The sequence below is a fragment of the Apium graveolens genome, chromosome 10 (genome assembly GCF_009905375.1).
Source record: "Apium graveolens cultivar Ventura chromosome 10, ASM990537v1, whole genome shotgun sequence".
Taxonomy (NCBI): domain Eukaryota; kingdom Viridiplantae; phylum Streptophyta; class Magnoliopsida; order Apiales; family Apiaceae; genus Apium; species Apium graveolens.
This window is the reverse complement of record NC_133656.1, coordinates 195,015,476-195,087,564: the sequence shown is the minus strand read 5'-3', so window position 1 is coordinate 195,087,564 and position 72,089 is coordinate 195,015,476. Positions and strand designations below refer to the sequence as shown.

At 35.3% G+C, this 72,089-nt stretch overlaps 4 protein-coding genes, 1 long non-coding RNA gene and 1 other non-coding gene across 6 annotated transcripts; 5 read left to right on the top strand and 1 right to left on the bottom strand.

Moving 5' to 3' along the window:
* Positions 1-4,350: 4,350 nt before the first annotated feature.
* Positions 4,351-4,457, bottom strand: LOC141694184 (small nucleolar RNA R71). Its single transcript, XR_012563510.1, has one exon. It is a non-coding gene; the product is annotated as a small nucleolar RNA R71 (small nucleolar RNA).
* A 9,273-nt stretch (positions 4,458-13,730) lies between these two features.
* On the top strand, positions 13,731-28,867 carry LOC141689418 (uncharacterized). The gene is made up of 6 exons (XR_012562378.1): positions 13,731-14,165; positions 14,316-14,383; positions 28,161-28,281; positions 28,370-28,463; positions 28,611-28,650; positions 28,733-28,867. It is a non-coding gene; the product is annotated as an uncharacterized LOC141689418 (long non-coding RNA).
* An 11,248-nt stretch (positions 28,868-40,115) lies between these two features.
* On the top strand, positions 40,116-40,817 carry LOC141691539 (uncharacterized). The gene is made up of 2 exons (XM_074496268.1): positions 40,116-40,244; positions 40,347-40,817. The coding sequence occupies exons 1-2, from the start codon at positions 40,116-40,118 to the stop codon at positions 40,815-40,817; spliced, it is 600 nt and encodes a 199-aa protein (XP_074352369.1).
* Positions 40,818-50,300: 9,483 nt separating this feature from the next.
* LOC141693742 (photosystem I subunit O) lies at positions 50,301-52,429 on the top strand. The gene is made up of 4 exons (XM_074498902.1): positions 50,301-50,472; positions 50,579-50,651; positions 51,605-51,784; positions 52,229-52,429. Exons 1-4 carry the CDS (start codon positions 50,373-50,375, stop codon positions 52,317-52,319), a joined length of 444 nt encoding a protein of 147 aa, XP_074355003.1. The 5' UTR covers positions 50,301-50,372; the 3' UTR covers positions 52,320-52,429.
* Positions 52,430-52,548: 119 nt separating this feature from the next.
* LOC141693740 (putative aldo-keto reductase 5) lies at positions 52,549-55,683 on the top strand. The gene is made up of 5 exons (XM_074498901.1): positions 52,549-53,012; positions 53,254-53,457; positions 54,567-54,739; positions 54,839-54,941; positions 55,097-55,683. Exons 1-5 carry the CDS (start codon positions 52,785-52,787, stop codon positions 55,430-55,432), a joined length of 1,044 nt encoding a protein of 347 aa, XP_074355002.1. The 5' UTR covers positions 52,549-52,784; the 3' UTR covers positions 55,433-55,683.
* A 460-nt stretch (positions 55,684-56,143) lies between these two features.
* On the top strand, positions 56,144-58,567 carry LOC141693739 (putative aldo-keto reductase 4). Its single transcript, XM_074498900.1, has 5 exons — positions 56,144-56,509; positions 56,791-56,994; positions 57,398-57,570; positions 57,672-57,774; positions 57,939-58,567. Exons 1-5 carry the CDS (start codon positions 56,285-56,287, stop codon positions 58,275-58,277), a joined length of 1,044 nt encoding a protein of 347 aa, XP_074355001.1. The 5' UTR covers positions 56,144-56,284; the 3' UTR covers positions 58,278-58,567.
* Positions 58,568-72,089: the final 13,522 nt, after the last annotated feature.

The following is a 72,089-nucleotide window of genomic DNA, read 5'->3' as shown; positions in this document are numbered from 1 at the left end:
TTTCAAATTCATATCATAAAATTAAAAAATTGATGTAAAAAACCGGTTCGTACGGAAACCGTAAAAAATTCGGACCGAACCGCTCATTCGGGACCGGTTCGTACGGAAACCGTAAAAAATTCGGACCGAACCGGGCCGGTTCAAACCCGCACAGCTCGGTAAATTAGGTGAACCGAACACGAATACCAATTTTAGAACCCGGGACCGCACGAGCCCGCACGAGCCAAGCCCGCACGAGTCGCACGGCAAGCCAGCTCGCACAGCCCGCACGAGCCCGCACAGCACGCCCGCGGGTGTGCCTCATGCGCCAACGTCTTCCTCCCTGCTCTGCTCCCTGCTCTTCTTTCTGTCGGCGGAGAATAGTCGCCGGAGCAGTCGCTGAAAGGAGTGGAGTTGTTGCTGTTGGGACTCCCGAAGCTTCGCTGTAAATGAGTGTAATTAGACTGGAGCTTGTTATCCATAACCGGAGTTTGTTATTATAGCCGGCGAGTTGTTGTCAAAACGATGTCATTTTAATAGTTGTGGGTTTTGATATATGTTGAATAAAATGGAGGGGGGGCATGTAAAACGAGGAGGGGGAATTATAAAGAAGGGGTTTGGGGTATGGGGGGATGGGGGTGACACGTGGAAAGGTAGGGGGAGGAGATTGACACGTGTCAACGGTTGGGATATAAACGCCCAACTCACGAATCCAGCCCGCACACACGGCTCGCCCAACTCATGAATCCAACCCGCACAGCCCGCACACACATCTCGCCCGCGAATTTGTTCGGTTTGTTCGGTTCGGTTACGAGCCCTGTTTTAACGGTTCAAACCCGGCCCGAGCCCGGTTCGTAATTCAGCGGTCCGGTTCAGTGTTTAAATACGGAGTGTTCAACCCGTGTGCGGCCCGGCCCGGCACGCACGGACCGCACATGTGGCCAGCTCTAGCTGCCACTATTTTGACAAAGCGGGAAGTGAAAATTTCAGACAATAATAATAATAGAGGGGGAAACCAATTTGGGGAAATTACTTCATACTCTCCTTCACTCCTTACAATTTGGGTTAAAGCTCTCTTATGGGTTCGGAGTTGCTTTCAAGCCACACATTTGAGCAATAGATTCAAAGATTTCAAGGGTTTGTATATTGTTTTAAGGTATAACTCTCTTCTTTTATCTATTTAAACTATATCTCTCACTCTCTCTCTCTATCGACCTATTTCACTCTATCTCCCTCTCTCTCAGGCTCTCAATTTTGGGTATTGGAGTTTTGTGCAATCATTATTTGTCCAGACAGTATTCTTCATCATGTATCTGAAGCTAAGTTTGTTTTGCCATACCAGTTTTCTTCTTGCTTTTACTCATAAACACGATTTAGTATTTTAAAGTTCAATAAGTGAATATTGAATATCATATTAATCATCCGTTCGCCAAATTTAATTTCTCCTCACTGTACAGGTGACAGGTTATGCTACCTACGCAGCTGCATATAAAAGGCTAGAAGACGAAGAGGACGCCATTTATGGCATTTCTCTACTTGATGCTGCTGCTGAGCAAATGGAGAGGACTGCCTTTGATAAAACTGATGAACCTGAAAAAGGTAAATACTAGGGATTTATTGGAGATGGGCCCTTTTGTGTTGTTTTTCACTCTGTTGTGTACTTTTTTGTGTTTCCAAAAACTAAAATGCACTTCAGGGGAAAACTGTGTGGACCCTACCAGAAATGTTGTACCTTCATCGGAAACTTCCTTGCAGACTCTTTGTGTTGATAAAAGTGCACAAGTATCATCGAAGCTCAAGCTGCAATTGTTCCCAGTTGATGAAACTACTCGACGAGCATTAGAAAAGGTAGATGCAAAAGTTCAATTGTTTCAAAAGTTTAGATTCTACCTCTTATAGCAGTTCTAATGCTACTTAATTCTGCTAAAACATCGAGTATACCTGCTTTGTCTTTGTATCATTTATGTCCAGGAAAATTAGATAAATATAGGTATACTGAATAATTTGCTTATAGGATGATCACAATCCATACTTAGAGCTCTTTGTCCATGATACTGAATATTAGAAAAATGTGTATCATATCAAGATCTCTTTGTCTATGGCTGCCTCTGTCTTGGTGTGTATTTTTCAGTCACGTTTGTCCCTTAAACCTAGCAACTGTTGTTATCAGAATTCATTAACTGGTGAGTATATTCTGATTACTAGTATGCGTTGGTTCAAATTCTTCAAAATTGTTTTGGCAAACTGATAAGTGGCATTTTATACCACTTAGAACGTCTTAAAATGGCTTAAATTGGTGTCTTGAAATCAAGTATTTTGTGTATTTGATGCGTTTTTCTAGTGTTTATGCATTTCAGGGTATTAGTTGCATTTCGGAGGAGGAATCATCAAGAATAAGCCTTGGCATGTGTTCACCATTGCGAGAGGAAAAGAACGGGCAGATTACGGCGAAGAAACGGAGCAAACCTGGAATTTTTCCAGTAGGGTCCTGCGCGCCCGCGCAGCAATGCTGAGCGGCCGCGCAGCAGCCTTGCGCGCCCGCGCAGAAATGCTGAGCGGCCGCGCAGGGTCGGGGAAAAAGCTGAATTATTTTAGACTTCTACTTCTGTTTGGCTTCCAACTTCTATGTAATCTGAGTTTTATGGGACTATTATATAAGTAGATTTGAGACGTTTTCATAGGGAATAAGAAGGAGATTGTGTTTTAGATTGTGTTTTGCGCAAGAAGCGAAGGAGATAAGGAAGAAGACTGATTTAGCACACTGCAGCGAAGAGGAAGCATATATTCTTGTGATTCTTGTTTCGTTGTAACATTGGATGCTAGTTTTCTTGCTTTGACTTATTTACTCTTGTGCCATACTCTGTTTTAATATAATTAGTTTAGTTATTATTTTCTTGTGTTGTTTATCATGATTTCATATGAACCCATGATGGCGATAAGTTCTATTATGGGCTAATCGTGATCATGGGGTTGCAACGGATTTATTATGAAATTCTTTAGTTAATTGTTTAATACTTTAGTGTGTGATGATTGCATGATATCTAGTATTGGTTGTGCGTATTCGTCTTATGTACGTCGCGAATATATAAGATAGGGTGTTAATCTCTTGTGAAGCGACGGTGGATCTTGAGATTTAGAACTTGCCATGCTAGCATAGGTTCATGTACGTTGTGCATGATTAGTGGGTAATTCTAATAGTTTTATTTGCCCTATGTAATCAAAAGGAATAACTTGTGCTTAAATCGTTGTGTTGTCAATTTCTGTAGACATATAGGAACTCAACATAATTGATGACTATTCAACTTCTATCTTAATTGTGGATGTTTGGTAGAATGGTATTAGTACAATGAAAGTTGGCTTTTATCAGTTCCGTGTTATTCGATTAATATCATCACTGTCACATGCTAAAGGTAATAACAATGGCTATAGAAGGAATTAATAATGAAGTTGTGATCTCATGAGTGTTTTATTATTGATAAATTGAAGTGTTAGTTAAGTGGTTAATTAAGTAGTTAATTATAGTTAATATTTAATCAACAATTTTAAGTGTTATCTTAACATTGAGAAGTAATCATACATTGGTGAGTGAGTTTAATTAGACAATAACTTAGTCTGAGTCTCTGAGGGAACGAACTAGAAAGTATTCTATATTACTTGCGAACGCGTATACTTGCGCGAATATTAGTGCATGTTTTCGCCCTAACAAGTTTTTGGCGCCGCTGCCGGGGACTCGGCATATTTGCTTAGTTTATGTACTTACCATCATTGGTCATTAGGACTCAGTGATTAGGACGCAGTAGTTAATTACTCTTTTCGGTTGTGTTTCAGGTACTTTAGCAAGCGTTTATGCAAACTCGTTCTCGTGCTCGCAAGAGGACCTTAGATACAGCTGAGGAGAAAGACGAAGTTCTTGATACTCCGGAGAAGTTAGATTTTGAGGATTCGGATTCAGGAACTGAGCAGAAAGAACCAGTAAATATGGGAGATCATATTGTTCAAGCTGATCCAGCTCTTATGGATTTTTCTCGGCCTAAAATTGATGACATTCAGTCAAGCATCCTTCATCCGGCTATTCAAGCTAACACCTTTGAAATCAAGCCGGGCACTATTCAGATGGTGCAGAATTCTGTTTCTTTTGAAGGAGCGGCAACTGAAGACCCCAACATGCATATAAGGAATTTTGTCGAGATCTGCAGCACTTTTAAGTATAATGGCGTGACTGATGAGGCTATCAAGTTGAGGCTTTTCCCATTCTCACTGAGGGATAAGGCTAAAGACTGGTTACATTCTGAACCAGCTGGGTCCATCACTACGTGGCAAGATCTTGCGCAAAAGTTTCTGGTGAAGTTTTATCCAATGGCAAAGACTGCTGCTATGAGGAGTGCTCTTACTCAGTTTGCGCAGCAACCTACAGAATCTATGTGCGAGGCTTGGGAACGCTACAAGGAAATGTTGAGAAAATGTCCACATCATGGAATGCCGGATTGGATGGTAATCCCTGGTTTTTATAATGGTTTGGGGGCCCAATCTCGGCCCATGCTCGATGCAGCAGCTGGAGGTGCCTTATGGGCTAAAAGCTATACTGAGGCGTATAATCTTATCGAGACGATGGCTGCAAATGAGCATCAAAACCCAACTCAGAGGATGACGTCAGGCAAAGTAGCAGGTATTCTGGAAGTTGATGCAGCCACCGCTATTGCAGCCCAGCTCCAAGCGCTATCAATGAAGGTTGATTCTTTGGCTACGTATGGAGTTAATCAAATAGCTATGGTTTGTGAGCTTTGTGCAGGTTCTCATGCTACGGATCAGTGTTCTCTTGTCAACGAATCTGTTCAGTATGTGAATAATTATCAGCGACAACAGCAGCCTGTGCCAGCGACCTATCATCCTAACAACAGAAATCATCCAAATTTCAGCTGGGGGAATAATCAGAATGCTATTCAGCCAACATATCAGCAAGGAGTAAGTAAACAGTTTAACCCACCTGGATTCCAGCAACCACAGCAGTATGCTACAAGGCAATCATATCCTCAACAGGGAAGTGCAGCTGCACCTACTAGTGCTGATTTTGAGGAACTTAAGCTGTTGTGCAAGAGTCAGGCGGTTTCTATCAAGACCTTGGAAAATCAAATCGGTCAATTAGCCAATGCAGTGCTCAATCGTCAACCTGGCACTCTTCCCAGTGACACGGAAGTACCGGGCAGGAAGGAAGCTAAAGAGCAAGTCAAGGCTATTACCTTAAGGTCTGGAAAAGTAGCTGATGCTGAAAAGGAAAAAGAAGTCGAAGCTGAAGTTAGAGATGAAGAATCTAAGCAAAAGGAGAAAGTGGCGGAACCAAAGAAGACTACTGTTGAACACACTCTGCCTGAGGCTAATACAGGGGAGAAACAGCTCTATCCTCCACCACCTTTTCCTAAGAGATTGCAGCAACACAAGCTGGATAGACAGTTCGGGAAGTTTCTGGAGGTGTTCAAGAAACTTCACATCAATATACCTTTCGCTGAGGCTCTAGAACAAATGCCTAGTTATGCGAAGTTTATAAAGACTATTCTTTCAAGGATGGTGAAACTGGATGACCTTGAAACCGTTGCTCTCACGGAAGAATGCAGCACTGTTCTGCAGCAAAAGTTACCACCAAAACTGAAAGATCCAGGAAGCTTCACCATTCCTTGCACCATTGGCAATCTAACTTTTGACAAGTGCCTTTGTGATTTGGGAGCAAGCATTAATCTGATGCCGTTGTCGATCTTTAAAAAGCTGGATCTGCCTGATCCAAAACCCACATACATGTCGCTATAATTGGCGGACCGTTCCATTACTTACCCAAGGGGCATAGTTGAGGATGTGCTCGTCAAGGTGGATAAGCTCTTCTTTCCTGCAGATTTTGTTATTCTGGATTTTGAGGAAGATAAGAAGATTCCTATAATCTTGGGGAGGCCTTTCTTGGCTACTGGCCGTACCTTGATAGATGTGCAAAAAGGGGAACTTACTATGCGGGTCCAAGATCAGGATGTGACCTTCAACGTATTCAAGGCAATGAAATTCCCTACAGAAGATGAGGAGTGTTTAAAAGTGGATGTGATTGATTCCGCAGTTACTTCGGAACTCGATCACATGCTAATGTCTAATGCATTGGAAAAGGCCTTAGTGGGGGATTTTGACAGCGATGATGAAGATAGCAACGAGCAATTACAATATCTGAACGCTTCTCCATGGAAGCGAAAGCTCGACATACCATTTGAATCTCTTGGTACTTCTGACCTTAAGAATGCTGAAGGGAAGCTCAAACCATCAATAGAGGAAGCACCTACCTTGGAGCTCAAACCATCAATAGAGGAAGCACCTACCTTGGAGCTCAAACCATTACCTGAACACTTGAGGTATGCTTTTTTAGGTGATTCATCTACGTTACCTGTTATTATTTCAGCTGACCTTTCAGGTAGTGAGGAAGACAAGCTCTTAAGGATTTTGAGAGAATTCAAATCGGCTATAGGATGGACCATAGCAGACATCAAGGGGATAAGTCCTTCATATTGTATGCATAAAATTCTGTTAGAGGAAGGTAGTAAGCCAACTGTGGAACAGCAGCGAAGACTGAACCCGATCATGAAGGAGGTGGTGAAGAAAGAAATTCTGAAATGGCTAGATGCAGGCATCATTTATCCTATTTCTGACAACTCGTGGGTGAGCCCCGTGCAATGTGTACCTAAGAAAGGAGGTATCACTGTGTTCGCAAATGAAAAGAATGAGCTCATCCCTACTCGAACAGTTACAGGATGGAGAGTATGTATGGATTATAGAAAATTGAACAAAGCCACAAGGAAGGATCACTTCCCTCTCCCATTCATTGATCAAATGCTTGACAGATTGGCGGGACATGAGTATTTTTGTCTTCTGGATGGTTATTCCGGGTATAATCAGATTTGTATTGCACCAGAGGATCAGGAAAAGACTACCTTCACTTGTCCATTTGGCACATTTGCTTTTCGTAGAGTTTCGTTTGGGTTATGTGGCGCCCCGGCCACCTTTCAGAGATGTATGATGGCTATATTCTCTGACATGATTGGAAATAACGTCGAAGTGTTCATGGATGACTTCTCCGTCTTTGGACACTCATATGATGAATGTTTGAATAATCTGCGCGCCGTACTCAAAAGATGCGTGGAAACTAATTTGGTGCTTAATTGGGAGAAATGTCATTTTATGGTGCGTGAAGGCATTATCCTTGGGCAAAAGGTCTCTAGCAAAGGTCTGGAGGTGGACAAGGCCAAGGTGGGAGTCATTGAAAATCTTCCCCCACCTAATTCGGTGAAAGGAATCCGTAGTTTTCTCGGTCATGCGGGTTTTTATCGGCGATTCATCAAGGACTTTTCAAAGATATCTAAGCCGTTGTGCAATTTACTTGAGAAAGATGTGCCTTTTAAATTTGATGATGAATGTTTGGCAGCATTCGAGATTCTCAAGGAGAGTTTGATCACGGCACCAGTTATTACAGCACCAGATTGGACAGAACCATTTGAGATGATGTGTGATGCGAGTGATTATGCGGTAGGCACAGTTCTGGGACAGCGCAAGAAAAATCTCTTCCATGTGGTCTACTATGCGAGTAAGACTTTAAATGGGGCCCAATTGAACTACACCACTACTGAGAAGGAGCTTTTGGCTATAGTCTTTGGCTTTGAGAAATTTCGATCTTATCTGCTTGGTACGAAAGTAACAGTATTCACTGATCATGCAGCTATTCGCTATCTGGTTTCTAAGAAGGATTCGAAGCCGAGACTCATTCGTTGGGTGCTTTTACTTCAGGAATTTGAGTTAGAGATCAAAGATAGAAAAGGTACTGAGAATCAAGTAGCTGACCATCTCTCTAGGTTGGAGAATCCCGATTCTACTTCACAAGATAGGACGTTAATCAATGAATCTTTTCCGGATGAGCAGTTGTTTGCAATTCAGGAGGAAGAACCATGGTTTGCAGATATTGTAAACTATCTTGTCAGTAATATAATGCCGCTTAATTTGACATCCGCTCAAAAGAAGAAGTTTCTGCATGAGGTAAAGTGGTATATGTGGGATGAACCATATTTGTTTAGACAGGGAGCTAATCAGATCATCAGGAGATGTATCCCGTTCTGTGAGACGGAGGGGATATTACGAGACTGCCATTCCACGGTTTATGGTGGACACTATGGAGGTGAGAAGACGGCAGCTCGTATTCTGCAAGCAGGTTTTTTCTGGCCTACTTTGTTCAAGGATGCTCATCAGTTTGTTTTAAGGTGTGATCGTTGCCAAAGAGTGGGAAATTTGTCAAGGAAGGATGAGATGCCATTAAATGTGATGCTTGAAGTCGAGGTCTTTGATGTATGGGGAATCGATTTCATGGGGCCTTTTATCTCGTCTTGCAATAATCAGTACATCTTGCTGGCAGTCGATTATGTCTCAAAATGGGTCGAAGTTAAAGCTTTACCGACAAATGATGCAAAGGCAGTGCTAAATTTTCTTCATAAGCAAATTTTCACAAGGTTTGGAATGCCTCGGGTAATCATAAGTGATGAAGGATCGCATTTTTGCAACCGTAAGTTCACTTCTATGATGCAGCGTTATAATGTGAATCATCGAGTAGCTACTGCCTATCATCCGCAAACAAATGGTCAAGCGGAAGTGTCTAACAGAGAGATAAAGCGCATTCTAGAGAAGGTTGTTTGTCCGTCAAGGAAGGATTGGTCTTTAAAGCTCGATGAAGCTGTTTGGGCTTACAGAACAGCATACAAAACTCCACTTGGGATGTCACCGTTTCAGTTGGTGTATGGTAAGGGATGTCATCTACCGGCGGAGCTTGAGCATAAGGCCTACTGGGCATTGAAGAAATTGAACCTGGATTTAGATGCAGCTGGTAAGAAAAGAATGCTTCAGCTTAATGAACTTGATGAATTTCGACTTCAAGCATACGAGAATAACAAAATGTATAAGGAAAAGGTGAAGAGGTGGCACGATAGGAAGCTACATCCTAAGTTATTTATGCCAGGGAAACAAGTTCTGTTATTCAACTCTCGGCTCCGACTTTTTCCTGGGAAGTTGAAATCAAGGTGGTCTGGACCTTTTATTGTCAAAACTGTGTTTCCACATGGAGCGGTGGAAATTTTTGAGAATGATTCGGACCAAGCATTCAAGGTTAACGGTCAGCGGTTGAAGCACTACTATGGGGACATGGCAAACCGAGAGGTGGTTAGTGCCATTTTGTTGACTACTTGAGAAAGGTACGGAACGTCAAGCTAATGACGAAAAAGAAGCGCTGCGTGGGAGGCAACCCATGAATTGTTGTTACAGGAACCCTTAGAAGTTAATAACCTATCCAAAAACACAAAAAAATCAGAAAAAAGGGGCTGAAAAAAAAATTTTCCAGAGACCCTCTGCGCGCCCGCGCAGCTATGCTGAGCGGCCGCGCAGCTTGCTGCGCGCCCGCGCAGAAATGCTGAGCGGCCGCGCAGGGGTCGAGTTCCAGAAATTTTTTTACAGTTCAGGAAAAAAAAAAAACAAAAACACAAAAACCCATCACAGCCCATAAACCCACGAATTCTTTTCCCATTACCCCATGATTTTATCCCTCAACCCCACTTCTAATCTAATTTAACCTACTCCACACACTATATATACATACACCTATCCTACATATCTCCCACAAACTTCCTACACTTAAACCCTCTCATAAATATCAAAAATCAGTTCTTACACACTTTTATTCACAAATCAATGGCACCCAAGAGAGCACGCACTATTGACAGCAGCAGCACAGTTCCTACTGCTGATTCATCAAGGGGTACTGCTGCAAGGCCTCGGTTAACAGACAGAGCTGCGGAGGAGGAGTATACTAGGCTATTGGGGAAGCCAATTCTGAAGGAGAGGGGGTTTTTACCATCAGGGAGGGATGGTGAGTTGTTGCCCATGATTGCAGAGAAGGGGTGGATAGCTTTTTGTGAGTCACCCGAAGCAGTACCGATGAGTGTTGTTCGCGAGTTCTACGCGAACGCGAAGGATGAAAAGAATGGGTTTTCTGTAGTTCGTGGGCTGACGGTTGATTATCATCCTGCGGCGATTCGCCGTGTGATTGGACAGCGAGAGAGGAAGCCCGAGGAGGAGAACTGGAATGAAAAGACTGCTGAAGATTTTGACTTGGATTTGATTTGTGTGACTCTCTGTCGACCGGGCACAGTTTGGAACCGCAGTCCAGCCAATAATGAAATCGTCACTTTCCGGCGATCTCCATGAACAGGTATGCCCGTGCATGGAATGCATTTATATGTGCTAATATTTTGCCTTCTTCACATGCACACGAGGTCACAGTTGAGAGAGCACAGTTATTGTGGGAAATTCTGAATGAGGAATACTATGTGGACCTTGGTGTGTTTATCTACCAAGGAATTCTGAAGTTTTTGAGGGGAGCAAAGCATATGAACATCCCTTATGCATCCACGGTTACGAAGCTATGCCAAGCAGTAGGAGTGAACTGGCCGGCTCATGAGCAGTTGCAGTTGCCAGCAGCTCCGATAGATTCTGGCACTCTGAATGGGATGCAGGAGTGGACCGGTGGTGAGCCTGAGGAGCATGGGCTGGGTTATCGTCTTCCAGGAGGGCGTCCAGCACGAGGTGCTACTATGGCTAGGCCAGGGCGTGGTTAGGCTGGTTCTTCGAGAGCTCAGGAGGGTGCTGGGATGGGTGATGCCCAGTATAGGAGGCTTTCACGGCGGATGGATGTCATGTATGAGACGCAGAGCAGGTTTGCTCAGGAGCTCACCCTTGCGTTAGGGACTGCTTTTCGAGGCCTTGGAGCTGATATCCAGTGGCCAGTTTTTGGTGAGGACTCTGCATACCCGCCGCCTGATACTCCACCCACTGAGGGTGATGATGATGATGACTCCGAGTAGGTATACCCTGTGTTCCTTTCTACTACCTTCACTGGGGACAGTGAAGATTTTAAGTTTGGGGGTGGTAGTTAAGGAATATTTTGTGTGTGTCATATAGCTGCATATTCATGATAGTTAGTTCATATAGTAGCATAATTTTTGCCATATAGTTTTTTTATATAGCTTTATTTGTTTGTCATATCATATAGCTCATGCATATACCATGATCCCTTTTGCAATGATTTATCGACTGAATTATGATATTGATGCGAGTGTAGTGATAGCATTAAAGTGATATTAAGTTGTGTAGGTTGATAATACATGCTAGAAGCACTTGTATTTTCACTAAGTCTTAGAGAATGCTTAAGGGCTAGGTTGTTGTTATGATCTGATTATTTTCGAGGATAATCTATTTATTATGCTTAGAATTTGATAATAGGTTCTTAGTGGTAAAGGCATGAAAAAGAAAAAAAAATGGAGTAAAAATGGAATTTGTTGCTAGTTGTGGCTAGGCGTCAAATGGCTAGTAGCCGGCTCGCATGTTATGCGAGTAGTCTAGGGTTGAGCAAGATGGAGCGAAACGCACTTGCTCAGAAAAAAAAAAAGAGAAAAAAGAAAAAAAAAATTGCATAATTGATCAAGAGTGGGCTCTTTGGTATTCGAGTTATTAAGTTCTTAGGGGACTTTGTGCCTAGTGACCTAAGGCTTTTAGAGTCTGGGATCCGCTAACCTAACGCTCGTTACATGGATACCATTGTATAAGTCTTTTGTGGACCTCACTCATTGCACGGTCAAATAAGCATTTGAGTTGTAAATAAAAAGCACAATTCCGTGGTAAGCTCCAGAGTTCTTGTAGTGTTGTATATCACTTTGTGCCTAGAATTTTTATTCTTTGTATAATCGTAGGATTGCCTTGAAGATAGTCTAGTCATAGTAATTGGTCTAGTTCCGAAGCATATCTGTTAAGCATTTGCACACACCACGTTTCTGGCTGTATGTCCGTTTGCATGAGTTTATTGATCTTTAGTTGTCTAACTGCATTCGTTGAGATGTAACAATTTGGTTGGTTAATTGTAGTAAGGGGGATCGTTGCATTTTCTTATAGATTGCATTCATGCATATTTTTATTTGTTTTTGGAGTCTGTGATGCTTGACGACAAGCATCGATTTAAGTTTGGGGGTGTGATAAGTGGCATTTTATACCACTTAGAACGTCTTAAAATGGCTTAAATTGGTGTCTTGAAATCAAGTATTTTGTGTATTTGATGCGTTTTTCTAGTGTTTATGCATTTCAGGGTATTAGTTGCATTTCGGAGGAGGAATCATCAAGAATAAGCCTTGGCATGTGTTCACCATTGCGAGAGGAAAAGAACGGGCAGATTACGGCGAAGAAACGGAGCAAACCTGGAATTTTTCCGGTAGGGTCCTGCGCGCCCGCGCAGCAATGCTGAGCGGCCGCGCAGCAGCCTTGCGCGCCCGCGCAGAAATGCTGAGCGGCCGCGCAGGGTCGGGGAAAAAGCTGAATTATTTTAGACTTCTACTTCTGTTTGGCTTCCAACTTCTACGTAATCTGAGTTTTATGGGACTATTATATAAGTAGATTTGAGACGTTTTCATAGGGAATAAGAAGGAGATTGTGTTTTAGATTGTGTTTTGCGCAAGAAGCGAAGGAGATAAGGAAGAAGACTGATTTAGCACACTGCAGCGAAGAGGAAGCATATATTCTTGTGATTCTTGTTTCGTTGTAACGTTGGATGCTAGTTTTCTTACTTTAACTTATTTACTCTTGTGACGTACTCTGTTTTAATATAATTAGTTTAGTTATTATTTTCTTGTGTTGTTTATCATGATTTCATATGAACCCATGATGGCGATAAGTTCTATTATGGGCTAATCGTGATCATGGGGTTGCAACGGATTTATTATGAAATTCTTTAGTTCATTGTTTAATACTTTAGTGTGTGATGATTGCATGATATCTAGTATTGGTTGTGTGTATTCGTCTTATGTGTGTCGCGAACATATAAGATAGGGTGTTAATCTCTTGTGAAGCGACGGTGGATCTTGAGATTTAGAACTTGTCATGCTAGCATAGGTTCATGTACGTTGTGCATGATTAGTGGGTAATTCTAATAGTTTTATTTGCCCTATGTAATCAAAAGGAATAACTTGTGCTTAAATTGTTGTGTTGTCAATTTCTGTAGACATATAGGAACTCAACATAATTGATGACTATTCAACTTCTATCTTAATTGTGGATGTTTGGTAGAATGGTATTAGTACAATGAAAGTTGGCTTTTATCAGTTTTGTGTTATTCGATTAATATCATCACTGTCACATGCTAAAGGTAATAACAATGGCTATAGAAGAAATTAATAATGAAGTTGTGATCTCATGAGTGTTTTATTATTGATAAATTGAAGTGTTAGTTAAGTGGTTAATTAAGTAGTTAATTATAGTTAATATTTAATCAACAATTTTAAGTGTTATCTTAACATTGAGAAGTAATCATACATTAGTGAGTGAGTTTAATTAGACAATAACTTAGTCTGAGTCTCTGAGGGAACGAACTAGAAAGTATTCTATATTACTTGCGAACGCGTATACTTGCATGAATATTAGTGCATGTTTTCGCCCTAACACAAACCCTCAGTGAAAGAGGTTGATATCTTTGAGGCTGACTCTGCATCCTTACCTGATGAATTACTTTATTCTACTTGTAGTGGAAGTAGCCTGTGGATTGAGATAATTGTTTTACAACATACACTTTAGGAATAAGGTTAGCTGTCCTCTTTCAGTTTTAGTGGTTTAAATAAAATCAATGCATTAGGGCCTAATTTAGCTTGTGCCATTTTCTTTTTTTAGTAATTTTTGTTTGGTAATTTACTTTTGGTATTTTATTGTTTGTGAAAGTGATGAATTTGATGGTAAATATTTGACCCTTTTGCTGCTTAGTCGTTATTTGTAATCAGTAAGTTAGCTATAGTGTTGAGTTTTATGTGAGATTATCCAATTCAAATGTATTGGATCATTGAATACCTCAGCAATTGAGACTATAGCAACGAGCTCAGAGGTCAGCAATTGAGACTATAGCATCTGAGGGATGTTAAATTTGTATAAATTTGCAGGTAGTGATCTCATCTGGAAAGACTGTTGCTGAATTTCAGATGTTTGAAGAGATACAAAAACTCCCTTGCAGAGGATTGACTATTATATGGCTTGCTCCTTCTGAATCTGGGTTTGACATATAGAGCCGTTTATTTTGTCCTAAACTGGGGATTAATGAGGTAAGCTTTAAGCTAAACATCACGACTCAAGCTATTAAGTAACAAAAAGGGTTTATCTAAATGTTGAACATTTGTCTTGAGTGCTGACTTGTGATAAGTCGGTATTTAGATTATGGAATTGTGATATGTGGTTTTTTTGTGTTTGTGCAGGGCTATATATCTTGGGGAGACCTTTTGCGGTTATATAAGTATAAATAATAGTTCTAATTTCAATTAAGGTAATTGTATTTCTCTATCACCCTTTTTACATTCTTTTTTAAACTTGAACTTCTTACTCTTGTGCTGTTATTATATACTAGCTACATTATCGAAGACATTTAATGTCATTTGAGACAATGGTCAACAATAATGTGTAATATGGATCAGAAACATGTTAGTTACCGAATATCGTTTGTGTAATATGTTAGATATATTTGATAATGTCATGGCTAATATGTTTTATGTTTAGATTTCAGATCTTATTTGAACAGAACAAATCAGTACTTAACTGATCAGTACTTATACTGGAAGTCAGAACTTAAGGGATATCAGTACTTATGTTATCAGGAGATAGATATTAGAACTTAAGTGCTGAAGGACGATCAGATAAGGACAGTAGCTGATTAAAGTTAAGAAGATCAAGATAAACATAAGAAGAGATATGCATGAAGAAGGAATTCCGTGAAGAATGGAATACTTGGAATAGAAGATATCTGATTGATATATTTTAGGAAGCAGAATTATATTCCATATCAATTAGCGATTATCTTGTAACTGTGTAGTATATAAACACAGACATAGGGTTTACACTATAAGTGTTATCATTATCGAGAATATTATTTATTATAACCCTAGCAGCTCTCGTGATATTTTGTTCATCACTGAGAGATAACAGTTCCAGATTGTAACAGAGTTTATTGTTTAAATAAAGTTTGTTTTCTGTTACATAAGTTCTTGAAGTTTGATTTGATTGTAATAAACACTGTATTCACCCCCTCTACAGTGAAAGTGTGACCTAACAAGTGGTATCAGAGCTATCTGTTAACACACATACAGTTAAAGATCCAAACACAATCATGTCTGACACAGAAACTCCAACTAAGCCTACCAAAACTGAGGAATCATCAAAGACATCAACTCAGAGTCGATATGAGACTATCAGAGTTCCCATATTGAGACCATCTGAATATCCCATATGGAAGGTAAGGATGACCATGTTTCTGGAAGCAACAGATCCAGAATACCTTGATAGAATCAAGGAAGGGCCTCACAAACCTACCAAGCTCGCTGTTGTAGTTGCAGGTGAAGCAGCAATGACCGTACCAAAGGAAAAGAATGATTACACTGCTGAAGATATAGCATCTATTGCTAAGGATGCCAAGGTACGTCACTTATTGCATAGTGCCATTGATAATGTAATGTCAAACAGGGTAATCAACTGCAAGACTGCTAAGGAGATATGGGATGCACTGGAGACAAGGTGTCAAGGAACTGAAACAGTTAAGAAGAACAGGAAGACAATACTCACTCAAGAGTATGAACACTTTGACTCTAGGACTAATGAGTCATTGACTGATGTATATGATAGATTTGTCAAACTCTTGAATGACTTGTCATTAGTAAATAAGGAGTATGATCTTGAAGATACAAACCTCAAATTCCTGTTAGCTCTTCCTGAATGTTGGGATTTGAAGGCAACAACAATAAGAGACAACTACAATCTTGATGAAACAACTCTTGATGAAATCTATGGAATGCTCAAGACTCATGAACTTGAGATGGAACAAAGAAGCAAGAGGAAAGGAGGAAAGTCAAGGACAGTTGCTCTCAAGGTTGAAGAGGAATCCCCCAAACCACCTTCCTCAAAGAAAGATAAGGGTAAAGCTCTTATCATAAAATCTGATACTGAGTCATCAAGTTCTGAGAGTGATGATGACTCAGATTCTGAAAGCTTGCCTGAAACTGATGCTGATGAGGAGATGATGAAGCTGTGTGCTCTTATGGTGAAAGGAATCACAAAGATTGCATACAGGAAGTTCAGGAAGGGAAAGAAGTTTTCCAGGAAAGGCATAAGTTCTGATAAGAAGAATTTCAGAAGATCTGAAGGAAGAGGAGGAAAGTCTGACAGAGGAGATTACGCTAATGTTAAATGTTATAATTGTGGTGAGAAAGGCCACATATCTCCTGATTGCAAGAAGACCAAGAATGACAAAGGCAAAGCTCTTGTCACAAAGCAGAAAAGCTGGACAGACACCTCAGACTCTGAAAGTGAGGAGAACTATGCATTGATGGCAAATGCTGATAAATCAAGTTCTGAGAGCAGTTCTGAAGCTGCTGAAACAAAGGTACCTCAGACTACTTATGCTTTTCATACTGATGATATTAATGAGTTGAGAAGATATCTTAAAACCATGTTTGTTAGTTATAGAGATCAAACTTTAACATGTGAAAGATTAACTTCTGAAAATCTTGCTTTTAGGAAAAGAAATGATTTCTTAGAAAAAGAGTTAGTCATGTTTCATCAAACTCAGCAGGATAGAGATGATGCTTTTTATGTTAGGGATGAAGTGCTAAAAATGAATGAATCTCTAAAAACTGAGTTAGAAAAGGAGAGAGAGATTATCAGAACTTGGACTAACTCTGGCAAAACAACTCAAAATTTGCTAAGCAGTGGAAACTGGAAAGAGGGCTTAGGCTATGGAGAAAATAAAAAAGGAACTGTAGAAATTAAGCCTGTTGATAAGCAAAAGCCGAAGTTAAAACCTGTTAAGTTTGTAACTGAAAAATCCGAAAATGAGAAATCAGAAGTTAAAAAGGAATTAGCTTCTGACAAACTAAAACAGGAAAAGACAGCTGAAGTTAACATAGGCTTAATGACAAAGAAGCAGCTTAAGCATAAGCTGAAAGATGTTAAGAATACAAACAAGGTAAAATCACCTAGGAAAAACAGGAATGGAAAGGAAGGTGTGAATAAAAGCAATAACTATAAATCTGTTCCTGATGCTCCTAGGAAAGCATGTCATAACTGTGGAAGTTCTAACCATCTGGCTTCTTTTTGCAGGAAGAATAAGAATATTAACTCCTTATCTACAAAGTCAGGAGTTAAGAGTCAGTCTGTTAGATACAAACCACAAAATCCTTGTTTTCATTGTGGTAGTTTATGGCATTCCATTTATACTTGTAAGGAATATCATAGTTTGTACTATGATTATTATCAAATAAAACCTTCTTTAAAGAAAGTTTCTGTTGTTCCTTCTAGTATAAGTTCTGATAAGAAAACTGTTAACATAAAATCTGATGTTAAATCCGCTGCAAATGTTAACAAACCTAAAAAGGCCAAAGGATCCAAGCAAGTCTGGGTCCTTAAAACTAATAATTAGTGGTCTTTTTGATTGCAGGGCAACAGGAAAAATATTTTAGTTCTGGACAGTGGATGTTCAGGACATATGACTGGAAATAAGGCCCTGCTATCAGACTTTGTGGAGAAAGCTGGCCCAAGTGTTTCTTATGGAGATGGCAACATTGGAAAAACTTTGGGATATGGCAATATCAATCTTGGGAATGTCATTATTAAAGATGTAGCTCTGGTCTCAGGACTTAAACACAACTTACTGAGTATAAGTCAAATCTGTGACAGAGGTTATCATGTTAATTTCTTTGCAGAACATTGTGAAATAGTTAGTAAATCTAAAGGAAAAATTGTTCTAAAGGGATTCAGGCGTGGTAACATTTATGAAGCTAAGCTTTCAACAAGTTCTGATGGTTCTGCAATCTGTTTAGTGAGTAGAGCCTCAACTGAAGAAAGCTGGAATTGGCACAAGAAACTCTCTCATTTAAACTTCAACAAGATAAATGAACTGATCAAGAAAGATCTTGTGAGAGGACTGCCAAAATCAGTGTTTGTTCCTGATGGTCTTTGTGACTCATGTCAGAAGGCTAAACAAAGAAAATCTTCGTTCAAGAGCAAGACTGAATCATCAATTCTTGAGCCTTATTATCTACTTCATGTTGATCTATTTGGTCCAGTGAATGTCATGTCTATTGCAAAGAAGAAATATGCGTTGGTCATAGTAGATGAGTTCACCAGATACACATGGGTGTATTTCTTGCACACAAAAAGTGAAACTGCATCTATCCTGATTGATCATGTCAAACATCTGGATAAATTGATCAAAGATTCTGTGAAAATTTTGAGGAGTGATAATGGCACTGAATTCAAGAATTTGATAATGGAAGAGTTCTGCAAAAATCATGGAATAAAGCAGGAATTTTCTGCTCCTGGAACTCCACAGCAAAATGGAGTTATTGAAAGGAAGAATAGAACTCTAATTGAAGCTGCACGAACAATGCTTGAAGAAGCAAAGCTTCCAACCTATTTCTGGGCTGAAGCTGTGCAGACTGCTTGTTTTACTCAAAATGCAACACTCATTAACAAGCATGGAAAAACACCATATGAGATGGTGAAGAACAAGAAGCCAAATCTCAAATACTTTCATGTATTTGGATGTAAGTGTTTTGTTCTCAAGACTCATCCTGAACAGCTATCCAAGTTTGATCTAAAAGCTGATGAGGGAATCTTTGTAGGATATCCACTTTCTACAAAAGCCTTCAGAGTCTATAATTTGAGAACAAAAGTGGTCATGGAATCTATCAATGTCTCTTTTGATGACAAGAAGATCACTGGACTTGAAGATTGCATTGATCATGATAAGCTGAGATTTGAAAATGAAGATTCATATTCTGATACCTCAAGTCCTGACAGTCTAAGTTCTGATACTGTAAATTCTGATGGATTAAACTCTGATGTTATTGAAACTGTGGTGACTACGTCAAAGGAAGATGCACCAATGCAGGGGGAGCATACTCAAGATATTATTACATCTCAAGAAGCATCAGAACATACATCTGGCTCTTCAAATTCTGATTCGTCAAGTTCTGATAAGCCAAGTACTGACAGTACTGAAAATCTAAATACTGAAGGATCCAACTCAGAGAGCATAGTTTCAGGGGGAGCATCAGAAAATGAAACCGAAGACAGCATGAATCATGGGGGAGCATCCAGTTCTAGAGAAAATCTTCCATCTGCAAGGAAGTGGACAAAATCACATACACCTGATTTAATAATTGGAAATCCTAAGGCAGGTGTCAGAACTAGAACAGGTACTTCGAATGAATGTCTTTACAATTCTTTTCTCTCTCAGTCTGAGCCAAAGAAAGTGGAAGAAGCTCTTCAAGATGCTGATTGGGTGCAAGCAATGCAGGAAGAGTTGAATGAATTTGAAAGAAACAAAGTCTGGACCTTAGTGCCAAGACCCAAGAATAGATCGGTTGTTGGTACAAAGTGGGTATTCAGAAACAAAACTGACAGTGATGGCATAATTGTAAGGAACAAGGCAAGGCTGGTTGCAAAAGGATATTCTCAACAGGAGGGAATTGACTATGATGAAACATTTGCTCCAGTTGCTAGGTTAGAAGCCATAAGGATATTCATGGCTTATGCTGCTCACAAAAAGTTTACTGTCTTTCAAATGGATGTGAAAAGTGCTTTTCTCAATGGAGAATTGGAAGAGGAAGTATATGTTGAACAACCTCCAGGCTTTGTAGATTCCAAACATCCAGATTATGTCTACAGGCTTGATAAAGCACTTTATGGACTTAAGCAAGCTCCTAGAGCATGGTATGAGACTTTAGCTCAGTTTCTTCTGGAAAGTGGATTCAACAGAGGAACTATTGACAAAACATTGTTCTATCTCAACCATGGCAAGGACTTACTTTTGATCCAGATTTATGTTGATGATATTATTTTTGGGTCTCCAAATGACAAACTTTGCAAAAAGTTTGCCAACCTAATGCAGTCAAGATATCAGATGAGTATGATGGGAGAACTTAGTTATTTTCTGGGCCTTCAAGTCAAGCAGAGTGAAGAAGGAACTTTTATTTGTCAATCTAAGTACACCAGAAACTTGCTGAAAAAAATTGGAATGCAAGACTGTTCAAGTGCATCCACTCCCATGGCCACTGCAACAAAACTGGATAAGGATACTGGTAATTCAGTAGATATTACTGATTACAGAGGTATGATTGGCTCACTTCTCTATCTAACTGCTAGTAGACCAGATATCATGTTTGCTACCTGTCTTTGTGCAAGATTTCAAGCAGATCCAAGAGAACCTCACTTAACAGCTGTAAAAAGAATCTTTAAGTATCTTAAAGGAACAGCTGATCTAGGATTATGGTATCCTAGAGAATCAGATTTTAAATTAATAGGTTACTCAGATGCAGATTTTGCAGGTTGCAAAATTGACAGGAAAAGCACAAGTGGTAGCTGCCAATTTCTTGGAGGCAGGTTGGTTTCTTGGTATAGCAAGAAACAAAAGTCAATTTCCACATCAACTGCAGAAGCAGAGTATATTGCTGCAGGAAGCTGCTGTGCACAGATTCTCTGGATGAAGAATCAGTTACTAGATTATGGGTTAACGTATTTCAAAATCCCTATTTACTGTGATAATCAAAGTGCTATTGCTATGACAGGTAATCCAGTTCAACACTCTATGACAAAGCACATCAGCATCAGGTACCATTTCATCAGGGAACATGTGGATGAAGGTACAGTGGAATTGCATTTTGTTCCCACAGATCAACAAGTAGCAGATATCTTCACAAAACCACTGTGTGAAGCTACCTTTTCAAAATTGGTAAATGAACTTGGAATGATTTCAGGTTCTTTCTCTAAATCTGCTTAAACTTGTTCTATGTTATCAGACTTTATGATCAGTATTTACAGAATTAATCTCTTTGTATATTCTGTGCATTAATTGATAAATGTCTTTAAGTACTGACTGTTGTCTGATATATGTTTCTAAACTCTGATAAGTGATATGTCTGTTTCAGTAACTATTCAATCCTATGAGGATAACTGTGCTAGATACTGACCTACTAGTCTTCAATAAACAAATGATCCCATGAAAGAAGTAATTATTTCTGTGGAAATCTTATGACACAAGCAAATTCTGATATCTGAGCTTAGTTAAGTTTACTTTGTATATCTTATTACTAAGTCACAAATTAGAATAATGCTACTCATCTGTTTAAGTTCTGATTCTAGTAAAACTGCTGAATGTACTAAGTGCTGATAAACCTCACTTATCAAAAGAAGAAGAACAATAATCAAAGAATAATATCAGGTACTCCTTTGAGATCTAGAGTAAAAATGTGAAAGGGACGACCCAAGTGCATTGCTGGTATTAAGTAAATATGCATTAGAAAAGCAAAATATTTTCTTGGTGACTTTTCACACTCTATGATTACTGGAGAAATACTCTGATAATAGCATAAATTCTGATAAACAGTCGTGACTCACTTACACTGAGAAGCCTCTGTAAAATAGAATTTCAAAAGATGCATAAAATTAGCACAAAAACAGTAGAGGTGAACTCATGCATGAACTCATTTATCAGTAGGTTTCAGGATAATGACAGCTCTTTAGCAAAATTTTAATTATGACTTATTTCTAAGATGTACTGAAGTAGATCAGACTTTACTCTTTGTCTGTTATTTAGCTTAATGCACACACACATCACTCCATATGAATGATGAAATTTCTGTGGTGGTCTATGTTATTTTAGATCAACAGTCATTGTGTCACTTTTGCACAAATTCTGAGGACAAGTTCTAGTTACACGTTCTGATGATTAAGTTCTGACGTTCATAACTAAGAACTTATATGAGTATTTACTAAATAGATATTCCTTGTTCGAGTTAAGACATTATGTTCTGATGACTGTTAAGTTCTGGTATAGGTCTAAGTTCTGATTTTTCAGTCTAACCCTTTACTTGACTTATCTGTGAGTAAATTTTGGTAACAGTCTCAGCTCAATTTCGAAATGTTGAAGTGGAAGATTAATAGTCTATGGTTAAAACATAATGGCACTCGTCCTTGAACAGTTCACTCTTGTTACATGTGCACATTCCTTTTCCAATGACTGTTATTCTTTTTCAAAGTCTAGGGAGACGAGGTAGAATTAATTCTACCTGTCTGCATTCAATATCTTTGTGTCTCTTGGCATTCTCTTGCCTATAAATGCAACCACTTCACATCAGTCTTTACATCACATTCTTCTCACACACTTATCCTCCTTCTTCTTTCAAAAACACAATGGTTCGATACAACATGTTTTTGAACACACAAACCTTCACAATGGAGCTCAGTTGTGCCGAGTGGCAGCAGGAGTGGCATATAACAGCCATTCCTGAGGAGATCTGGGACTCTGTCCCACAGGAGGTGCTGGCTCACCTTCTATTCTTCGAGATGGATTACCATCGCCATCTGGAGCGCCTGGAGGAGGAAAGGCGGGAAGCTATCCGTCAGCAAGAGCGAATCATTCGACTCGCTATCTTGTTTGTCGAAGATAGGAAGAGGAGGATGACTTAATCTCGTCTTCTTCCTGTTCTTCTTCATCCTCAGCTTTGTCAGGCTTCTTAGCTAAGACTAAAGCTGTTGACGATAGGATTAGAAGCTTAGGGAAAATCTTGTATTGATGTAATTTCTATTTCATATATGTATTGACTTGATATATTAATGAAAACTGTTTTTACTTCAAGATTTTGTCTCTGAGTTATTTTATCTGTAGTGTTAAATCCTGCTTGATATTCTGATGACCATTTAAATTTTGTCTTTATTTAAGTTCTGATTCTTTGTCAGCACTTATTCATCGAAATTATCTCGGTCATTTTTAACATGATTCATTTTCAGAATATTAATGTTGCAGTGAAAAACAATTCAATCAGTGATAACGGTTTCAATTTTGAATTAAACCTGTGTCTCTTGATAACTGAAATGGTTTTTCCTTGAATCAAGGCAACTGGATAAGTAATCATTCCTGTTTTCTCGAGCCCAGTAACTATCCGTTATTACTGCATGTCTGACAGGTGTCCAACGGTAACATTTTTCTTCGAGTATAAGAACAACAGAGAGAAGATTTCTTTAATCTTTTACTTTCTTTATACTTTATCTCTCTTCTTACTTTTACTCTCTTTCTCATTCTTTCTCACGTTGGTTTTTTATACAGACATTATCTCACACACCTAACAGGCATACTTGAATTTCAATATTTTTTCACATGGCACCAAAGGATTTAATCATTGATGGAGCAAAGTTTGTTCCAAACAACTATGCTGCAATTCTTGATCATGCTGAAGCTCCATCTGAATTGCATTTTGTGCAAGATCTTCTTGCACATAGTGAGGTTGGGTACGCCTTAACTCAGCCTGAATTATTTTCAAGTCAACAAGTTCTGCGGTTCTGGAGGACTGGAGTTTATGATGATGGTGGTAAACGAGGAACTCCCAGTATTATCTTCCAAGTGGGTGATTCTTCCTATGTAGTCACTCCTGGTACAGTACGAAGAGCATTACATCTTCCAGAAGATTGTACCTTCTCTATACCAGAGGAATCAGACCTTCGGGGGTTAATGACTGATTTGGGATATGAAAAGAGTCTGACGAAACTTGGACAGTTGAAACGGGCTAATATCAGAAGAGAATGGAGTTTCTTCTTCGATTGCATCACCAAGGCTTTTGGCAACAAGTGTTCAAATTTTGATGCCATCCCAATTCTGAGTCAGCACATCGGGTATGCTATTATCCATCAAACTCATTTTGATTTTGCAACTGGAATAATTGGTTTTATTAGGGATAGGATGACAGAGGATCGAGATGTTGTTTATTTTGCTAGATTCTGTCAACTTATTTATACGTATTGTACTGCTGAACCCCAGTTAGTCAGCACTCAAACCCCACCTTTTAAGGTTGCAAAAAGGTACTTTAACGACCTGATAAATGCTGACACAAAGAAATCAATGGTGAGACAATTACAGATTCCTCAGTCTGTGAAACAGATTCTGGTAAATGCTGATCCTGCTACTTACAAATCTGTTTACTCAAATGTTCAACCAACTCACCATAACCAAAATCCATCAACCTCAGTCCCTACCTCTCATTCTACTCAACCTACCCTCAGAACTTATCTCAAATCCTATCTCTCCACTTCACAGACTGCTCAACCTTCTTCTTCAGCACCTACTGTGAAGCCTACATCCTCTAAGCCAAAGAGAACAAAGACTGTTCCTCAAACATCTCAGAAGAAGAGGAGGATTACTTTGAGAGATGAATCAGATTCTGAGGATCAGATTCCCTCTTCAGAACCTATGATAGATGAAGCTGAGAAGGCAACTTCTCAGAAGGATTCTGCAATTGGGGGTTCTAGGCTTCTCAAGAGGCTTAGACGTATGACGGTTCCTGCAACTCCCAAGGAATCCAAATCAACAAGGAAGTACAAGAAACAGAGGGCACAGAGGCCAGTTTCAGATGATGAGGAGGAAGCAGCTAAGGAAGGGGATCAGGAATCTCTGATCTCACAAGACAAGGAATTTGCTCCAGTCACTTCTTCTCCATCAACTCCATCTCAGGAACCTGTATCTGACAAGGCTAATTCACCTTCTATATCTCTTGTTGATCCAGGCACAAGTGCTGAAATTGATATTCAGAACTTGGTTGTGCCTGAAATACTTTTCTTAGAAGCTCCAACAGCAAATAATCCTTCCACAACACCTGTTACTGATGCTGTTCAAACTCCTGAGTTATCACTAACACCTTCTCTGCATCAAGATGATGATCAGATTTTAGGTGAGCATCAGGATATGGCTGTTGATCAGAACTTAGTATCAGATCAGCAATTAGAGGATGTTGAAGCCTCCATTGCTACTCATACAGTTGTCTTATCAGAAGATACTGATTCTTTAAGTTCTGATGCTGCAAATGTTGGAGATACTGGTGAAGCTGCTACAACTGTAGATGCTGATGAAGCAGGTCCTTCAGGACATACTCCTCCTAAGTCTGAACTGCTAAAGGAGTTTGTTATCAGGGATGCACCAGTACCTTGGAGTGAAACTCCTGCAGGTCAGGAGTGGACTAAGGAATGGAACTCAGTTTCATGTGTTCCAAATGCTTTACATCTTGCTGAGCACTTGACTAAAGCTGATGAAATGTTACATTCTGATGATTTTAAAATCCAGCTTAGAGTCACTGCATTGAGTACTAAACATCTATAAGGTCTTCATTCCAACACTCATGCAGAGCTACACAAGATTCAGGAGAACTTTATTAAACAGGAACAAGTTTGGAAACTTGATAAGAAAAAGTTCTTTCAACCTACCATTGACAGGGTTGCTTATATTGAGAAAACTCAAGAGAAGCAACAAGCTCAGATTGATCAAATTCTGACAAATCAAGCTTCTCAGCAATCGCAACTTACTGAAATCCAGACCTCAGTGGAACTACTTATCTCTCTTTTATTACCTGCTGATGCCAAAAAGGGGGAGAAGGTAATTAAGTCCAAATGCAAAACCAACAAGTCACTGCAAGGAAAGGATGATGGAAAAGATGACCAAGGAAACTCTGGAATGGGTGGTGGTCATAGTCAAGGTAGAAGGTTTACATCAAGACAAGCTAGTCACAGAACAAGTTCTGATACTGGGAAAAGAATAAGTTCTGCTGCTGGTAAAAGGATAAGTTCTGATGAACTTCTAGATCTTGATGAGAAAATGTCAAGACAGTTATTTCTTCAAGAAAATCCAGGGATGGACTTGGAAAGTTTAAAGGAAGAAGAAGCCAGACTTAAATCAGAGAAAGTCACATCTAAATCTGAAGCTTCTGGTAAAAAGTTACTTCCAAAACCTAAAGGCATTGTGATCAAAGAAAGGATACATACTGAAAAAACTTTGGCTAGATCACAACCACAGATAGATCCAAGATCCAAGGGTAAAGAAAAGGTTGGTGAACCTATCAAGCCTTATGTACCTCCTGAGGAAGAAGAAATTACTGATGGAAAAGATAATCTTGCTCTGACTTCAAGAAAAGTTCTTAAAACAACCTCTGACATGGCTCAAGTTGTTCAGAGTCAAGAAATTGTAAGTTCTGATATTCAGAAGAAGCAAGTAACCTCTGACAGTGCTCAAGTTAACTTGATATCAGAAAATAAATCTAAAACACTCCTACCAGGATTCACTAAAGCAAAACAGACTCAATCTTTGAAGACTACTTCAAGTGGTTTTGAAGCAAGAGTAGTTACTGGAAAGGAAGCTAGAGATAAAACTGGATTGGGAAGTGCTGATGAAAGAAGAGTACACAACACTACCGATGATCCAACTTCCTTGAGTGAACCAGGTATTGGAGCAACTCCTGAGAGATTGAATCAACTAGAATCTGTACAGATGGTTTACCATACCTACTTGAAAGAATACATCATGTTGTATTTCATGACAGATGGTAGGGTTTATCATATAAGACAAAATGCCATTCCATTGAAGTATTTTGAAGAATTGGAGCATGTATTATTCTTACTTCAAGTGGATGACAGAATAACAGAGACTGCTGCAAACTACTTAAAGGAACAGATTCAGAGACAGAAAAGACTTTATTCTGTTAAGTCTGACAGCAGATATGTTCCAAAGTACAGAAATCACAATGGTGATATTGTTGATATGAAGCCTAATACTACACAGATCAGAACATATCTTGGTATTAAGGGGCTTGAATTCAATCTAGAGTCTAATAAAGCTTATGTCATAAGACTAGATCGGGAGTTGAGAAAAGCAAAGATTAATGATCTCAGAGCTGCAATATTTCAAACTGGTGAAGATACTGCAGAGCTTAAAGATGTCAAACGGAGAATGATTGATGAACTCAGATATGCTGAGAAATGTTTGTTGAAGAATTATCTCAGAACAACTCCTGACATCAGAGAGATCAGAAAATGATGAAGCCAAGTCGAAGATCTACAACTGCTTAAATTCTGATATTTATACAGATTGAAGTTGTTATCAGAAGTTGAATTGGTAAAAACTTTAAGGACTGTAAGTTGTAGTTATCTTGTCTATTTCTCATGCATTTGTACTTAATGTTTTTGACATCATCAAATATCTGTTAAACTTGTATATTTTGTTAATTTACAAGTTGGGGGAGATTGTTAGATATATTTGATAATGTCATGGCTAATATGTTTTATGTTTAGATTTCAGATCTTATTTGAACAGAACAAATCAGTACTTAACTGATCAGTACTTATACTGGAAGTCAGAACTTAAGGGATATCAGTACTTATGTTATCAGGAGATAGATATCAGAACTTAAGTGCTGAAGGACAATCAGATAAGGACAGTAGCTGATTAAAGTTAAGAAGATCAAGATAAACATAAGAAGAGATATGCATGAAGAAGGAATTCCGTGAAGAATGGAATACTTGGAATAGAAGATATCTGATTGATATATTTTAGGAAGCAGAATTATATTCCATATCAATTAGCGATTATCTTGTAACTGTGTAGTATATAAACACAGACATAGGGTTTACACTATAAGTGTTATCATTATCGAGAATATTATTTATTATAACCCTAGCAGCTCTCGTGATATTTTGTTCATCACTGAGAGATAACAGTTCCAGATTGTAACAGAGTTTATTGTTTAAATAAAGTTTGTTTTCTGTTACATAAGTTCTTGAAATTTGATTTGATTGTAATAAACACTGTATTCACCCCCTCTACAGTGAAAGTGTGACCTAACATAATATGTGGGTATGGTTGGGTTTAAGTCAGCATTTGATGGGATGACTTGGATGGTTCTAAATTGTCATTTGAAAACCACAATGATTCTTCGGATTTGGTTTCTTTGAAAATTAGTCTCCTCGGTGATTGCCAGATTGGAAAAACAAGTTTTCTGGTAATTACTGATACTTTTTTATTAATGAAAAATATGAATGGCTCAGTATATTATCAAATAGGACACCGAATATGATCAAAATTACGCGTTCATTGCTGTTGCATAGTTAATTTGTTATTCGTTAAATAAATGTATTAGGACCTTTAGGATCAATAGGTTGGAGAACAGATGTATGAGTATTTGTTGAGCATTGTAGCAGTATGTGAAACATGTATTGATATTATTAATTTTGTATTTTAGGCAAAATATACAGGCAGGGAGAAATTGAAAGAATTGCAAGAGGTGATAGGATTGACGCACATGGATAAAACATTGTGTGTCAAAGGAGCTCGAATTGCATATACGATTTGGGAAGTTGAAGGTAATTTACCTGATTAAGCGATTTTTTTCACGAAGGGATCTTCAAATTATTTTCTTTGGACATTAATGTTATATGATATATGATGCAGGAAATAATAATCAAAAGCAGCTTCCAGTTGCTTGTAAAGATTCCGTAGCAATATTGTTCATGTTTGATCTTACAAGTCGCTGTACTTTAAACAGGTAAACCTAGCTAGCTAAGTGATGTCACATTATGTTATAGAGGATAATTTTAATCAACAGTAATTAGTTGGAATGATGCTGCAGTTGAATTGTAATCCCAGAAAACAAAAATCGTGAATTTGATTATATGTTTTTTTCCTCTGTCAGTGTTATTAGGTGGTATCAAGAAGCCCGGAAATAGAATCAGGTGAGTAATGCTTTGAATCGGTTTGATAATCATCCTCATTGTTCGAAAAGTATAATTCATTTACTTGTTTAAATTGTTGCAGAGCGCAATTCCAGTACTGGTGGGAGCAAGAGTTGAAGATTATAATATAAGCTCCAGAGGTTGAGAATCGTGTTCGGATACATATTTATATAGAATTGTGTCGGAACATTTTTACAGAATTTGCTGATACAAGAATGTAATTTTTGCATAACATGATTCATCTCTTTGTAAGAGTTTATATTTATTAATATATATTGAGCTAGTCTAATTATTCTCAAAATATTTTCATTTATATTGTGGATTTAAAGATTTGTCTATTTATTATAATTTTAAAAATTAAGGAAAAACAAGCAAAATGAAATAATATTATCTGAATTTTGAAAAATTATTTATGTGGCCCCACAAAATATAGGCCCCAGAATGGGGCTCCCCACATTTCTGAAAGAAATTCTAAGGTTTATTGCAACACACTTAGTATGTTATTATACCGACCAAAATATGTTGCTATTGATATCTATTGTAACATGATATGATGTGTTGCAATAGAATAACTATTGTGTTGCTATAGATACCTATAATAACTAGTTACGGGTCAACATAACTCTGATCTTAGCCCATTTTGGCCTTGTAGCAACATTTTTTCGGGTCTATGGCAACACAGTTTGGGTGTTGCTTAATGCAATCTATGGCGTAGTGATATATATATATATATATATATATATATATATTTGGGTATTTTTTGAGTTTCGGGTTCAGATCGGATTTTGAGTTTCGGATCGAATATTAGATCAAATATGACTATTTTTCGGGTTTCGGGTCATTTTCATAAGAAATGAATTAGATAAATTTGTGTTTTTTAAATAATTTTAAAATTAATAAGTTATAACATTAATATTATATTAGTAAAAAAAGTATAGAACAACTTAATTAATGAGAGCGGCAAAATGACCGCCCTTTTTACCCAAAATAATTCCAACATATCTTCTCGTATCTTTTTTAAACAGACTAACCCTATGTCACTCACTCTCTCTCTGGAAAGGAAAATAAGTGCGGCCACAAATTAGGGTTTCGACTGCTCCTTCAGTCAAGGGGGTTCAGGGCTTCCATTTGTTAGCTTCTATTTTCAAATTCGATTGAGGGCTTATATCTTCATTATATGTATGTTTATTTCTCAATTAAGGGGTTCGATTTAGGTATCCGTCTCTCTCTTATCTCGATTTGTATGTATATACCATCTTTCTACAAATCACTACTTCAATCATCTCAAACAACTTCTAATATTCATCCTCACCCCATTAAAATTCATTAAAAAGGGTCAAAGAATCACCCAATAAATTCCGCAAATCAAGTAGGTGCAACCTCGCCGGCGATCACCGCCGAAATATTCATCGGAACTCTAGGCCGTAAAAGACGTGTTCTCAGTTCCTGGTGACTTCAAATTAACTCTACTAGACCATCTCATCAACGATCCTGAGCTCAATCTTGTGGGTTGCTGTAATGAGCTCAACGCCGGTTATGCTGCTGACGGTTACGCACGAGCGAAGTAAGTGCTCCTTCAATTCACTACCAACAGAGGATTGTTTTTGTTAAATTAATTTTGGTCTTTGTTTGATTTGTTACAATATATGATGTTCCTGAATTGGTTGAGAAATTGTGTATATGTATTTGAGAAATTGGTTGAGCAAATACAATGTCCTATTTTTGGTTTCTATTTCTATCCGCATTGCTATGTCATGTATTTTTTGTTTCTATTTCTTGTGGATTACAGTGCATATAGAGTCTTGCGTATTGCCTCCGTCTTGCGTATAGAGCCGTGCGTATTGCGTACTGATCACTTTGTTTTGCAGTAGTAGTTTAGGTGGTTTGTGGCTAGTAGTAGTAGACTTAGTGGGTTGGAGGGGCCCTTCAGGCCGACTGATTCTTATTTATTAAAGCCTCGGGCCCATTATCATGTGAAATGTAACTAGGTTTATTGCAATTAGATCTTTAATTTTTGGAAGGATTCGAGACAATGTAATGGTTGTATTTGACCATTGGATCTGCTTTATTCTCTTTAACATTAGTACTTATGCATGTTCTGGTTTTTCTTTATATAATGTAGTATTCTCAAGAATCAGATTCACCTCCAAATTGGTTAGTGTGATTGCACATTCTATTATCATCTCGTCCCTTATTATTCTGGTCTTTTTTTGAGTTTAAGTAGCTTTTATTAATGTATGTGATTTACATCAGTAAACATGACTGATCAACTCAAACTGTTTGTAGCTTCTAAATGCTGATTAGGATGTTTCTGAGATATTGGATGCTAAATTCCCTAACACAACCCTGCTTGACATCAACAGAGGACTAATGAAAAACTCTAATCTTGCCGGCAAAGTGGACTCCATGGACACAAGACTCAAAACCTTGGAAGCTTCCATTACTGCAATCCATTTACATCAAGCTCAACAAACTCAGTTGCTTCAAAAGCTAGTGGCTGCACAGACTTCTACCTCTACTCAACTTAATGCTAATAAAAAGGGGGAGAATGACAATGACTCAATTGTTCCAGTTAGCCAAGAGGAGCCAACAAGTGAGGGGGAGAATGTGTTAAACATACAAGTCAGTCAACTAATTGTTCCAGAAATTACTTTTCCTAAGCCACCAGTCTTGCACAGCATTGATCTGATCCAGATAGCAGCTGCTAAGTTGAAATCAAATGAAAAATTCAAAAAGCTTGATATTGCAGCAGTTGAGAAGGAACTGGATGAAAAATGGAAGAAAATTGATGAAGAGATAGCAAAGAAGTTTGGTCCAGTTGAGAAGAAAGACAATGTATTTTCTCACTTCTCTCAATTGAGACAAATTTCTGCAAATGAAATGAGTCTGGGTAATTTGGAAAGGGACCAACCTTCATGTATAAAGTCTCCAAAAGCCAACTTGGTTTTGAAGTCCAAAACAAATTATCCAAAGTCATCTGACAAGAATCCCTTGGACCTTATGTTTGAGACTCCAAGACCAGATGAAAAGAAGCTGTTGGCAAGTTCCATTGCATTCTTCAAAGATCCAACTGACTCAGTGCTAAAGAGAAGAATTTCTAAGATCTACAGGAATGGGAAAGAAATCTGTGTGGTGGATGGACACCCTCAGTTTGCAGAAGCAAAGACAGAAGAAAAGGAAAGAAGCAAGCTGCTTTAGATGCTAACAAACTCAAATAGAAGAAAAAGCAAGCTGCTATAGTAGCCAAGCTTCAAGCTGTAAAATCTGCAACTGAGATTTCTGAGAAACAACTTGTGGTAGCTGAAGATCAAGATCAGAAAATGCACAAGGAACCTCAACAGAAAAAGAAGTTCAGATACAAAATCCTTCCCAAAAGAATGTTGGATTTTGATGATGACAAGATGGAAGACTACATTCCCAAACAGTCTACAACTTCAACTCAAACATCCAAGCCCTCAGAACTGCAGGATGAATTTAAGGTGGATCCTACAAAGAACTTTCATGGTGAGCCAATAGTTCCCAAGGATGAGCCTATAGACTGGGATAGTTTGCCTCCTCCTGAGCTTAATTTACCAATATTCAACAAGCTAAAGAAGACAAAAATAAGAACAATCAAGAAGGTCAAGCCTGTAAAACTCAAAACCAAAATCTTAACCAAAACTCAACCAACTGACAGCAAGAGAGATCTTCTATATATCTGTGATATCAAGGAGTTTTCAGATATAAATCTTTACATGGATGAACTAGAAGAAGTGAGAGCAATTGATGCTCACATGAATCTCCCTGAAAGACTGGTGTTCAAGTACAAGGGTGGGAAAGAGATCATATGGCCCCTTCACAGGATTCTTCAAGAAAGCTGTTCTGTTTTGATAAAGATCTTCTCATCTTTCAAGAAATTTTTTGGATTCAATGTGACTGCCAAAAGAATTATTCTAAAGAAGATAGAAGAACTAAGGAGCAGCAAAGCCTCAAATGCACTCCCAAGGACTCTATCAATTCCCTTCACAGGAAATAGAGTGCACTTGAGGCCTTACTGGCTGATGAAATTCATGGATAATAAAGGTGTTAGGAGATTCTTCAGGCTGGATGACCAATTGAGCATCTCAAGTAATGAGACTCTATTGGAAATGCAAGAAAAGCTAGACTTATCAAATGCTGAAGAACATGAATTTCACAGACAACTCCAAAATCAAATAGAACAGAACAACAGGAAGCTTGGCAAGAAATCAAGAAAATCAAGGAGATAGATCACATCTGCTCAGACTAGAGGAGAACCTTGAATATGATTGTGAGAACTCTTTGTGCACTTTACTTTGTTTAATGTTCAAATAAAATGTAGCACTTACAAGTTTTATCTACCATTATTCAATCTGTTTATTTAAGGGTGTTTTGTTATCATCAAGTATCTCTTAATTTATGGCTACAATTCCAGTAGACATAAATTGGGGGAGATTGTTAGAAATATGTTGTGAACTGCCCGCAAGGGTTGGCTCAACTGGTTAAAGAGGGGATAACTATCCTCTTGGTCACAGGTTCGAATCCCACGGGAGGAGAATTTATGATTATGCCTCTTGAGTCAGAGCATGTCGCTTAAATGCGGTTTACCTTGGTTCACGTGGTTTGCAGGCTATTACGTGAGCCCGTAGGGTTTATCCAGTGCGCACCCGAAGGGTAGCGGCTGCGGGTTACCTACGATAAAAAAAAAATATGTTGTGAACTTGATGATAAGTTGTACAAAATACCTTAGTAGATTTAACTTATTATTTTGTAACTTTCAACGGATGATCATTTCAACATCCGTTGAAAGAGTAGCTATGTACAATAAGAATAGTAGCACATTTCTGCATACTTATATAACTTAGTGAACTAGATCTTTGAGAAATGTTTAAGTCATGTTGACTACTAGATTAATATGCAAGATAGAATGGTTAATTGTAAATAGATGATGCCTTGAAATCTTATATAAATGAATGGAGTTAACTGTCAAGGAAATAGTCTCAACGGATGATTCTCAAAGCTTCAACGGATGCTCAGATAAAACTTCAACGGATACTCTACAAAGCTTCAACGGATGATCAACATAAGTATCAACGGATGATCATCCACGGTTTCAAAAGATGATTCAATGAACGTTCAACGGACGTTCAAATTCAAAAGAGTAGTTGATAGTGACTTGACAGTCACATGTGTTGATTGTATGCAATTGGAATGTGGCAGCCTGTTAGTAGGATTTAGAGAACAAAGAAGCATTTGAATTTTTATGCTAAACCAAGGGTAGAAAGTAGAATAACAAACTAAGTAAGCATTATTTTCAGAGAGATAGAAAAAGCTGTATCTGTTTAGAATCTCTTTGTAATTCTGTAAGTTCTCTTGTAAGCAGTTGTGTGCTATTCAAGTATCACAGAGTTTTCATCTTTATATATATCTCTGGTGGATAAGTTGAAATCCACTAGAAAATTTTAAAGCCTTGTGTTTTATTACTTTGTGTTTTGATTTCTATTTCACTTTCATTCCGCACTTCTTGCAAAATCAAACACAGTTATATATTAAGTAAGAACATTCTTATAATCAGAAAAAGTAGCCAGAATTACATTCAACCCCCTTTCTGTAATTCTTGTTGCATTGTTTGGGAATACAAGATTTATGAGGAACATAAGCATCATCAAGAATGATAGTATGTACCAAAAGAACCGTTAAAGCATAAAAGAGAGTGATTAAATTACCATTTGGCAAATAAATATGAATATATTTTGATTAAAGAATCAAATAGGTGAACAATTATTTATGTGAGCACATGTGATCAATGGCGCCACTGTCCAGTATACAACTCACATGTTTGGAATCTAAAAAACAAGGCACTAAAGGTAAGACAAAAATGTTACCTGCAAAAATTTGCAGTGCTCACAGATGAGTTTGATGACTGAGCATCTTTGAGTACATTCAAAAGTCGTGTATAGATTTCAGGTGCCATGCCCTGAGGCATCCCGTAAATGCCAGTACTTGTAGTCGACATGTCAGGGTTGGTGCGAGAATTAGGAGTCCCAACCAATGTTTTATTACTTGGTAATTCTGAAACCTTGAATTGTGTAGATACCATTTTTGCATTAGTAAATGATTTGTTAAACTTGAAATCTGGTGGAAATCCATGTAATTTGAAATATTTGTCAATTATGTGACATGACTTTTTTGCATGAGTTGCCGTGAAACTTTTAATATTACCAGTCTTTTTAGCATAGTTTGTATACTGTCCAGGTCTACATGGATTGACATTTAGTGAAACAGAATCAACTTAAAAATGACTGTTAACATGAATCTCCTTTTATATCTCTTCTTGAAGCAATAAACTATACACTTGACTAATTGAACGAAAAGGTGATCTCATTAAGATAGAACTTCTCATGGAAGTGATGGAATCATTAAACCCCATCATGAATTGAATTATACACTGATCCATTGAAAATTTTGATAGTTCTGAGAAGCACGACAGGTGCAACCACATCTACATATATGAATCAAACATTGGCCATCAACATCATCCTATAGCATCTTCTGTTTGGTAAAATATTCAGCAATTTTGCAGTTTCTCGGTGTAATCTCTGCAATTTTCAGGAAATAACCATATCTTTGCAACGAGACCAACACTTGAACAATTGAGAAACCCTTTCTGCAATCCTAGGGAAGTCAACTAGAGACCCATATTCGTACTGAGAGGTTTTGTTATTGATCCATCAACGAAACCTAGTTTGTTTCTAGGAGATAATATTATACTTATTGATCGTTTCTAGTTATCAAATTTAGTTCCATCAAATGGATTGCTGACTAGTTTCATACCAGGAGAATCAGATGATTGAAGATATATGAATTATCTTGAAAATTACCAAAATTTTGCTTGTTTCGCATTTTGAGCGTTATGTGCGTTTGCATTTGAAGATTCGACCATGAGTTTAGTAAGAAAACGAGAAAACTAGTAAGAATAAACTTAACACTTAAGAAGAAGTAGAATCTCTTCTGAAATTAGCATCTCAATACTCAATATCAATAAAAATATTTATTGGAACAAAAGCAATAATGTATGTATGCGGAATCAAGCGAAAAATGTGAACAACATCGTGAATCAGAGAGATAACAGAGTGAGATTACAGAGAGAGAGATTACTGAGAGAGTTTACCCAGGAAATCAAAGAGAGACGAGCAAAAAAAGAAGAAATAAGTAAATTTAAATTATAAAAAGAAATGAAATCATGGATCAAGTAATCCAGATCAAGAAATACAATAAGATCAAGAAAACGATTACGATCTCTATGAAAAAACAATTCTACCTTATTATAAATCTGTATGCAAGCGATTACGCCTTTTAAATGAAGTATTCATGTCGATACCGTGTTAGAATTGTGAATTCACTATTGAGCCAAGAACTAGATGTAAAGCGGAAGAAGTGCAGAACTGAAGTGCAGAACTGACTCTAATCATTTACATTTATTACTAGAAGAATTAGAATTAGATAATGTCATCATGACCTACTAAACTTGATTGTCTGAAAAAATACACATAAGTATGAGATTCAAACAAACCATTAATATAGATCACACACATAAATATATGACGCGAAAAAAATCATAGCATAACTTGGATCATTAATTCAAACCATAATAAACAGTAATTACATACAATATTATTTATTCAAACATATAACATACAATATTATTAATTCAAACATAAAACATGAACGACTTATAAAAACCTAGTAATTAGTTGAACATTACATACAGTTACTTCAGAGGTAAGTTAAACGGACAGGGTAGTACTACAAATCTACTATCTAATCTCCGGGCTATCCTCTACTTATAATAGTTTAAACTAAAATACAGTAAAGTGATTAGAGAGAGGCCCAAGAAAATCCAAAACATACCATAGGTAAGACACAGAACTCTTTCGTATACCATATTATTCTTCTTTAGTTCGTCAATTTTCTTTCTTCTTAAATCCATATATTTTAAATACACGTCATTCTCTTCTCCATTGGCTTTCTTTCTTTTGCCTCTCTGCATTGCCTCCGTCAAAATCCGCAGGCTCTTTTCGCCATTTAAACGCGTCCGATACATGTCCACTACACACAAACTCAGCTCCTTAAGCTCCATATTTGTTCCTTCTACACATCCAAATATTGCTACTATTCTGCACTCAACAAACTCTGTTGTATGGATGCCCCTGTTATAACCCGAAAGAATTGTTGCGTACCTCACCTCAATCCCACTCCCATCCCAGTATGGCTGCACAGATACTGGCCTCAAACTCGACACGTTGCCTCCCCGTTTTAAAGTTGGGTGAATAACAATCCAACTCAATCTCAAGTTTTTCTCCACATCTAACATGCACTTATTCTCATCACCATCGTATTCTATTGCAATTTCCGCAGTTTCTTCTTTATCAAGCAATTCCACACAAAACTGTGATTCAAGAAACCTAGTGTTATCCGTATTCGAGGCTATTACATTAGCATAAACCGACTCATTTCCATAGTATATATCAACAGCTGAAATTAATTCCGTTGTACGAACCTGACCTTTATAGCTTCCCTGACAAGAGTTTGGACCGAGAAGGGGAAATGAATCGGAGAAAAAAGAGCGGTAGCCACCCGAAAACATAGAGATTGTATGTCTAATAAGAGGATGTTGGATTGAGATCCAAGTAGCGTTACACAAGTTTTCCCACAAGTAATCTTTGTTACAGAGTTTATGTAATAGGTGTGAAGTAGAGGCCATAGAGGCAAGAGATGGGCCGTCAAGTCTAGTTAATATATGTGTTTCTATGATATTCGGGTGCACGGCAGCGATTGCAATGGCTCCTCCACCGTGCTTACTAGCGCACGGCAGCGATTGTAATATAGAGTTTGAATCCATAAAATTTTAACGTCTTCTATGAAATTTTAGTTTCCCTGTGATTCGAATATAAAGTACGTAAACTAGAAATTTACTCAGTAATTTACATACACACGTGCCCAACTCAACACAAGTCAAACACCATAAAAAAGTCGAAATTATTTAAAAACGAAAAAATTAGTCTATTACTGCCAAATTACATTTGTAACATGCGTGCACTAGTGCACTAGGTTTAAAAAAAGAAAAAGAAAAACATGCATGCACCCGTCCAATATCGAGAACTTTTCTGTAACAACTAACAGGCACAACCGGAAGCACACAAGACCTTTTACTTTAATTTGAGATTGTGAATTTTTAGTTTCATTTCATTTCTGCAATTGATTCAGTTTGAATGAAAAAAATTCTGCCTCGCTTCGCCGACATCCGGATCCAGAAGTTCAGGATCATCAAGTTAATTATTTGGTTCATACTTTCATACGTAAACGAATTTTATTGTAAAATCATATTCGAGAAATAAGATGACGTACAAAAAGTAACAAGGGTCATGTTTTTTTTACCTAAGGAGGGCAATACAAGCCATCACAATTCACATGTATTATAACTATTTTTTTTTAAAGAAAAGTATTTAAATTTAAAGTTGATTAGGATTTACTAGGGGTGTGGGTTGAGGGAATTTAGCAACCCAACCCAATTAATTCGGGTTTTCAAAATTTCAAACCGAACCGTTTAAATTTGTAACCCAAACCAATTTGTAATATTTCGGTTTAGATCGGTTTGTATCGATTTGATCGGTTTAGTAAATATTCAAAATTAATATTAATAATTATAGGATAAAGCATAAACTCACAAAGTCTAAAATACATGAAAATAATTCAACAAAATATTACAATCATCCATATCATATATGACTTAAATTTCCAAAATATAGTGATAATACAATACTTAATCTTTAAACATTCTTTAAACCTTAAACTCGATAAAAGAAAACAGTGACATATTCTTTTAAATATTGAGAACCTATGTTATAAACTACAGATCAATGAGCCATTTATTTGTGCTAAACATTTTCATAGTTATAAAATTAATATATTAACGTTTAATTATATTTTTAATCGGGTTGGGTTGGATCGGTTTAAAAATATCGAAATACATATCCAACCCAATTAAATCGGATTGACATTTTTTCAACCCAAATATATATCGGGTTGAAAAAAATCGGTTTGGATCGGCCGAAATAAGGTCGGTTCGGATCGGTTTGGTCGGTTTGATCGGGTTGTGTATCCCCTAGATTGTACTCTGCTTTAGTATGTTACAAGATGGTTGAATAAGCCCGCAAGAGTTGACTAAGTTAGTTAAAGAGAGTATAATTATCCTCTTGGTCAAAGGTTCGAAAAGAGAATTTATAATTATGCCTCCTTAACTGGAACCTGTCGTTTAATTGCGGTTTACCGGGTTCTTACGATAAAAAAATGGTTGAATATATTGATTATATGATCTATAATTGCTAACAAAATCTAATTTGAACGCTTGTTTCAAAATTTTGCTTGTAAAAGTTCGAAAAAACTAATTATTAGATAATAGATTTGTCATTTGTTTAGTTTGTTAATCCAAGACAAATGAATTTATTTTGAAAGTTACAGAAAGTTAGAATGTTAAAAAAAGAAAATCCGTTAATGAGGACAAAGTGTTTTTTTTTGGTTTTGTATAGAAAATTTTGAGGTCTAAAAGGAACAAATACACAGAACCCCGAACGGAAAACTCTGTTAAGATTTTAGTTATTTATTATCTACAATCTATCCATGTTGGCTACTTGGCTATATTTAACAAGCTTTTTATGAAAACGAAGTATGTTGAATTTACAGCATTTAGGAGTATATATAAATATATCTTCCGAGAGTTTTACACATTATCCTTTTTATTTATTTATTAATTTATTTATTTATTTTGGTCACGTGTTAAGATGATGTTTATAAGTTTTAGCAGACTATTCCCTCATTTTGAAGTCCTGTTTCACATCTGGTGTAGATCGAGTTATTCGATATATCAATATAATATTTTTTAAATTAATTTTTTTTGATATTTTATGTATTGACCTATCTCAAAATAAAATAACTATTTATTTAGCTTGTTTTTTGTTTTGGCATTCAAGATATTTGTTTCGACTGAATTCCAAATTATTATAAGACTTTTCTGAATGTTGATGTTGTTAAAAATAAATAATATATTTTTGACTATTAAAATAATAGAATTGTGTGGGAGTCTCTAGAATAATCTTGGTACGTGTATTAGTATTTTTCTATGTTCAATGTATTGTGTAGGTATATATAATCTCTAGATACATGTATCTTGGTCAAGTGATGTATATTGGAGTCTAAGAGTTATCTAGATATTTCTATGGAGTCCTATATAAAGCCTTGTACCAAGTCATTTGTAATCAAGTAATTTTTCAAGTAATACATTTCTTCTCCTAAATTGTCTTGTGTGAGTTTGAGTAAGATCCTTTCTTCCAACAAAGTGGTATCAAGAGCCAAATGTTCTACTTCTACTTGTCTTCAAAGAAGGCTTGTGTGGTGTAAAGAAGAAGGAGATGGCAAATGGAATGTTTCAATGGAAAATGCCAAAGTTCACCAAAGATAATTATGAGAATTGGTGCATTCGTATGAAGGCAATCCTTGGAGCAAATGATGTGTGGGAAATTGTGGAGAAAGGATTGGAGGTGCCCGAAAATGAAGCAAATTTGAATCAAGTTCAAAAAGATCAACTTCAAGCCCAAAGAAAGAAGGATCAAAAGGCGATCATGATCATTCATCAATGTTAGGATGATTCTATATTACAAAAAGTGGCTTCCGCAACAACGTCAAAGAAAGTTTGGGATACTCTCAAATCTTCTTTTAGTGGCGATGCTAAAGTAAAGAGAGTTCGGCTACAAACATTTCGTGGCGAGTTTGAGGCTTTGCGAATGAAGGAATCCGAATCAATCTCGGATTATTTTTCAAGGGTCTTGACCGTTGTCAATCAAATGAAAAGCAACGGAGAAGAGGTAAGTGATGTTCGTGTTATTGAAAAAGTTCTTCGTTCGCTTGACTCTAAATTTGATTACAAATTTGTGGCAATTGAGGAGGCTAAAGATATAGATGAAATGACTATTGATGAGCTTATGGGATCATTACAAGCCCATGAAGAAAAAATGTTAAAGAAGGAGCCAATTGAACAAGCCTTACAATCAAAGTTATCTTTTAAAGATAATGATGGAAGGTATATGAGGAGCCAAAGAGGTCTTGGACAATGACGTGGAAGAGGATTTCTATATGGACAAGGAAGAGGTCGTGGCAAAAAAAGGGAGGAAAGTCAAAAATATGAAAGATTGTACGAGACAAGAAATTCAAGAGGCCATGGAAGAGGAAGAGTTACACCAAGGTATGGCAAGTCAAATGTTAAATGCTATAATTGTCAAAAATTTGGTCACTATGCTTCTGAGTGTCACGCTTCAAAAAATCAAGTGGAGGGGAAAGCTAATTTTGTTGAAGATAAAGGCAATGTTGATGAGCCCACTTTGCTTCTAGCGCATGAAGGAGAAGTAAATTGTGAAGATAATTTGTGGTATCTTGATAGCGGCGCAAGTTATCATATGTGTGGCAATAAAAATTTGTTTGTGGATCTTGATGAGAAAGTGAATGGAAAAGTCACTTTTGGAGACTCTTCAGGAGTGCCCATCAAAGGCAAAGGTAACATCTTAATTCGCTTGAAAAATGGAGATCATAATTTTATTTCAAGTGTTTATTATGTGCCTAGCATGAAAAATAATATTTTGAGTTTGGGGCAACTAATGGAGAAAGGCTATACCATCACCATAAAGATGGATTTCTCAATTTGAGAGATTCTAATGATAATTTAATTGCAAAGGTGCCTATGACCAAGAATCGTATGTTTATTCTCAAAATTCAAAATGATGTTGCAAAATGTCTTAAGGCTTGTGTTGGAGATTCTTCTTGGCTTTGGCATCTTAGGTTTGGGCACTTGAACTTTGATGGACTAAATTCACTATCAAAGAAGCATATGGTGAATGGATTGCCTCACATCAACCATCCAAACCAAATTTGTGAAGGATGTCTTTTCAGAAAATAATCAAGAAAGAGCTTTCCAATGGAATCTATGTCAAGAGCAAAGGAGCCACTTGAACTCATTCACTCTGATGTATGTGGGCCTTTTAATCCTCCATCTTTTAGTAAGAATCGCTATTTCTTGTTATTCATTGATGATTTTAGCCGCAAGACATGGGTGTACTTTCTCAAAGAGAAGTCTCAAGTTTTTGAATGCTTCAAAAAGTTCAAAGCCCAAGTTGAAAAAGAGACCAAGTATCAAATAAAAGCCATTCGTTCGGATCGAGGAGGTGAATTCAATTCAAAGGAGTTCTTGTAATTTTGTGAAGCTCATGGTATTAGACCACTTGCAACGGTTCCAAGATCACCGCAACAAAATGGAGTCGCTGAAAGAAAAAATAGGAGCATTCTTAAGATGGCTCGAAGTATGCTAAAGAGCAAGAATATGCCTAAGAAATTTTGGGCCGAAACGGTAGATTGTTCCGTCTACTTGTCAAATAGATGTCCCACGAGAAGTGTTAAAGACATAACTCCGCAACAAGCATGGAAAGGAAAGAGACCATCTATTGATCACTTAAGAGTTTTTGGAAGCATAGCTTATGCACACGTCGATGATGAGCTAAGAACAAAGTTGGATTACAAGAGTGAAAATTATGTGTTTGTTGGCTATGATGCAAGAGCAAAGGGGTACAAACTTTACAACCCCATCAATGGAAAGATTATTATTAGTCGAGATGTTGTATTTGACGAAGAGAGCTCATGGGATTGGAGCAACACACAAGAAAATTATAATTTCTTCCCATTTGTTGATGAAGAAAGTGAAGAAAATATCACTCCTCCCACATCACCACGAGCAACAAGTGATGGACAAACTCCTTTATCTTCTTCAAGTGATGATGACGAGACACCACCAAGACGTTATAGAAGTCTTGGAGAAATATACGATGAAACGGAAGAGGTTCCCGCTATTTCTGACTTAACACTTCTTTGTCTTCTAGCGGAAACCGAACCAACAAGCTTCAAAGAAGCTGTGCAAGATGAAAGGTGGAAGAAAGCAATGGACGACGAGATTGAGTCTATAAAGAAGAATGACACATGGGAGTTAGCAACACTTCCAAAAGGACAAAAAACTATTGGTGTAAAGTGGATTTATAAGGTGAAGAAGAATGCCCAAGGTAAGGTGGAAAAATATAAGGCAAGATTGGTGGCCAAAGGCTACAATCAAAGACATGGAGTGGATTATGATGAAGTTTTTGCCCTGGTTGCAAGAATGGAGACTATAAGGCTAATCATCTCATTAGCGGCTCAAAATGGATGGAAAATTCATCAAATGGATGTGAAGTCCGCTTTCTTGAATGGTGATCTTGAAGAAACCGTGTATGTGGAGCAACCATTGGGATACATCGTAAAAGGATAAGAAGGAAAAGTGTTAAAGTTAAAGAAGGCCTTGTACGGATTGAAACAAGCGCCGAGGGCTTGGAATAGTAGACTTGACAAATACTTTCAAGCTCAAGGATTTTACAAGTGTCCTCATGAACATGCTCTATATGCCAAGGTTGCTAAAAATGGAGAATTTCTTCTTGCGTGCTTGTATCTGGATGATTTAATATTCACGGGAAATAGTCCAAGTATGTTTGAGAAATTTAAACAAGACATGATAAGAGAATTTGAGATGATCGATATTGGGCTTATGTCATATTATCTTGGCATTGAAGTAAAGCAAATGGATGATGGAATACTAATATCACAAGGAAGCTATACAAGTGAGATTTTGAAGAAATTCAAGATGGAAAATTGTCAAGCCGTAAGCACCCCCATTGAATGTGGAACGAAGTTGTCGAAATTTGAAGAATTTGAGAAGGTGGATCCTACATATTTCAAAAGTCTTGTGGGAAGTTTGAGATATTTGACATGCATGAGGCCCGACATACTCTATAGTGTTTGACTTATTAGTCGCTATATGGAGGCTCCAACAACAACACACATGAACGCGGACAAGAGAATTCTTCGTTATCTCAAAGGCACAATGGATTATGGATTGTTGTATCATTACTCAAATGAGTTCAAACTTGTTGGTTATTGTGATAGTGATTGGGCCGGTGACATTGATGATCGAAAGAGTACCACCGGATATGTATTCTTTATCGGTGACACATCTTTTTCATGGAGTTCAAAGAAACAACCCATTGTTACCCTATCCACTTGTGAGGCGAAGTATGTGGCGGCGTGTTCTTGTGTTTGTCAAGCTATATGGCTAAGTAGAGTTTTGGAAGAGCTTCACATGCCACAAAATGAGTCCACGGAAGTATTGGTTGATAACAAGTCGGCAATAGCTTTGGCCAAAAATCCAGTGTTTCATGAACGGAGCAAGCACATTGATACAAAATATCACTTTATTCGGGAATGCATCGAAAGGCGTGAAGTGGAGTTGAATTATGTGAAGTCCCAAGCTCAAATTAGTGACATATTTACAAAGCCTCTCAAAAGTGACGTCTTCAACAAATTTCGAAGTCTACTTGCGATAGTCAAAATTAAGGGGGGGTGTTAAAAATAAATAATATATTTTTGACTATTAAAATAATAGAATTGTGTGGGAGTCTCTAGAATAATCTTGGTACATGTATTAGTATTTTTCTATGTTCAATGTATTGGTGTAGGTACATGTAATCTCTATATACATGTATCTTGGTCAAGTGATGTCTATTGGAGTCTAAGAGTTATCTAGATCTTTCTATGGAGTCCTATATAAAATCTTGTACCAAGTCATTTGTAATCAAGTAATTTTTCAAGTAATACATTTCTTCTCCTAAATTGTCTTATGTGAGTTTGAGTGAGATCATTTCTTCCAACAAATGTGTCCTCTGTGTAATCGACAACTAGTCGAATAATATATGAGATTTTGCGAGTATATACATGCGTTTGTGAATCAAAATTTGTTATTTATCGTCTGCGTCATTTGAAAAGGTTTTGAAAAATTTACTTAACAAACTTTAACCTACTTGTAAATTAAATCAACCTTCAAACTAGAAATCTAAGTAGTTATTCGATAAGACTACTAATAGAAATGAATTTTTCTACTTATAAATTGAGAAAAATTACTTTGAAAACGCATATTTTTAAATTTGTATCTATTATATATATAATAGAGTATATAGGGGGTTGGATAAGAAATTTTTATTCTACTTGAAATTACTAAATTACCCTTCATTAATAAGTACTACAATTAATTATTAAATTTAATATCATGTATTATTACACCTAAGTCATTATTACTTCTTATTAATAAATATAAATAATTATCTTATTGAATAACATATGTTTAATATTAATAATTTTATATATGTTATCATTTATTATTGAATAATAAAAAAATATAATCAGATATCTAAAATTTAATAATATTTGCATATATATATAAATATATATATACTATATTCTTAATTTTTTTGAAGACTCTATATAAAATAAATTTAATATGTTAGTTAATCTGAAATCGACAAAGTTAGTATATCAAGTATTAAATCCAAGAAATATAAGAGATATTCTCTTTGTATACTAATAAAAGAGTTGGTTACGAGGGGGTTTTATAATAAAGTTGAGATTCTTATTATATAATTAAATCGAATTTAAACTAATATTAGTTTGAAAATTTTGAACATATATGATAAAATATTAAAATATCAACATTGCGGTTACATCAATGCTTTACAATAGTAACGTAAATTATTTTTTTACATTAACCAGTTTAAAGATTAATTTTAGAGATTTAAGTAAAAGATTTATAAGATTACTGCAGTGTTACAGAAATCGGCAATTTTGCCGATAAATCTCTAGAAAGCAACCAAACGATATTATAGAGCAAAATCGATGCATAAAATATTTTTGCCATTTTTAGTCAAAATGGGCGATTTTCTTGTCAAAATCGGCGATTTCTCGATCAAAATTCGACGAATCAGACACACGATTTGAGGCTCTGCAGAAAAGAAATGGAAGAGAAATATACACAGTCTTGAGTTGGTGAAGAGATGCGATTTTAAAAGAAGAAACCAGAGGAAACTGGAAAGATAAGGGAGGAAACAGAGAGACATAAAGATAATTAAGATTTTGATTATTTTAATGAATAATGCACACAAAACATTGTTATAATTTGGTATGAATGTACAAATGACAACATTTCAATTTTACACCTCTCAAGTATAATTATTTTACTTATATATTTTTAAAAAAATATAAAAAATTTGTCTGATTTTATTTTAATTTAATATTTTGATAAATTCCCGATTTTGATAAATCGTAAATTGGTAGTTCAACCGTCTTAGTCCAATTTCCAATTTATATAAACTAGAATTACTGACATATTTATTAATATATTTATCATAAAAAATGAAGTATATTGAAAATGTGTTCATATTGTCAATTACTACCTCCGTCCCCCTCATTTCTTTACAATTTTTTTCACATGTTTGACACGCATTTTAAGGCAACTATAAAGTATATTTCCGTAATTTATTTTTAAAAATTTTCTTTTTTTGTATAAAAGTGTGAACATTATATTTTTATTTAGAAGAAAAAAAATTAAAAAAGATTTATGCAACTACGTTCAATAAGAGTATTAAAGTGCGTGCCGAGTTCCCGTCCCCCAATGTAAGAATTGAGGGGGATGGAGGGAGTATACAATATTATATTCAATATGTCAGATTTCATATTCAATCATTATATTTTCTGCTAAGGAAAGTAAGAATTATTTCATATTCATTATATTTTGTACCACTAATTGTACCATGTAAACAACTGTAGAAACTTTTTAATTAACTCCATAATATTTCATTATTATGAGTTATCTCTTATGAGTTATAATTATTTTCATGAGAAATGTGTGTTTTTATTTGCATTATATTTTGATCGTATATTTCGATTTCATTGCCACACATTCAATTCATTTTGAAAGAAAATATGTTAAGTACGCCATCGATCTCAATTCTATAAAAATAGATATTTAGTTAATCAATTTTTCAGGAAGTAATATAAATATATCGTCAATATTTACAGTCAAAATAACATCAATTCATATAATATAGAACGTACACGTCCATTGCACGGGGTACAGAGGTATTTTAATTAAATAACTCAAAGTGAAATTTTCAACTTTAAAAGGTCGCATCTGGATATTCGGGCCGTTAATTCATAGAGCTTTTCGGTTTGGGTCTCCTTACTGGTCCATCTGTGTCAAGTTTGGACTTTTGTTTTTACATCTCGCCATAGGTTTTAGCATCTGCATGGGCCTTTAATTTCGTTTCATAGACTAGTACTAGATGAAAGTAATTTTTCTTCATGTGGCCTAGGACAGTCTTTTCCAGGATGGGCTGTAAATTGCCCTGCTATATAAAATCAGGTTATTAAGTTAATAAACGACTAGTTTTATAACCCGTGCAATGCACGGACATGCTCTAAATTGGACGAATCGATATTATTTAAGTTATAATTATTGATAATATTTAATGTTCTCCCTTTCAAATGATGATGAATTGTCTAATGCAGTAGTAGTTTGTTTACATAACATTTTGTTTTATAGTTGTTATTTGAATTTTAGTATTCTTCAATTTTAATTTGCGATCTTGGTAACTCTTTCCATCTTTCAGAAAATATTAATAAATCCACGTCACTCGACATATTAGGCGCATCGTGGTTGGATTTCGTATGTAAACTTTACCAAGATTATTGATTTTAGTTAATACTATTCGTTTATGCCATGATGATGCAGTAAACACCAATATAAACCAACATGATCATATATTTTATGAATTATGAAGACCATAAGCTAAAGGTTTTTTACATAAATTCATACATACATAAACATATGTATGTATATATATATATATATATATGAAAGTCCTTAGTTTAATTTTTTTGTGTAAATATAAATATATAATACTTAAAGTATAACATGGTTATATATAAATATTTATTCAGTTAGAGGTATAAATGGTTGCGATGCACATAATCATATTTCATATATAAGTTTCTTTAGTTAATTTATTTTTAATATTTAATTCGCAAATATTTATAGTAGACCTAAATATTAGTGTTATTGTGATAAATATGACAGCCAACTATGTGATTAAAGGTTAGTGGTAGGCTGTGATAATATCATTAAGATTAATGACGAACAATAATATTTTGTAAAAATAAATTTTATTATAATTTAAATGTACTACCACTTTTTATAAATAACATGATTTTGTACTCAAGTTTTTCATGTATTAATATTGTTTATTTTGTTATTATTATTATTATTATTATTATTATTATTATTATTATTATTATTATTAGTACTACTATAATAATAATTATTATTATTATTAGTAGTAGAATTTTTAATATATATGTTTTATAGACCTATTATTAAAATTAAATATTTTTTTACTTTTAGTGAAATTTAAAATTATTAATATTAATATTTATTTTAATTTATATTTAAAATTCAATTATTTATATTATTAATTTGATAATTAATAATGTATGTATTCTCTTTTTTAGAATTTAACAACGTTAAAAATAAGTACAATTTTATTTTTTATAGAAAAAAAATTGAATTATTAACTAAAAGGAAAATTTCATTTGCAGAGCAGGTTTTAAATATTCGGAGCAAATAAAAAGGTTAAGACAATACTACCCCATCTACCAGCCAAATTGAAAAATAAACTGAGGGTAATATAATATTCTTATTGTATTGCTTTGATTAAAAACCTGCTCTCGAAATATAACATCTCTGATTAAAAATAAATTTTATTATAATTTAAATGTACTACCACTTTTTATAAATAACATGATTTTGAACTCAAGTTTTTCATGTATTAATATTGTTTATTTTGTTATTATTATTATTATTACTACTATAATAATAATTATTATTATTAGTAGTAGTAGTAGAATTTTTAATATATATGTTTTATAGACCTATTATTAAAATTAATATTTTTTTATTTTTAGTGAAATTTAAAATTATTAATATTAATATTTATTTTTAGTTTATATTTAAAATTTAATTATTTATATTATTAATTTGATAATTAATAATGTATGTATTCTCTTTTTTAGAATTTAACTGACGTTAAAAATAAGTACAATTTTATTTTTTGTAGACAAAAAAATTGAATTATTAACTAAAAGGAAAATTTCATTTGCAGAGCAGGTTTTAAATATTCGGAGCAAATAAAAAGGTTAAGACAATACTACCCCATCTACCAGCCAAATTGAAAAATAAACTGAGGGTAATATAATATTCTTATTGTATTGCTCTGATTAAAAATCTGCTCTCGAAATATAACATCTCTAACTAAGTTGTTATATATATACACATGTACGTACATATATATATGTATGTATATATGTATGTATGTGTGTATGTATACATGCGTGCGTGCATGTATCTCTATAACAATTAATATAAATAAATATATATATTAAGTATGCAATAATTAATCGATATTAGTAAGTCAATTATTAGATAACTTATGTATTATATGATGCATGCATGTATCTTAATAATAATTAGTTATAAATATATATATATATATATATATATATATATTAAGTATGCAACAATTAATCGATATTAGTAAGTCAATGAAGAGATAACTTACGTCTTATATGAATTTTTATGTAAGGGTTATCATTTAAATTTTTTATACTAGTTTTTTTTAATAGAGTATGTAAATCTTACGAAGAAATTAATAATAATGACTTGCATATTAATGATGTTTTAATTGAGCTAATAAAAATTACATGAAGGAATCTATATGAATTATGTAATAATGAATGAGTATTAATGATTAAAATAAATAATATATGAATATTAATTGATTTATTTATGATTAAATTTGCTGAGCGAACCCACTGTCGTTGTATTAGATATATAATAGATTAAACATTTATTAATTACTACCTCCGTCCCATTGAGATATATACGTGCACTATTTCGAGACTTTTATAAAATTTATTTTCATAATATTTTTTTCAATTTTTTTTGAATAAAAGTTTAAACATAAAACTTTAATTCAAAAAAAAATAATTTAAAAACATATTATGAAACTATACTTTAAACGAGTATTAAAAAACGTGCTAAAAAATGATATATAGAATCTAACGAGATAGAGGGAGCATATATTAAATTGAATTGGACATGCAATTTTACAAATAAAATTTAATTATATGTTCATTCCACCTTAATACGTGTTGAAATATTCAAATTGACATGTAATTTGAGAACAAGTTTTATAGTTAAACTCACTCATGAATTATGAGTCGAATATTTGACTTTTTTTGAGAGAAATCAAAAACTCGACCTGATTAATAAACTGGGTTAAATGATAAATTTGATAAATTTAATTTAAATATAAATAATTAAATATTTATTGCAATTAATCAAATATATTTAAGTTTAGTAGACATGCATGTTTAGCACCCTGCCACTGCCAGTCTGCCGCACCAGCAAACACTGAATTAGAGACAAGACAAGTGGCAAAGTACAAATTCCAACCTGTCCCTAATAATCCATTTTATCTATACAAATCCACGTGGCATGTTACAATTGACTGACACATTATCTTAGCAATCTAAATCCCACAAAAATCCTTGTATCCACCACACATGCAATAAATCAAAAATTTTAAAAAAATCTCAACAATCATAAATCAAGCAGTATTCATAATTATCCTTTGGTCTGAATCACAACACAAGCAAAAATGGCAGCAGCAACATCCACCATTGTAGGCTTGGGAACTTCCTCTCTCACTTCTCCATCTCGCCTTGTTTCTGCTAAACAAGCTAATTGCTTAACTTCCGGTGTGTATATATAATTCTTAAAACTTTATTATCTGTATCAACTTTATTCGATTTGTGTTTCATTAAGTTAAGGTTTTTTATTGAATATTTCATTTGTTATTTATAGGCTTCTTGAGATCTCCAGTAGCAGCAAGAAACCCACTGAGGCTAGCACAAGCTTCAGGAGGAAGGTTTACATGGTAATATCTTTTGTTTTAGTTTAATCAAGTTATTAAGTAAGGCTAGCTAGTTATAAATTATGACATTTTGGCAAAAATAATGTATATATTTGTGCAAAAGATTTTGTCCTAGGGCTTGATTGGACCAAACATATGCACAGCATTATTATTTTTACTACATTTATATTGTGTGAATCTTACAAGTTAGAGTTTGTAGTTTAAGATCTATCATAACAGTCAACTAAAAATTTTAAATTTAAGTACTAGAAATGTTTGTAATCATGGACAATGAAAGATCGAGAAGCTAAACTAGGCTCAAATTTCGGCTAAACTGAAAATTTTAGTAGTCATTTTTAATAAATCACAACTTTTAGTTAAAAATCATTACAAATCTATACTATACTATTATAAATAGAACACTCTCTATTTGGTAGTTACTCGGTACAGTTGTTTGGTAGTTGCTCGGTACATTGTTTGGTACGACAAATAACAACCGTCAGATCTAAAGTCAAAAAAATGAGAACCATTGGATACAATAATAAAATATTATTATATTAATATTTAAACTGCTCTCATAAATTCAGGTTCGAACCTCGTCAACAACTTATTATATTTAAACTTTTATATTCTTTATTTAAACAATATATTATATTATATTATTTATTTTCAGTCAAGTTTTAAATTATTATAAAACATATATTATTATAATTTATTATATTTTTCGATTTATTTTTCAACTATTGAAAATTATATTATAAAATATATTATTAAAAACTATCGAATGTTAAAAACAATCCGTGCATAATTTAAATCCCGACTAACCTCTAAAAATTAGAGATAATTCATTTTAGTCAAGACTGTTGTGTGATTCTGGTTGCTTCATGGATCATGAAGGCTCAACGCCTTGTATATTAGTCTAAAAATAAAGAAAATTAATACATGTTACGTACTAAGTTTGAGATTTTTTTTGGCAGTTTTGAGCAGAACTGGCTACGTAGGGATTTGAATGTGATCGGCTTCGGACTGATCGGATGGCTTGCACCATCAAGCATTCCGGTGATTAATGGCGATAGTTTAACCGGACTTTTCTTTAGCAGCATCGGAACTGAACTTGCTCACTTCCCCTCGCCTCCTGCTCTAACATCTCAGTTCTGGTAAACTCACCAACACTTCCCTAGTTTCCTTAATTTTAATGAATCTTTTTATACATTCATAATTGCACGAATTCATGGTTGTGTACCCTGCAGTCAAGGCCCAGCTTATACATTTATAGATCATTTACCTGCTCATATTGGGCCCAATTCTATTGGACATATGTGTTTGTCAATTTAACGACGATTCTCTTGCGTAACCATTCCAACTAAATTCTTAAAATGCCAGTGCCGAGTTTTATTTTAATATTTCTAATTAACGTAATCAATATTAAAGTGTCACAAAGATGTTTATCAAGATTCTCATACTTTTTTTAAAATTGTTTAGAGTTCTTTGAATAATTTATCCTACTTCGTGGATAGAATGCAAAATTATTATTTTTATTTATTCTTCCAGCATTATTCTTCTCCTTTGTGACCATCTAAATTGATGTTTTGTATGCATAGGTTGTGGTTGGTTACATGGCATTTGGGGTTGTTTATCTGCCTAACTTTTGGACAAATTGGCTTCAAGGGAAGGACTGAAGATTACTTTTAATTAAGATGTAATTTTTAATTAGTGTTGTTTTATATGTACTTGTGGGACCAATGTATGTATTTGTGTATGTTTAATATTCTATGATTATTCCCCCAAAGCGTTGTACCTTCCTTTCTCCGGTCAAAATTAACCTTCCTCTCCCGGGGGCCTTTTATTGAATTGAAAAAAGGAAATTAATCAATAGCTAATGAGAAAGATTACTGTATAATTATAGTCAAGTCAAGTTAAACTTTTAAAAAAATTAGTTAAAGATTATAGTAGTATTATTATAAAAGGGCACATGAAGCAGCCTTAATAAAAAACTGTAACTTGAGAAATGATAAACAATATACATGGCTTGGGCCTGGAGGAATGCAGTGCTATATATACACATGGACATGCAAGAAGCAATTATACACAATTCTGAATTCTCCATCTCTCTCTCTCTCTCTCACGTACACTATACAGTAGAAGATATATCAATCAATGACTTCAACAGTACAAGCAGTGGTGCCAAGAATAAAGCTTGGTTCACAGGGTCTTGAGGTTTCAGCTCAAGGTTTGGGTTGCATGGGCATGTCAACCTTTTATGGCTCAGCCAAACCTGAGTCCGACATGATTCAACTCATTCACCATGCCGTCACCTCCGGTGTCACATTCTTAGATACTTCCGACTTCTACGGCCCCCACACTAATGAAATCCTGATTGGGAAGGTCCGTTTATTTTTCTCTCGATAGCTATATTAAAAGGACAACTTGTTGAATTACAAATAAATATATCTCGTGATAAGCTAGGATTATATATGTTATTGTCAAAGATAATCAGTAAAAGTCCCTGTCTTTTCGGTTTTAAAACAATGTAATCATAATGAAAATAGCTTGAAGCCTTGAACGATATTAATGTAGTACAGGTATTTCTATATTGAAAATTTTGCATTAATATAAATGTTTACAGGCTTTAAAAGAGTTGGGACTGAGAGGAAAAGTGGAATTAGCTACTAAATTTGGAGTGAGTACAAAGGATGGACAGATTGAAGTTCGTGGAGATCCTGGTTATGTTCGGGCAGCTTGTGAAGCCAGTTTAAGCCGCCTTGGAGTTGAATGTATTGATCTTTATTATATCCATCGGATCGACATTCGTGTTCCTATTGAAGTCACGGTATGTCCCTCCACATGTTGTTCTTATAAATTTACATTAGCATCCAATTGTCTTTTCTATAATTTTACACTTTGCATCCACATGTTGTTCATAAAAATTTACATTAGCATTTGGTTCTATTTAGGGGTGAGCATAAAAATCCGAAAACCGGATTATCCGAATTTTTGATCCGGTATCCGATTTAAAAAATCGGATAATTAGGATATCTGATCCGAATAATTCGGAACGGATATCCGATCCGGTTTTTTTTGTATAGATTCGGATTCAGATCCGGATCACAATTTTTCATAAAACCGGATATTCGGATCCGATCCGGTTTTAACTTTTTTTAATACAAATCAAATTATATATATAAATACATGATAAATTATATTTATTTTAGATTTTTTTTTAAAAATATTTAGCGACATTATGACGGTTTCAAAATTTCAGGTTAATATCCAATTTACTCATCATTCCTTCGTTAATATCATCAACAAATTTGATATAAGTGTGTAATATCAATATTAACAAGTTTATATTGACCATGCTTGCAAATTAGACATAAGTGATAGTAAAAAATAATAATTTATGTTTCAAGAGTATTCTAAAAAATAAATATGAACAAATTTAATATAAGTGTACAATAAGAAATATGTTTATATCGATTATGTTCGCTAATTTACAATCAATATTTATATTAAATTAATTTACGTGTCACCATTTTTCCCAACTAATAATATGATGACAAAAGTATAGTTTAATGAATCATTAGTTTCACAACTCGAATATGTATTACTTATCACGTAAATCATATTTTTTTTTAAAAAATGAAAGTTTTAAATGAATCCGGATAATCCGATTTCCGGTCCAGTTTAATCGGATATCCGCATATCTGGATATCCGGTTAAATCGGATCCGGATACAGAATGTAATTTTAGCGATCCAAAAAACCGGATATCCGGTTTTAATTTTAAAACCGGACCGGATATCCGGTTTTGCTCACCCCTAGTTCTATTACTATCTACTCGGATGATTTAACAGATCATGAAACAGGGGATTTTCTGTGTTATATTATAGGTGTGGTAAAAGTTGTACAGTTTTTCTTATACTTTCTCATAATATGCAAGATGGGAGAACTCAAAAAACTAGTGAAAGAAGGTAAAATAAAGTACATAGGATTATCGGAAGCTTCTGCTGATACGATTAGAAGGGCTCATGCTGTTCATCCCATAACAGCTTTACAGATGGAATGGTCATTGTGGACTAGGGATTTGGAAGCTGATATTGTTACATGTTGCAGGTCAGTCTCAATGGAGAAGTTAATGTTCTTTGGTACTTACTTCTAAAAGATTTTAAGGTATAACAGAGCATTCACTATTAATATCTTTGGTTTTTTTAGAGAGCTTGGCATTGGAATTGTCCCATACAGTCCCATTGCAAGGGGATTCTTTGCATCAGGCCCTGAGCTGATTCAGAACTTGCCTGAAGGCGACTTACGGAAGGTTTGTGCAGAAAATCTTTCTAATTTACGTTTGCAAAATATTTCCTGACAAGTCTTTTCCGTACAATTGTGTCAAAATCTCGTCCTTTTTGGTTAACTCGTTTATTAGCTTAGGTTCTTATATTCTATGCTGATGTGTTAATGATAAATTTACAGACAATGCCGAGGTTCAAACCTGAAAATTTTGAGCACAATAAACGCGTATATGAGCAGTTAAGCGGAATGGCATCGAGGAAAGGATGTAGTCCCTCACAGTTGGCACTAGCCTGGGTCCAAAGTCAAGGAAATGATGTTTCACCAATACCTGGTACAACAAAGATAGAGAATTTAAACCAAAATGTTGGAGCTCTGTCAGTGAAACTAACCAAAGAAGAGATGGCTGAACTCGAATCTTTGGGTGCTGGTGATGTTAAGGGAGACAGACATGCTCACATGAAATTTACCTGGTTGAATTCCGAGACACCTCCTCTGTCCTCTTGGAAATCTGAATGAATAATGTGCCAATGATGTTTTTCGGATTACTTTTATAAGCAGAGTGTTTTGCTTGTTGAATTTATGTATTTATAGTATGTAAATCAGTATCTTATTATTTCATAGTTTGGTTAATAATTTCCTATTTGTTAGGAATCAGTAGCTCAGTGTTGTTGTTGATGTATGAATTTTGTTAATTCTGTAAGGCTTTATATGCCCTGTTTGTACACACGTTTCATTCTTTCCTTAAATGATAAATCTATTTCCTTTGATTTTTGGCTGCAACATGTCCTGGGCAATAAAGTAGAATGGTAAAACACATTTTTAGTGGCAAGAGCATCCTAAACAGGGGTGATTCTCACTATTATCAACTCAACAATAATATCAATATATTAATAATCGTCAAATGAAGTCAGCGCTCTAATCCTCTATTTTTATTATATCCATTTTTTCTATGATGTGCACATACACGCAGTAAGCGTGAAAATCTATAAATTTTGATCATTTTAATTGATATCTTTTTTCTTTATACAGGGGTCTACTACTACAAAAAAGAAAAAATTAATTAATATAATTTAAAATTATAAATTTTCACGTTTATTATATACATATCAGCACGTAATAGAAAATTCATTATTATATATACACGTAGCCATAAGATCGATAGTGAATGAGGTCACTGCGTACCTCAAAATTTATCAAAATATCTCTAAGTGTTTGAAAAAGGGAAAATGAAACTCTTTGAGAAAAGTCTCATCTCTCCTATGCGCATGCCCTTGTTGCCTGTTAAATGGAGTTACTGTATATACACAATCATCTCTCTCTCTCTCACACACACACACCCGCACACAAACTACCTAGTAGAAGGTATCAATGATCTCAATACCAGCAGTGGTGCCAAGAATAAAGTTGGGGTCACAGGGTCTTGATGTTTCAGCTCAAGGTTTGGGTTGCATGGGCATGTCAACCTTTTATGGCTCAGCCAAACCCAAGTCCGACATGATCCAACTCATTCACCACGCTGTCACCTCCGGTGTCACATTCTTAGATACTTCCGATTTCTGGGGGCCCCACACTAATGAAATCCTGATCGGACAGGTCCAATATTTCTTCTCTATAACTACATTATTTTACCAATTTTAATGTACAGATTTGTTTATTATCGATAATTGTTACTATCATCGTGTGTGTATATATATGTAATCTCAAACCAAGTATATATGTTTATTGATTATTCCATTTATTTTGTTAAACGAGCAACAAATTTAATTGTTCACAAATTAACTAGAGCATCCTTTTTTGTCATCGATGTTATTGTTAAAGATAATCAATAAAAATCTCTTTCGTTTTGGTTTCTGATAATGTGACGACAATTACAGGCTTTAAAAGAGTTGGAATTGAGAGGGGAAGTGGAATTAGCAACTAAATTTGGAGTAACCACAAAGGATGGACAGGTTGAAGTTCGTGGGGATCCTTGTTATGTTCGGGCAGCTTGTGAAGCTAGTTTGAGCCGCCTTGGAGTTGAATGTATTGATCTTTATTATATCCATCGGATTGACATTCGTGTTCCTATTGAAGTCACGGTATGTCTCTCCAAATGTCGTTCATATAAATTTACATTAGCAATTATTGTTATTAACTTCGAATTAAATGATTAAAGAGATCAAGTTTATTCATCGACACAACATGAGACTAAGATTTAGCTAAGATCATGAAACATGAGACTGTTGTCTTGGTTTTTGTTAAATGATTTTCTTTTATAGTCGGAGTCGATCCTGAAGTTGTCGGGATCCTAATCAAAATTCAGATGAGGAGCCTCTAATGCACATTTATACTGAATTTCTAGTGCTTGATACATGGATAATTAAAATTTCGGGATTCTAACGTTGGGGGCTCTGGCGCTTGTAGCTTAGGCCACCCGTGTTTATAGTTTAGCTGCACTAAAAGTCAAATATATTTCTAATACATCTCCTCATAATCTGCAAGATGGGAGAACTCAAAAAACTAGTTGAAGAAGGTAAAATAAAGTATATTGGATTGTCGGAGGCTTCCGCTAATACGATTAGAAGGGCTCATGCTGTTCATCCCATAACAGCTTTACAGATCGAATGGTCATTGTGGTGTAGGGATGTGGAAGTTGATATTATTTCATGCTGCAGGTGAGTAGACATTCTGCTCTCTCTTTTCTCAGCGATTTCCTTTCCAGATTTTGAAATAGAACAAACAATTCACTTGCCTATATCCTTGTTTTTTTGTTTAGAGAGCTTGGTATTGGAATTGTCCCATACAGTACCCTTGCAAGGGGATTCTTTGCATCAGGCCCTGAGCTGATTCAGAATTTGCCTGAAGCCGACTTTCGGAAGGTTTGTGCAGAAAATCTTTCTAATTTTACTTGTGCAAAATTTTCCTGACAAGTTCTTTTTCCTTGTCATCATTAAATATTCAATTGTGCTATCATATCATTCTTTTTTCTTAAGCACATTAAAATGTATATAGTGTATGCTTATGTCTAGTGACAAATTTGCAGAGAATGCCGAGGTTCAAACCTGAAAATCTTGAGCACAATAAACGCGTATACGAGCAGTTAATCGCAGTGGCATCAAGGAAAGGATGTAGTCCTGCACAGTTGGCACTAGCCTGGGTCCAAAATCAAGGAAACGATGTTTCACCAATACCTGGTACCACAAAGATAGAGAATTTCAACCAAAATGTTGGAGCTCTGTCAGTGAAACTAACCAAAGAAGAGATGGCTGAACTGGAATCTTTTGGTGCTGCTAATGTTGTTAAGGGAGACAGACATGGTCAAATGACATATACCTGGTTGAATTCCGAGACACCTCCATTGTCCTCCTGGAGATCTGAATAAAAAACGAGCCATGTTCCGATGTCCTGCTACTTCAGACACTTGAGAAGGGTGTTCCCAGATTAATTTTTTAAGTAGAGTGTTTTGCTTGTGTAATTTATATTATAATGTTATATGTAACTAGTATGTTGGTGAATAATTTCCAATTTGTCAGGAATCAGTAGTTCAGTGCTGTCGTTAATTTGCGAGTTGTATTAATTCTTAAGGGCTTTATATGCCCTGTCGAGCTTCAGTTAAACACAAGTTTCATTCTTCCCCTAAATAAATACTACTACTACTACTTGTTACAATTAGTAGTCAACCTGCTCAGAGTTTGAATGACACTTCCATTTTTAGTTTTGACAAAAAAAAAATAGAAACAGAGATTAATAACACTTTCAAGCAAGATCCGGCAACACAGGTGGAAACTTGACCTCGTAGACACAATTTCAAAACTTTGACACGTCTAAAAGCTTCTGGAAAGTATTGAACCATATATGAGAGTTCAAACAGCAGAATCAACATGTTTATCTCTTGTCAATGTACAAAAATTTGAGCTTCATTGTGCTAGCATGAAGTTCGAGAAATAAATTCAAGAACAGAAACCAAGCATATTGAGATATATTATTGTTTCTAGTGGTTTGCAGAAGAAAGTTATCTTGGAAAATGAAAAAGCAAAACAGGATTCAGAATGCAGTGGACTGAAGGGTACTGCAGGAGAGCTAAAAACAGATAAAAGACCGTGAAGTCGAAACTCGAAACAGGACACTTGACAAGAAGCTGGGCAGAGAATTGGCAATCACAAAGGAAACATTTAACCTTGCCAATGCAGAGCAGGAGCTTGAAAGTGAGAGGATGACAAGAGAGGTACATGAGCAATAAATCTCAGCATACTAACATCAGTTAACACCTATCCGTTTCTACAAAGAATGTTGGGAATATTAATGCACGCGCAACAATAAGACAGTTATATATCACAGATTAACAAGAACATGCAAACTTAACTAAGTAACAAAACAAACACGAAGGCACAAATAATATATAATTAGAGACTGAATTGACAAGAAATTAGATAAAATCACTTAGCACTATGAAATTTTATCAGAATTAGAGAATCAGCTGAGTCGCTAGCCCCTCGAGAAAACTTGACTGCTCTTGAAGAGATTATTGTCCCACTTACGCTGTGATAGATTGCTACAATATCACTTTCAGGATAAAACAGTTCAGATCGATCCGTTCACACATACGACAAGGCTAAACAACGACCAGTATCTCAATTCACCAAAAAACACCAAAAAAATCAATAAATATATGTATGTATATGTGGGAGATAGCCGCAGAGATGATGTTCTAGAATTTCTATCTTTTTGCTCAATCGATCTCCCTCTCAGATTTTCACACGCTTCAACTTTTGCTCTTCTCTACTCAAAGTAACGTATGTAATAAGAGTCTAATTATTATTATTATTATTAAAATAAAAATAATCCTCACTGAAATATTAATATATCCTCACTGAAAGTATGTAATAACGTATCTCAACTTCTTTCTTGGTAGAAAATCAAACACTTCCAAAATTAATTTTATTAATTCAAATTATAATATAATAAAATATTTATTAAATAAGGAAAAATTAAAAAACAATAGCAAATCATCCATATACACTTATATTTAAGACTCCCACTTTTGTATATGCCCTACATCCGCCGTATAGATTGCAGAAGAAGAAAAGGCTTTTTAAAATTTTAACTATTGAAATTTTGAATCCTTTAATAATATATAATACATAAAAAATAATACGTAAATATTTTAATTTTATTAATTTCAATAATATATAACCATTATTTTTATAATTTAGTTTTACGAAATAACAAAACAATAAAATTACAAATATTATAATCAGTCCGTGCATAGCACGGGTTATAGGCTAGTAGTATACTTATTTACACAAAACATGTTTATATAGTTTTAGCAATTGACTTTCCAGTTCAAACCCTGAGTACCAGCCTCGGGCCCTAAACAAACAAAAACTTTTCAGCACCTCAGGACCTGAACCTCTCGCCTCAGGCCCTGAGCATTCCAGAAACATTTTCAGCATACCATCGAGTCCTGAGCTTCCAACCCCAGGCCCTGAACATTGCAGAAACTTATTTCAGCACATCATCAAGCCCTGAACCTCTACCCCCAGGCCCTGACCATTGCATAAATTTCACAATATATTTCTCTGCTAAAACCGAAACAACCCCTATACAAATAAGCATTCTTGCTCCTATTTCTACATGGATTTTACTAAGAAAATGTCTTAGATCAAAATATGAAAGTTTAAGTACTTATAGCAAGGAACAACATCCACTTATTATTATCTGGAAATTACATCAAGAACACATATTACATGTGTCCTAAAATTTCCATTTTCTAACAATCCCCTACAAATCCATACAGAAATGCATTTTGGTTTTATTATGACTTGTTTTTTAGAGTCGTTACCCTTTCGAGTTTGAACCCTCCTAAGTCCCTGATAAGTGGAATTTATATCCACCTGGAATGCTTCATATCGGCTTAAGTTGGTGTTTTGGACTCAAGTATGTGGTGTTTTTAATGTGTTTTGTGTTGAGTCATTGCAGGGCATTAGTCGGAGGTGGAAAAGAGCTTTACAATGATTTTATGCTAATAAGAGTTCAGGAATGGAGTTGCGGAAGATTGCACGAAGAACAGAGCAAAAATCAAGAAAATGCAGGAATTTTTCCAGAGAGCAGGCGTGCCCACGTCCAACCAAGCGTGCCCACGACCATGCTGACAGAAAGGGAGCGCGCCCGTGCCCAATAAAGCGCGCCCGCGCCCAACAAAGCGCGCCCGCGCCAGACTTCTGCTGCAGAATCCTGTTTCTACTCTGATTCGAGGATTTGGAGAGTCCAGGTGATCCAGGGGCTTATATATAAAGATAAGAAGACATTTTTTAATAAGAAGGAAGCCAAGGAGAACATTAAGAAGACCTAGAGCACACGAAATGACTAAGGAGAAGAAGATTTAGTTTCATACTTTTGTATTCTTCGATTTAGGCGATACTTTTGGATGCTTGTTTTGTTCTTGTTCTAAACCCTAGTAATTTATATATTCTTGCGTAGTATTCTGGACTTATTTAGTATCATGTTTTCATTGGAACCCATGGTGACGATGCGTTCGATCATGAACCAGTCGTTGTCATAGGGTTCTAGCGGATTTATTTATGGATTTCAATAGTTGATTGTTTAAATCTTTAGTGTGTGGTGATTTATGATTTCCTAGTTTGGTTGTGCTTATTCGTCTTTGATGCGTAGCTAACATCTAAGATTGTTTGTTAATCTGTATTGAAGCGACTGTGAATATAGAGGTTTAGAACTTGCCATGCTAGCATAGGTTTATGTATGAATTGACATGCATGATTCGTAGTATAATTTTAACCATCTTACACACCCTATATAATCACAATAGATAACTTGTTCTTAAACCGTTATATTTTCAGATCTTATAGACATATAGGGTCTAAGCATAATTGGTTTCTACTCTATCTTGATTGTGGATGTTTAGTAGTTGGATATAAGTATATCGAAAGATAGCGTATACTAATTTCGTGTTATCTCATTAGTTATCATAACCATCGCATACTATTGATAAAGACATAACTTTGAATGAAGTATTTAATGAAGTTAGAATCCCATGTTTTATTCTCATATAAGTAATTCACTTTTAATCTCTTAGTTAATGCATGCTAGCATAATCTCTTAAGTAGTTAATCAACTCAAATTTGTTACTTGTCTTAGCTGTGAACGATAATCATACATTGTTGCATAAGTGCATAATCTGAACTTAACCTAAACCAGTCTCTATGAGAACGAACTTGACATAAATCTTATACTACTTATGATCGCGTACGCTTGCGTGTATTTTCGCGTATGTTTTATTGTGAACAGTCCCCTACTTCGATGGCTACGAGATATAGATGAAATATTTCACCTTGAATCTCTATTCATTTTGTGTAACCACACTCTATAGACGGCGACAAGTCAAAAGCCTATGGTGCAGATCTATGTCTTTGAGACATTATGGTCGTGTCTCAATCATGTTCGTCGAATACTTCAAGGAATAACCCTTTCCTCTAATTGCGACCTCACAATTACATTCACTTAGCTGGGCATCTCCAAAGATGTACTACCAACATCTCATCTTACGACTTGACCCCATTCAGAGTTTATAAATCCTGAAACAGTATTTGGTCCATCAGTATTTATCAAATTCTGATCCAAAACTGTTCCCATCAGAGTTTATTAAAACTTTTGCTAACTAGCAGTTGAAGTACCTCTTAAGGTTTACAGGGGATAGACTCAGATACATAAGTATCTAAATTTATGTGGTAGAGGTACTACCAATTCATCCTTATAACTTGTTATTACCACATTGAATAAACTTCGAGGGATCTCCTCTCAGGTGTATTGGGTTCCCGATGTGGATGAATCATGATGGGTTACAAGTCCTATCCCCGACCACAGCTTAAGGACTACATCATGCTCAAGCCCCTTAGTCAGCGGATCGGCTATATTATCTTGAGTTCCTATGAACTCTATAGCAATAATCCTATGGGACACAAGATCCCTTATAGACTTTAGTCTAACTTGGATGTGTCTCTTTCTCTTAGCATTATTCTTCACACTTCTGATATTGTCGATAGTTGTACGGTTATCACAATGAAAAAAAATGGTAGGAAGTAGCTTTCTTACTACAGGTAACATAGAAATAAGCTCATGTACCCATTCAGCCTCCGTCCCCGTGGCATCAAGTGTGACGACTGGGAATTTCGTGACATGATTAAGTGATTAAAGTATAAATCTGTGGTGTAATTATAAATTATATGATTAAATAAAGGGATAAATGATTTTTTTGATTAATTGTCTTTATTGTATATTAGTATCTGGGAACATAAAATGATCCGTTCCAGTTTGATGAGTCAGCTTAGGGGATAAGCTGTGTTGTCGGGCCGTCAGGTAGAACGGAACCCATGTTAAAAAGGATAAAGTGTTTAAATGTGAACTATGTGATATTGTGTGAAATAGGAATATTTAAGTGAGTATTATATTCCAGTGATGTGTCAGTTGATATAAAGAGAATAATTGTGAAGCGTGTCTGAAAACGCTCAACATCGGGCTGTCAAACAAGACGCGACCCGTTACGCGAAAAAGGGAAGTAATGATAAAAAGGAAAATTTTGTGATCAAGTATGAGTTGTGATGTGTGAATATATGTGTTTTCTTGTCTGTATGCATGATTACGTGATCTGGATGATTTTACGGTATTTATTTAATTTAAAATAAGGTTATTGAACCTTTAAATGTTTTATAAAATTATCCGAGTATGTTCAAGGTGTGAAGTTGGTTTGGTTATCTTCAAAATAGTCCTAGATAATTTACAAAAATGGTAAATGAATTTATTTGGTGATCGGTGTATTTTAAAATGATTTTATTAAGCTATAATCCTATTTTGAGCGCAATCTTGTAAAATCCGTAATAAATCAACCGTTCGCTCAAAAATTATTTAAAAAATATGGCTGAAAAGCTAATTTTAAGATCTATATTCTAAAAGTTATATTCATGGCATTTTTATCTTTTCTGATTTAAAAATATATTAATCAAGTTCGTTTTTGATTAAGGATAAAAGAAAATTAAGAATTTAGTTTCTTTTCAAATTACCAACTTGCCCTTGCATGCATTTCCACTCACAACATGAGAGAAGGTTACATATGTCATTTCCTACCCCACTATCTCCATTCAACTTAACCAAATGACCATACTATCCTTGCATGCATTTTGTGCTAATAATGAGAGAAGGGTACAAGGGTAATCCCTCTTTTCCACTAACTTGTAAGTATAAACGGAGAGAAGTTTGCTCATTTCCATTTTCATTCTATCTCTTTCCTTTCTCTTTCTCTCTTTTCTCTCATCTCTCTTCTCTCCCGATCTCTCCCTCTCGGCTCTCTCTCATACACTCCCTTCTTCTCTCTCTTACATGCAAAGCTTAATTCTAGTTGGAAATTAAAGTTTTCACCATCAGTCTTCCTTATTTCTCATTCTCTATCCGTTTACCTTTTGCATGTAAGTGTTTAAGCTAGTTTTGAAATCAACTTCTTTTAATTTTATCTAAGAAAATCTGAATTTCTAAGTATATGATCATAGAAGAAGTATAGTGGATGTTGTGTTGTATTTTTTTTGGTTTTGTTTCATAATAGTTCGAATTTTGTTGTTAAAAAATGGGTTTTTGATTTTTAATGATGAGTTGCTTATTTGTTTTAGTGTTAAACTTGATATTGAATATAAATCTTTGTTTCTAAGAAAGTTTCATGGCATGCATGTAAGGTTTGGGTATAATCAAATAAGTTTAGTTTGATTTGTAAATAAAATGAGTTGAATGGTTAAGTTAAGGGTTAAAATGAGTTGAAATTGTGATTTAAAGCCTTGCATGTCAAAATTTGTTAATGCATGCGTATTTTTTTGAACAACCCGAATGGGTCTTATGATTGGAAAAGGATTAAGTTGATTTTGTGGGATTATGTGCCACTAGTGATAATTAAAATGATTACTTGGTTGCACGTCAATTTTGGATTGTGTTTATGATGATTTTAGGTTCGAATTTTTGATGATTAAAAGAGGGTTTTGATTTTTGATTTTTGATTATGATTTTGATTCGGTATTTGGATTAAAAAGGATGAGACTTGATTGTGAAGTGATTCTTGTACTTGCATGTTACTAAAAGAGATTTATTTGTGTTTGATTATGTATGATTGTAATTGAGCGCTTGATTGTGTTTGGTTGAAAGGGCCGAATGGTTAAATGGTGTAAAAGAGGTTGATTTGATCATAAGACTTCACAAAGTAAATGCATGTAAGATTACTAGGGATTATTTGGTTTATTTGATGGTTTTGGTTCGATTAATGTGAAATAAAAGGAAGGATTGAGTCGTCTTGACATGAAATTGTATAATTATTATATTAACTCTAGTATAGAGTTTGGATACAAGGATTATATGCTATGTGTTATAATTGCGTCGCAATATGTGATTCAATGGCTATTTGGTTAAAGTATAAGAGTATATGGTATAATCGTGCTTAGTGATTATGATCGAGTATATATATACTCTTAGGGTATTGCGATAAAGGGATATTCTTAAGCGTTCCGGGAACGTCGAATGGGAATCTAATCAGGGTTTTGATTTTTGGATTGTAGATTCGGATCGTGAGGGCATTCAGGCTAGGAAAGGGAAATGTGTAGTAGGTGGCAGTAGTTAAACCTTTGTGAAACAGGAAAGCGAATTCAGGCCAGTAAATCTGCCTACTTATAAAAGTTATGTATTGAAAGGATATTGATGATGCCATGATAGAGTAATGATCTTTTATAACACTTGTGATAACCTGTTATTGATTCTTGAGAAACCCTGTTATTGTTCCTTGTGAACCTGTTATTGATTCTTGAACCTTGATTTTGATTCTGGTACCATACTCGTTATTGTTTCCTTGAAACACCTTGATAGTGTTCTTGTAACGACTTGATATGATTATTGTTTAAACCCTTATTGTAAACCTGTTGATTCATGCCCTGTTTAACCATTGATTCTGTAATATCCCATATTTTCAAATATTATTATTATTATTATTATTTGGAATTATTTATGTGACTTTTATGTGAATTTTGGTGAATTATCTGATAAGTGGAATTGATATTTGGGTGTTTATATGCGATGTTATTTGAGGATTTTAATTTTTATGTGTCCAGAATAAAATATAGATAATTGTGATATTTTTCTGGTAATTTTGGACTGTTAGATGATTTTATATTGAGTTATGAATTATTAATTATTTTCTGAGTAATTACCAATATTATTTTATAAAGCCGGGGATCGTCCAACTTCAACCGTTTTTACGTTTTTACAACCCGAAACTCTTCCTAAAACTCCTTCCTAACCTAATATGGTAATTCCGGATATTTTCCGTGTTTTGACTTTTTCAATCCGGATTACGGTTTGACCCGTGCGCGGCCCGGCGCAAGATTTTCGATACGATAGTTATTTCGGTAATCAACAAAAACCCTTATTCTCGAGAGACGGGATATTTTTACGTTATTTTCGTAAATAGTGTTTTATAAAAAGCTGGGTTTTGATAATTATCCAATTCTGGTATTGAATTGTATCGTTTTTATAGTTACTTAGCGGCTAAACAACTAATTTAACGATCCAAAACGATCCAATATTCCATAAATATAAATACCCTATTTCTTATTTCGTTTATTCGGTTTATTCATTTGCAACCAGTTAAAATACCGTAAATACAGAGAAAAACCCGAGAAACCGATACGTTCCCGAGAATCAAACACACGAACGAAGGCGTTATCGAACTCCGATTCGGGCGTGCAGCATATCAAAACGAAGCTCTCGAAATCCTCTTTCTGAATCAATCATCAGTTTCTTCCCAGAAATCATGGTAATTTTCTTATTTATTTATTTATTTATATTCGAATTATTTAGTAATTAAATTATGAAAATTTGTTATTGATGTTGTTGATGTGATTTGATGCTTCTATGTTGTAGAGCATGTTTTTCTGGTCGATTTGGTATATTATACTTCAAAAATAGAGTTCAATATCATATAGAAATTAAGGTTTGATTTTCTGAAAATTTCTTGAATATGTGTTCTTGGTGTTCTTGAAGAGTTTTGAAAATCAAAGACAGTTTTGAAGGTGTTATTGAACACCAAATCACAAGTATGAATATCCGTTGTGAAGCCCTCAATCTGTTCTATCTAATTTTAGCATCAAAATCAATTGAGATGTGGTAATTTTCTAATTCGTAATTTTAGGGTTTATACCCGAATTTGGGGCTTTTTGTTTAACTGATTTTTGGGTTATTTTGAGGTTATAAACTGATTGTACATAATCAGAGCGTTAATTCGAGCCATGTTTCATGAAGTTTGGTTTGAGAACCACTGAATTCGAGTTTTGCCGGAAAACTCGAAGAAACCGTTAATGGCAGTTCTCGCCGGAAACAGAGTCGCGGGGATGATTTTGATACGTCGAATCGTTGTTGTTGTTGCTGTAATAGACTGGAATCGAACAGTAGTAAGAACTGTGCCAGAAAATTCGTAAATTACCTGGATTAGGGTTGCCGAAGTTCGTTCCCGGCCGCCGGAATCTGCACCGGCCGGCCTGTTCTTGAACGACCCGGTCGGGTCAGTTTCGACCCGGGATATAACCCGGTTTTGATCCTTGAAAACCCATTTCAAATCTTAGTAATCTGTTTCTGCTATTTCCTTTTTACTTTAATTCAAAATTCATTATTTTAATTTTAAAAATTGTTTTTAATTATTGTTAATTTCCAAATTTTTTTATTTAATTATTCTGAGAATTATTTTAATTCTAAAATAAATCTTAATTATTTAATTAATTAATTTTAGTTGATAATTAATTATTTAATTGGTCAATTAATTTAAATATTAATTGATTAATTAATTTAATTAGTTATTAATTAATTTTAATTGATCTAATAATTAGATTTAATTATTTAAAATTGATTTAAAAATTTCGAAAAATAGTTTTGAGCTTTAAAATATTATTTAAAATTATTTTTCAGGCTCGATAAATCATATAAAATTATTTTAGGGTGTTTGAACCCTATTATTTTATTATTAAATGATTCATAGATCGTTTTTATTCCGAAAAATGTTCAAAAATTCATAATAAATCAACCGTTCGTCTGTTTAATACGAAACGAACGCGTACAGACTCTGAAAAATATTCCGCTTTCATTTAAAAATACTTTCGAGACCCAAATCCTCTTTGTTTCGAAAGGTCTCTTATTTTACGAATCATTCTGAGTCAATTTTTGATCGATAAATCATATTTTGACCTGATTTCAGTTTTAAACGTATCGAGTCGAACCTTCTGATGAACCGAGTATTATGTGATATGAATTATGTGATACATGAGTTATGTGCTTATGTGCTATGTGAATTATGTGTGTACGTGGGTCAAGAGTCTTGTGTTTGACTATCTTCTTTATGTGTGGACTATCGTATGGGTAGACGATAGGCTTTTGACGCGTAGTTCATCGAGTGGTTATCGTTTAGGCGATTAAAGTTATATATTTTAATTTATAGATGCGGATCATTCGAGTTGATCAAGACAAGATGTTGGATAAAGAGTGAGAGGGAATGAAATTGGATAACTGGCTTCTAGCAATCGCAGGAGCAGCATATCAGTCAAGTGTTGAAAATGAAAGACGATGATGTTTTGAGACAGAATATCAGAATAGATGCGTGTTTGCGAGTGTGATTAACTGCTAAAAACTCAAAGGCAAGTACCCCTGGCTTCACTAATCGTTCAAGTGACGTTTATTTCGAATCATATTATGCAAGTATTTCTATCATCACTTATTCTTCAAGTGATATTTATTTTGAATCTTATCATGCTAGTATTGCTTTCCCTATTCAGTTCAAGATAGATAAATGTTTTACATATCGCTGAATTAAATAATTCTGTTTATGCAAGCACTCTTCTGCTATTCTATGTTCAGAATAGATTTACAAATGTTTTGGGTTTTGAGAAAAATGATTTTGTTGCAAGTATTCCTGCCCAAGTGAATGAGGGCATAAAATTGTTTCGGGTGTCGAGTATTATGACCCCTTTTCAATAAAAGGTTTTGAGATTGAATGGTTACTGATTGCGTAAGAGGCCGAAGCACCAGTCCAGCGTGAGCTATTATACGGAAGTGTAATACGGAAGTGTAATATCTTACAAGGCTTGTTATGTCTTTTCTGGCGCCATATAGGTACCGTATATCTTCGGGATACGGGTAGTACCAATATTAACGGTATGGCTGCGGGATACCGGTGTTGTTTCATGACTGATCATCAGGAACAACATAGTGTATAATTTGGTTCCAATCGATATTATTATATTACTTTTGATAATCTTATAAGGAATGATTTATCAACTATTTCTGTTTTGGAATAATGGTAAAATGCAGTTTTAATTTAGATTCTAATTTATGCTGATACTTACGTTGTTGTTAAATATCAAATGTGGTATTAGTATAGATGATTGATGTTGACTTCAGTATGGGTGTTGTGAGCATCAAAGTTCGTATTGATATCTAATTTGATATGACATAAAAATAAGTATTAATTTGAAGAGTTCGGTTTTGAATGAGTTTATGATTCAATCCATAATCATTGTTTCATGTTATTGTTGTTTACGATATTTCCATAAACACTGTTTTACGAGTTTGATTCTCGTCAAGATTTAAAGTGTTGCTGAAGCATTTCGCTTGAAAATATAAAAAGGGTTTTGAATACAATTAAGGAATTAAATCTAGGATTCCTCAACTAAAATTTTATGATTCAACAATTATGATTTTAAATGTTCTGCTCTAATGCAGATGTCGGTTTTATATCAAAAAGACTCTATATATGTCATAATGATCTTGCTGAGTATTTCTTTCGCTCATACTTGCCTGTTTTTAAATTTAACCTCCAGTGAGGATTAGCTTGCTGTTTAGCCGCGTAATTTGAGGAAGCAAGAAGAAGCTCTTGGAAGGTGGTTGGTCCAGGGTTGCGGACTAGTGTAAGTTTTATTGTGTAAAGTTTTTTATATTATATTATATTATAGTTGTATATTTATTTGGGCCTAGTATACTTCATTTTGAAGTTATACTAGTGGGTTTAGTTTTGAATTGGAATTTATTGAAAAGAGTTTTAAAAGAAAGTGAAAATTTATTTGTGGAATTTGGAATTCTTGTTTCTAGAACTGTAACCTTAAAAGATCTTGGATTAGTTTGGGGTCATTTATGTTAAATATTGTTAGGAATATATGTGCATTAGTTTGATGATATGTTTAACAAAACACTTAAGTAGAAATTTAGTGTCTGTAGCCTCAACGGATAAGACCACTTTGGCTATCCGTTGATGGTGTAGCTTTACTTAGAAATAAGTCTAGTATTGTAGCATATTTCAGTCTCTGTATTTAAAATTGTAATTCTTAGAAGTTGAGAGAAACTATGAGTCATGTTGACTACTAGATGATATGCAGATAGGAAGGCCAATTGTAAATATTTCATGCCTTGTAATTTTGTATAAATGAAGTGGTATCAACGGATGACTTAAAAGACCTTCAACGGATGAGAAGCTAAGCTTCAACGGATGTCTCTAAAGCTTCAACGGATAACATCCTTCAACGGATGAGAGCATCAACGGATGAAAGCTTCAACGGATAACATCCTTCAACGGATGAAGTCATCAACGGATGAAAGCTTCAACGGATGTTCTGCTAATCAGCCGTTGATAAGTGGTAGTTGTACCTACAAGCAGAGGCACGTGGGTTGACAGAGAAAACTGAGATGTGGTAGCCGAATTTCAGGATCAACAGAAAAAGCAGCCGTTCTTCTTTTGTACAAAGTTGCAATAGTCAACAAAGTACTTGAGTGAACAGGAAAAGAAGCAAGTGAAGAACTTATTTTACTATTGTAATTTTATATTGTTTTTCACTTGTACACTTGGTAATATATATGAACCAAGAAGAAGCTAGTAATTAGATAGATTTTTCCAGAGCTGTTAAGAAATATCTTGAGAGAAAATTCATCTAGTTTGTACTAGGATGCAGCTGTGATCAACATTGTTGAACACAGATTTTCTAATATACCATCTCTGGTGGAACAACAAATCCACCAGAAAAGTTTTTAAGGTCTGTTGTGTTCTTTACATTTGTGCTTGAATATATATCTGTCTGTATTAGCTTAAAGCAATTCACACACTTGTTCTTCTTGAACACACAACTTTATAAACTGCTCAAAACTTGAAAAAGTTTTGAGATTTACATTCAACCCCCCTTCTGTAAATCTCATTGTTAGTCTTCTAGGAATAACAATTGGTATCAGAGCAGGCTCTTGACACACAAAGAGTTTAAAGATCTTGGAATCTAACAAAGATGAGTAAGAAGGATATTGGAGTAAAGATCCCAGTTCTTGACAAAGACAGTTATCACCACTGGAAGGTGAAAATGCACCTTCATCTACTCTCCCAAGATGAAGGTTATGTAAACTGCATTGAGAATGGTCCTCACATTCCCCACAAAGTAGCCACAGTTGCTACGGCCACAATTGCTGTTGGTCAATCCATTCCAAAACCCAGAGCAGAATGGACAATGGAAGACACAGAAGAAGTCCACAAGGATAAGAAGGCTATGAACATTTTGTTTAATGGTCTTGACAAGGATATGTTTGATAATGTGATAAATTGTTCAACTGCCAAAGAGGTTTGGGACACAGTTCAGCTGCTGTGTGAAGGTACAGAACAAGTAAGAGAGAACAAAATGCAGCTTCTCATTCAACAGTATGAGCACTTTCATTTTGAAGAAAATGAATCTTTAAATGACACATTCAATAGATTCCAAAAACTGTTGAATGGACTGAAGCTGTATGGTAGAGTGTACCAGGTGAAGGATTCAAATCTTAAATTTTTGAGATCCTTACCAAAGGAATGGAAACCCATGACTGTTTCCTTAAGAAACTCTCAAGATTATAAGGACTTTACTCTTGAAAGATTATATGGAATCTTGAAGACTTATGAACTAGAGTTGGAACAGGATGAGGTATTGGAGAGGGGGAGAAAGAAAGGAGGTTCAGTTGCATTGGTAGCTGAAAATGAGAAAGAATGCAGAAAAGAAACTGTGAGATCTACATCAAGCTCCAAAGATGGTGTAAGAAATCCAGAATCAGACAAGGGTAAAGGGCAAGTTGCTGAAAATGAAGACAACTCCAGTCAAGATGACTC

What these genes read in the sequence shown, in the direction of transcription:
- LOC141691539 (XM_074496268.1), top strand. Translation starts at nt 40,116, where the DNA reads ATGGCAAATGGAATGTTTCAATGGAAAATGCCAAAGTTCACCAAAGAT. An exon ending in TTGTGGAGAAAGGATTGGAG is followed by an intron (nt 40,245 to 40,346) that starts GTGCCCGAAAAT and finishes CATCAATGTTAG; the next exon opens with GATGATTCTATATTACAAAA.
- LOC141693742 (XM_074498902.1), top strand. Translation starts at nt 50,373, where the DNA reads ATGGCAGCAGCAACATCCACCATTGTAGGCTTGGGAACTTCCTCTCTC. An exon ending in AGCTAATTGCTTAACTTCCG is followed by an intron (nt 50,473 to 50,578) that starts GTGTGTATATAT and finishes TGTTATTTATAG; the next exon opens with GCTTCTTGAGATCTCCAGTA. An exon ending in GCTCTAACATCTCAGTTCTG is followed by an intron (nt 51,785 to 52,228) that starts GTAAACTCACCA and finishes TTGTATGCATAG; the next exon opens with GTTGTGGTTGGTTACATGGC.
- LOC141693740 (XM_074498901.1), top strand. Translation starts at nt 52,785, where the DNA reads ATGACTTCAACAGTACAAGCAGTGGTGCCAAGAATAAAGCTTGGTTCA. An exon ending in ATGAAATCCTGATTGGGAAG is followed by an intron (nt 53,013 to 53,253) that starts GTCCGTTTATTT and finishes AAATGTTTACAG; the next exon opens with GCTTTAAAAGAGTTGGGACT. An exon ending in GATATTGTTACATGTTGCAG is followed by an intron (nt 54,740 to 54,838) that starts GTCAGTCTCAAT and finishes TGGTTTTTTTAG; the next exon opens with AGAGCTTGGCATTGGAATTG.
- LOC141693739 (XM_074498900.1), top strand. Translation starts at nt 56,285, where the DNA reads ATGATCTCAATACCAGCAGTGGTGCCAAGAATAAAGTTGGGGTCACAG. An exon ending in ATGAAATCCTGATCGGACAG is followed by an intron (nt 56,510 to 56,790) that starts GTCCAATATTTC and finishes CGACAATTACAG; the next exon opens with GCTTTAAAAGAGTTGGAATT. An exon ending in CTGAAGCCGACTTTCGGAAG is followed by an intron (nt 57,775 to 57,938) that starts GTTTGTGCAGAA and finishes ACAAATTTGCAG; the next exon opens with AGAATGCCGAGGTTCAAACC.